This window comes from Eublepharis macularius, chromosome 5 (genome assembly GCF_028583425.1).
Source record: "Eublepharis macularius isolate TG4126 chromosome 5, MPM_Emac_v1.0, whole genome shotgun sequence".
NCBI classification, from domain to species: Eukaryota; Metazoa; Chordata; class Lepidosauria; order Squamata; family Eublepharidae; genus Eublepharis; species Eublepharis macularius.
Genome location: NC_072794.1, coordinates 123,200,123 through 123,272,211, shown reverse-complemented (window position 1 = coordinate 123,272,211; position 72,089 = coordinate 123,200,123). Strand labels below are relative to the sequence as shown.

The 72,089-nt window shown below is 42.6% G+C and overlaps 1 protein-coding gene across 2 annotated transcripts; it reads left to right on the top strand.

Moving 5' to 3' along the window:
* The first annotated feature begins 34,452 nt into the window (after nt 1-34,452).
* PPM1J (protein phosphatase, Mg2+/Mn2+ dependent 1J) lies at nt 34,453-69,642 on the top strand. Of its 2 annotated transcripts, none has more exons than XM_054981804.1 (10): nt 34,453-34,766; nt 42,147-42,270; nt 43,452-43,775; nt 48,516-48,628; nt 57,718-57,802; nt 62,112-62,230; nt 62,697-62,760; nt 64,274-64,381; nt 65,899-66,050; nt 66,911-69,642. In XM_054981804.1, the coding sequence occupies exons 1-10, from the start codon at nt 34,453-34,455 to the stop codon at nt 67,056-67,058; spliced, it is 1,551 nt and encodes a 516-aa protein (XP_054837779.1). In that variant the 3' UTR covers nt 67,059-69,642. The 2 variants fall into 2 exon arrangements, with proteins under 2 accessions (XP_054837779.1, XP_054837778.1); XM_054981803.1 differs by having other exon boundaries at nt 43,449-43,775.
* The last annotated feature ends 2,447 nt before the right edge of the window (nt 69,643-72,089 follow it).

The following is a 72,089-nucleotide window of genomic DNA, read 5'->3' as shown; positions in this document are numbered from 1 at the left end:
GTGGGTCCACGTAAATTGGAAGGCATCCCCAATAGAGAGGGGGTCGCTTCCTGCCCTTGAACAAAATATCTGGGCCTTGGTGTTTGCTGACGTTGCAAACACATCTATGCTCGGTTGGCCCCACATTTGGAAGACCGGCCCAATGTACTTTGCATTTAGTTCCCACTAGTGGTCCAACACGTGCACTCTGCTCAGGGCATCTGCCCGAGCATTGTCTGATCCCGCTACGTGTATTGCCCGAAGCATCACACCATTCTGGATCGCCCATTGCCAAACGAGCGTGGCCTCCCTGCAGAGAATCATAGATGCTGTGCCCCCTTGCTGGTTTAGGTAATACATGGCAGTCGTGTTGTCCGTCTGCACCAACACCTGACGGTTTTGTAGAAGTGCTGCAAGGGACACAAGTGCAAAACGAATAGCTCTTAGTTCAAGAACGTTAATATGCAGGTTTCTTTCCCTTTCTGACCATACATCCTGCACGCACACAGCACCACAATAGGCACCCCATCCCTGCAGGGACGCATCAGTGGTCACTGTAACCTCAGGATGCAGATAGCCAAACAGGGTCCCTTTAAACAAGTTGTCATCTGACAGCCACCAGTCAAGGGAGGACAGAATGACCCTAGGTATGGACAACTTGAGAGACGGAGGGTGGCGTATAGCATCGTACCTCCGCACAAACCAATTTTGGAGCGGACGCATACGCAGTCTCGCAAAGGGTACTACTGAGGTAGCAGCTGCCATGTGACCCAGTAAGCATTGTATCATGCGCACAGATTGGAAAGAGATTTCTCTTGAACATGGAAACCAATCCCTTAAGAGACTTAGCTCTTTCCTTCGGAAGCAGTGCTTTACCCTCAATGGAGTCTAATACTGCACCAATGTAAGAGACCTTACAGCTAGGTACCAGCTTTGACTTATCCAAATTTACCAGCAGACGATTGCATGTGCTCAGCACTAACTCTACAGCGTGCACAAGCCCAGCCTCAGAGTCTGCCATGATGAGCCAATCATCGAGGTAAGGAAAGATGGTACAGCCTTTCTCTCGAAGGAAAGACACCACAGGAGCCAGACACTTGGTAAATACCCGTGGCGCCGTGGATAGGCCGAAGGGAAGCACCCTATAACGGAACACCCTTCGTTTGTAAACGAAGCCCAGAAATTTTCTGTGCTCTTCTAGTATTCCAACATGGAAATAGGCGTCCTTCAAATCAAGGACAGCAAACCAATTCCCTTTCTTTAGCAAGGAAATTACAGCAGACAGTGTGACCATCTTAAACTTCGTCACTTTCAGAAAGGCATTAAGTCCCCTTAAATCTAGAATGGGACGTAAACCCCCATCCTTTTTGGGGACTAGAAAGAAACGAGAAAAGAAGCCTTTCTCAGACTCCTCGTATGCCACCTCCTCCACAGCACCCTTGGCCAAGAGAGATATGATCTCATCCTCTAGCTCAGCCATGGTATTATTCACAGCCTTTAACGGTGAGATACACCTAGGCAATTCAGTGAATTCCAGCCCGTATCCATTGTTCACAATTGTTAAGACCCATGAGTCAGATGTTATTGACTCCCATTCAAATAGGAAAGGCTTCAGCCTGTCCAAAAAAGTCAGGGCTGTGACTGGTTCATCCCGTCAGAATTGCCTCCCTGCTCCTTGCGGATCTTTTTGCTGAGCAGGAGGCTGAGATGGACGGGGCTTGAAAGGCCTACGCCTCCTGGGTTGCTGCACGGGAGTGTAATGGCGCTGAGAAGCAGGGTACTGCTGGAAGTAGGGACGCTGTTGATATCTCCCATGGTACTGGTACAGGTTGTATCTCGTGGGGTACCATGGCTTGAAGGCAGACCTGTCTGCCGAGGTCACCCCCAACGACCGAGCCGTCTGCCTATCCTCTTTCTTCTTTTTCAGCGCCTCATCAGTGGTGCTGGAAAACAGAGAATCCCCTTCAAATGGCAGATTCTCAATTTTGGTCTTCACCTCTTGTGAGAGAGCTGTTGACCGGAGCCAAGAGTGCCGTTTCAGGATCACCGCCGATGACATACCACGGGCAGCAGTATCAGCTGCATGGCTCCCCGCATTCATCTGCTGCTTTGAAAGGCGAATGGCTTCGTTCTGCAGCAGGGACACCACCACCTTCTTATCTGCAGGCAAGTCAGCAACATAAGGCGTCAGCTTCTCCCACAGATAGAGCTGACAGCCAGCCATGATGGTTTGGTAGTTGGCTATACGGAGGGCCAGGGCCGAGATGGAGTATTGGCGTCTGCCCAGGGCGTCCATCTTCTTCCCCTCCTTGTCTGGCGGGACGGAAGAGGAACCTGACCGACGGTGCTGGATCTCCTCAGCGATCAGCGATGAAGGTGGAGGATGCTTGACAAGCGATTGCCATGTGCCTTGCTTGATTTTGTACATCTGCTCAATCCGCTTCGATGTAGCTGGCAGATCTGAAGGCACCTTCCACAACTTCTCCACTATTTCCTCTACGCCCTCCAACATGGGGAAACCCACCGTACCTGGGTTGTCACCATAGATGTGGCACAGGAGCTTGTCCTTTGTCTTAGGCGTGGCTGAAGAAATACCGATCTCCAACGCCTTTGCCATACGGGCCATCTGGTCTGTGTAGATACGGAGGTCCTCATAAGGGGAACTCGTACTGGGAGCCACATTGTCATCTGGAGACGGTTCCGACAAGGACTCAGAGCCACACTCGTAGCCAACAGCAGCCTCCTCCTCATCAGAAGCAGGAACCGACACCTCATCAGCTGGAAACGGTGGAGGTAGCCACTCACTCTGCCTGGATGTTGATGGCCTCGGATCCGAGGAGTCATGCCCCACAGGAGCACCACTCCATTGACAGTGGTAAGGAGGTGGAATATAGGAGGCCTGCCGGTGCCGCTTGTGAACCCGCTTTTGGTGCTGCTATACTCGCCGGTCGAGATGTCGACACCGACTTAGCAGAAGCCACAGAGCCCGCTCGTGAATGCCGTTCGGCCGAGGAGCTAAGGGCAGCCTTTGGGGAGGACAACGGAGTTTTGCTCGCCACCGAAGGGGGCCTGGAAGTCTCCTCTCCATCCAACACCTTCTGCCACAGGGATGCCTTCAAGCGCGCAGACCTCTCCTGTCTGGCCTTATGGGTGAACTTCTGACAGATCTTACACGTTGGGACAATATGACCCTCCCCAAGGCAAAAAAGGCACAGATCACGCCCATCTGTTTGGGCCATCTTTGTCTGGCACTGAGCACAGTGTTTGAATAAGGCCTTAGAGGCCATTTTAACGGGTTCAGCAATACGCGTCGTTGAATAACAGTCCGAGTCAATACACACCGAGTCCAAAGTCCGTCCAAATCAGCAAGAAGAGTAAGCCAAGTCCGAAATCCAAGTATCAAAAACGAAATATCTTTAAAAAAAAAAATTATTGGTGAGTTTAAATTTTTAAATTTAATACATACATTCCCTTCATATCTAATTAATTCTGTTCCCCACCCTTTTCCTCCCCCCTCCCTATTGACTTCCAACAGCTTTCCAACCCTTACCCCCCTTTTATTGCTTAATACTATTTCACTTATACTTTTCTTCAACACATAGATCATAATATCTCTTACTCTAAGCATATTCTAATTCTTTTATAGAAATACTCTGTCAACTATACTATCAATATAGTATTTGCTGTATACTATACCATACAACATAGCATAGCATGCATTGAAATATAACATGACATGTATTTATCTATAACACATACATTATAATATCTCTTACTCTAAGCATGTTCTAATTCTTTTATGCGTGTTCTCTATCCAATATACTATCAATATAGTATTTGTTATATACTATTCCATGCAATATAACCTAGCATGCATTGTAATATAGCATCCCAATATAGTATACAGTGCAATATACTAACACCATACATCATAATATATGTAATATATGATATAAATTTTCTAATGTATCCATTTTACTTCAAATTTTCTTAATCATAATATTAGCTTAGATTGTCATAGTTAAATTTCCCCCTTAATGGTAAAGTCACTTCTCTCCTCCATTTACACCACCACCCTTTAGAAATTCTCAAACTGCCACAATTCGGGATTCTTGTTTATTTGGATTTGTAAAATCTCATTAATTACTTCAATTATATCTCCCCAATATTGCTTAGCTACTTCACAGGTCCACCACATATGATACAGTGATCCTTCATGCTTTTTACATTTCCAGCATTTGTCTGACATGTTTGTATTCCCTAGCGCAATTTTCTTTGGCGTTAAATACCATCTGTAGATCATTTTATATACATTCTCTTTAATATTCGTACAAGTTGAAATCTTCAATGTATTTTTCCACAGGTGTTCCCACGCCTCCATTGTTATTTCTTTATGAAAATTTATTGCCCACTTCACCATCTGGGTTTTAACTATTTCATCCTCTGTATACCATTTCAGAAGTAATTTATAAATTTTAGATATTTCTTTCTTGCCTTCCTGTAACATCACTTCTTCTAGTTCAGAGTTTTCCATTCTTATACCTCCTTTTAAGCAGTCCAAGTTGTAAAGATCTCTGATCTGTCTATATTGGAACCATCCATAACAAGGAGACAACTTTTCTTCTGTTTTTATTCTTGGCATTGAATGTTGTACTTGTGTTATCTCCTTGTATGTTAGGCACTGCTTCTCGTTGTCGACAGTTCTTGGATCTATTACTTCATACGGAACCACCCATGAAGGAATTCCATCTTCCATGTAAACCTTATATTTTTTCCAGACTGTGAAGAGGCTTCTCCGAATGTAATGGTGCAAAAACATCGAGTCTGCTTTTACTTTATCATACCACATGTATGCATGCCATCCAAATAATTTTTTATGTCCCTCCAAGGCCAGCAATTTACGATTTTTTAACATTATCCAATCTTTTAACCATACAAGACATATTGCTTCATAATATAGTCTTATATTGGGCAGTTGGAAGCCACCTCTTTCTTTCACATCCTGTAGTACTTTCATTTTCACGCGTGGTTTCTTGCCTGCCCATACAAAGTCTGAAATTTTCCTTTGCCATGTATCAAACTGTTTTGAGTCTCTAATAATTGGGATTGTCTGCAACAAGAACATCACTCGTGGTAAGACATTCATCTTTACTGCTGCTATTCTTCCCAACCATGATAGATTCAATTTATTCCATTTTATCAAGTCTCTTTCTATTTGTATCCACAATTTCTCATAGTTGTTTTTAAATAAGTCTATATTTTTCGCAGTCAGTTCGATACCCAAATACTTTACTTTATTAGTTACTTCACAGTCCGTTATCACCATTAGTTCTTGTTGCTTCTGTTTGGTCATATTCTTGCATAATATTTTGGACTTCTTTTTGTTCACATAAAATCCAGCTAGATCTCCAAATTGCTTTATTTTCTCTATTACCTTTGGCATGTTTTCGATTGGATCTTCTACTATTAACATTATGTCACCCGCAAATGCTCTGACCTTGTAGGAAAATTCTTTTATTTTTATACCTCGGATTGTATCATCCTCTCGTATTTGAACCATCAATATTTCCAAAACCAGAATAAACAACAATGGAGACAAAGGGCAACCCTGTCTTGTTCCTTTACTTATTTTCAATTTTTTAGTTAAGTCCTCATTCACTACAATCGCTGCACTTTGGTCTCTGTAAATTTCTCTAACCGCTTGTATGAACCTTTCTCCCATTTGCAGCTTTTCCATAGTGGCAAACAAAGTCCCAGTTCAAGTTGTCAAAAGCTTTTTCTGCGTCCACGAAAAAGAAACCAACTTCCCTATCACAATGCTTATCATAGTATTCAATAGCATTTATTACTGTCCTTAAATTGTCTTTAATTTGTCTATCAGGTAAAAATCCTGCCTGTTCCTCTGCAATAAATTCCACCAGCCATCCTTTTATTCTTTCTGCCAAAACTTTTGCAAATATTTTATAGTCATTGTTCAATAACGAAATTGGCCTATAATTTTTAACATTGGTCAAGTCCAGTCCATCTTTCGGAATCAATGATATGTTAGCTTCGTTCCATGAATCAGGAATTTTTTGGCCTTGCATAGTTTCATTCATTACCTCTTTCAAAAAAGGTGCCAGTTCGTTAGCCATCACTTTATAGAACTTTGCTGTTAATCTGTCTGGTCCCGGTGCTTTCCCCAATTTCGTTGATTGGATGGCCTCTTTTATTTCTTCCTCTGTTACTTCTCTATTTAATTTTTCTTTCCATTCCTCCGACATCTTTGGTAGTTTCATTTTCTCCAAGTACTCCTCTATTGAACCCCTGTTCACGTCCCTTTTCTAGTACAGTTTTGCATAAAATTTATAGAAGGCTTTACTGATGGCTGTTTGGTCCAATAATGTTCTATCTTCCTCTCGGATTTTAATTATAGTTTTCTTCTCTTTTTTCTTTTTCAATTGCCAAGCTAGGTATTTGCCAGGTTTTTTGGCCCCTTCAAATGTCTTTTGGTTCATTTTTTTCAAATTCCACTCCGATTCTTTGTTGCCCATTGCCGTCAATTGCTCCTGCAAGATTTTTATATCCTGATATATCCGCTTCTTCCCTGGCCTTTTCTTAAGTGGCTTTGATTTTTTCCATTATTTCTTTTCTTTTTTCCTCTTTTCTCCTTCTATCCCATTTAAGTCCATCAGTATTCCTCTAATTACTGCTTTATAAGTGTCCCATATCTTATAAGTTGACACATCCTTGTTTATGTTCTATTGTATAAAGAATTTGGTCTCCTTTCGCAGCAGCGTCATGTTGTCTTCTATCTGCAGCAAGTCTTCATTTATCCTCCATCCTCTTTTTTTAGTATTTTTTCCGAATCTCCACATAATTGGGTTATGATCTGAGCTTACCTTAGGCATAATTTCCACATCTCTAGTCCACAACATCAATTCTTTGGAAGCCCAGATCATATAAATTCTTGATAATGTAAAATGTCTTGCAGAGTAAAAGGTGAATTGTCTATTTTTAGGATTTTGTCTCCTCCATACATCCTCCAGACTTTCTTGCTCTTTATTCGCAAAAAATGACTTTGGCAAAAGTCCTCTTTTTTTCTGTGCAATTTTAGATTTCTTGTCTTCTTCCAAGTTTGTAACTCCGTTAAAGTCACCCGCCATAATTATTTGATCATAGGTCAACTCTTCTAGTTGTACTTGCAAGTCCTTAAAAAAGTTTTCTTTTGCGCTGTTCGGTGCATATATTCCAATCACCAAAACCTTTTTTGAGTTCCAAATTATTTCCACCGCTAGATATCTGGCTTCTACATCGCTTAAAACTAGTTTTGACTGCAGCTCCTCCTTTATATACAGTGCAACTCCTCTCTTCTTCTTTTTGGAGGCAGCTGCAAATTCATTTCCCAGTTTTGCCAATTTTTAATACTTTAAGTCCTGTTTTCTAATATGTGTCTCTTGCAAGCATACTGTATTACATTTTTGTTTTAGAAGCCAATGGAAAATAGCCTTAAGTTTACAAGGTGAATTTAGTCCATTTACATTCCAAGATATAATTTTACACTCCATGATTACATTCTTGTACTTTTTGGTAAGTCCTTTTCATTGTCCCTAATAAAAACTTCCATCTCATGGCCAGATCTAATGTTCTTCCTTGTTCCACCAAATTCAAATGCCAGTCCTTCCGGTATTTCCCATCTATATCTAATTTTCAAGTCCTTTAACATTTGGACCAGCTCTCTGTATTTTTTCCGCTCCACCAACACCGATCTGGGCAATTCTTTCATGATTCTCACCACCTGCCCATCAACTTCTAACGGTTCTTGGAATTGTTTGCTTACAATTGTCTCTCTTATACTTCTGGTCGTAAATTGCACAATCATATCTCTTGGTAACTTCCTCTGTGCTGCAAATTTTGAATTAATTCTGTATGCTACGTCCAAGAGAGCTGCAATCTCCTCTTCCTCTCTTCCCAGGTAGCCTGCCAAAATTTCTGAAATCTATTCTTGGGCTGATTTTTCTGTAATCTCCGGAATTCCGCGCATTCTAAGTTGTTTTTCCATTTGTTTACATTCAGCTACGGCCATTCTTCCCTTCATTCCTCTCATCTCTGTTCTCTGCACATCAGCTAGAGTGTCAACTGTGTTCTCTACTACATTTACTCTCTGCTGTGTAGCTTGCAGTTCGTTCTGTACTTGATCAATTTTCTTTGTGAGTTCTGCCATCTCCGATTTGAGTGCCTCTTTAAAGTCTTTAAAGTTCTCTTGCATCATTTCTTTTAACTCTTTATTTCCTTCTGAAACTTTTTTGTCCAAGTTTTCCAGCGCAGTTTGCCACTCCTTCTTTGACATCGTGGGGCTAGATCTACATCGCTCCCACGAGTCCGCCCTTTTCCTCAACTCTGTGGCGCTAATTTACTCTTTTCTGTTATTTTTAAATGTCCCAGTTCAGCTTATTTTTAAAAAATTTATACTTGCGCGGTCCAAAATGTCGGGCGTCTTTTCTCTATGGTTTTATATTGAGGTAATCGCCCTTACCCTCATCCAAGATGGCCTACTTCCGTTTTCTTTGAAGCCACAGCTTTGCCCTTCTTCAAGATGGCGGCTCCCTACTTCTGCTTTTGGCAAACCGCTTCTCACCGGTCTCTCTATGATTTTGACGCACTTCCTGTTCCTCCTTCCTTCCCGGCAGTTCTCGTGATATTAAAACTTTCTCACAGTTCATTATCTCCTCTTGGCTGCAGGTATGTAAACAATAATCAGTTTTCCGCGTTTATTTCTCTTTATAATGTCACTTTTTTAAGATTTAACTTGCCGGAGTTCTCTCTTATATATAACAAGTTCCTTACAGTTTTTAAATCGTCTTAGTCTCTTTACTCCATTTTATAATCTGTCCCGTACTGAGAGATAGCAATCTTTACCTTCTTAGACGTTTCTCTTGGGTTGTAATCGCTGCTTCAATTATCCGATCAATTCCAATTTCAAAACCAAAATATCAATCACAAAGTAAGCAATCACTATGAAGCGCGGAGCTGCGAAGCAAACGTTCCCTTCTAGCGGCGGCAAGAAGAGAACTGAGGGAAGGGGCCATTGGTCGCCGTTGGACATGTGACCATTTGGGCGGGAAACGGTCGCTGAGGCGCGTGCCCAATGGCCCCTTCGGAGCTGAGGAAAGCGATAAAAAATCTTCCGGCGGCTGGCCTGCGCAGTCCCCATGTGTGGAGGCACAGAAGAATGAAGATGAATATCATTTATTTCTTCCCTATATATTGATGGCACGAAGCATGCCTGGGTGTCAAACAGAAAACAGCAGAACAATATAAAGGAGGCAACTTAGGAAGGCAGGAAGTAATGGAGTGGGGACAAAGAGGAAAGAACAATGTACGGCTGTGACGAAATACAGTGGGTCAGCCAATAGGGTTCTGTCAGAGATGATAGTCTGTTGGTGAGTTTGCTCTTTCTGATGATACTGCAAAATCACAAATTTGTGACACTGAACATCTCAAGGAGAAACACTTCCCAATACGCAGCACATTCCACCTTTCCCGTTCAGCCAGAAATGGGTGGAGACAGTCGGAGCTTGTCTTTTTACAGTGGGTCCACATTGACATAGGGAGGTCATTTTTTCCTCTTCACAATGTGCAGTGGATCATCTGGCTAGCTAAAGATCACTTTTCTCCCTGAGCCATTGGCAACCTGGTGACAGGAGACTTTCTAAAGCAACCATTCATTGCAACTCATACATCAGATAGGAAGCCAATGGCATGTTTGCCAAAGGAGAGCATCAAGAGGGCAGAGGAACTAGAATTTTGAGGCCTTTCCCTCTGGTTTTGACAGACTGAAAGCATAAAGAACTTCAGATGAGATCTGTGGGAAGAGAGGAAGAAATAAGTGTGCTATTTCAAGACTGGGAGGTACCATGACTGGTAAACTAGTGACAGATGCTTCTGTCTCGCAGTGCATGGGTCACAGATTGTTTCTACATACATACGACTCAACATGTGTTGAGTGGAGGTGTAAAGAAACCTACATTTTCTTGCGGTGTATAGGCCAGGTTTGCTGTCAGCAGTTAGGAGCCAACTGAGACACAAGTTAAAAAAATGAAGCCAAGACAAGCAGGTGGGTTGAACACACAGGTTTTTTTATTACCATCTTGGAAAACCAAAATAACACACTGATTTTTCTGACACCAAGTGCTTTGGTGCATTCTAGTGTTTCCTTTCCTTTGGGATTATTGTTCATTATCAGGTGAATTTCCACCAAAATGAATGGGGAAAGGAGGTCAAATGAACAACTACATATGCAGAATCTGCCACACAGATTCATTGGAAAAGTGGTTACTTTTCCAGAGAAATTTCTACAGACCTCCCCCATACCATGTGCACAAAAGATTTGTCTTTTGTAATTCCCCATTGATATTATTGTCATTGTTTCTTTTTCGTTTCTTTCACTCAAATTCAATGTTCTATTTACTGCACAGCTGACAAAAAACTGAGAGTTTCTCTGGAAGCATGGTGAGGGAAGGACTCATATGCAACACACAGAAGACAGCTGCATGAACAATACAGAAACTAGAAAGTAAGGGTCAGGGTACCACTAAGGCCTGAACTTACCTGTGGAATGCAACAAGAACTTAACTTGTGCAAAGCTCCATGCACCCAGCGCCTTGATTAAGCTGAGCCACTATGCATGTAATGCCACTTATTTAACATGTAAAGTTAGCAAAGCAGTGTATCACTGGACCAGGCCATGGGTCCTCAGCATGTTAACACTATGCATATAGCACCTGAAGTCTAGGAGTGTGCAAAGACACACTGTTTCAGGATTCTCATTTCGGGTATACCCGAAATGAGAATCTGTTTGGGCAACAGCTAAAGGTTCGGGTATCGTTTCAGGTTGTTTCGGGTTTCTTTTGGATGGGAAAATGCCTCCGTCTTCCCGGATGCCTGGGGGAGGCATTTTTCCACCGAATCAAGCCAAAATTGGTGGGGGCCTTCCGCTAACTCCTCTCTAATAACCCCCCAAGTTTCAGACCGATTGGACTTTGGGAGGCCATGTTATGGCCCCCCAAACCAGGTCACCCTATCCTCACCTAAAAAAGGGAAACGTGAATGTATTTTTAGCTTGCTGCTGCTAATCTTTCCTATGGGGAAAAAATGAAGAGGCAGGCTTGTCTTGCCAGGGGTGGCATTTTGCATGCAAAATGCCCCCCAACCTTCAAGTGCCCTTCTCCCACCTTTCCTCCCACCCACCCCCAAGGCTCAGCCTGCTCCCACTTGGGGGGGGCATTTCATGGCCTCCCCAAGTAGGTGCTCTTTTCTCCACCAATTCCACCTGGGGGAGGCTTGTCTTGCCAGGGGTGGCATTTTGCATACAAAATGCCCCCCAACCCTCAGGGGCCCTCCTCCCACCTTTCCTCCCACACCCCACCAAGGCTCAGCCTGCTCCCACTTGGGGGGGGGGCATTTCATGGCCTCCCCAAGTAGGTGCTCTTTTCTCCACCAATTCCACCTGGGGGAGGCTTGTCTTGCCAGGGGTGGCATTTTGCATACAAAATGCCCCCCAACCCTCAGGGGCCCTTCTCCCACCTTTCCTCCCACACCCCACCAAGGCTCAGCCTGCTCCCACTTGGGGGGGGGGGGCATTTCATGGCCTCCCCAAGTAGGTGCTCTTTTCTCCACCAATTCCACCTGGGGGAGGCTTGTCTTGCCAGGGGTGGCATTTTGCATGCAAAATGCCCCCCAACCCTCGGGGGCCCTTCTCCCACCTCTACTCCCACTCCCCACCATGGCTCAGCCTGCTGCCACTTGGGGGGGGCATTTCATGGCCTCCCCAAGTAGGTGCTCTCAGCCCCCAAAGTCCACCCCCCACACCCCCACACAAACCCAATTCCCCCCAGCAGCCACACACAGACTCAAATCCTGATTCCCCACATTAGCCCCTCACAGACCCAAATCCACCCCCAGCAGCCCCACACCCATAACCCCAGGAACAGGCTGGCAAAGGCCATCCCTCCCCCTTTGTTCCCTATGCTGGGAACTTCAAAACTATCTTTCCCAGGGCAATTCTGCACAGCCCAGGGGTGCCACGATGGTGGGCAAACTTCTGAGTGCCAACTTGTCCCTGGGAAACAGCTCCTGACCTGACACACAGACAACCACCCCCTGACACCCCCAACACCTACAGAGAAGCCTGGCCAGCCTGCCGTACTGTTTCCTATGATGGGAACCAACTGCACAACAAAGAATAAAACACGAACAACACAAAATAAATTTTAAAAAAATTATTTTCTCACTTTCAAAGTACAAGTAGGCAAAGCATTATGACACATTACACCAGCAGTCCCCCACACAGAAAAATTAACACAACTCACTTAACATCAGAGAATCACAAAAACACAATTCCTGTCAAAAACACTTTATTTCCTGAACAGCTTTAGGTTACACCACAGGGGGGCACACCAAAGGGTATGCCAGAAGTATCTTACACAAAAATAACACAACTCACTTCACATTAAAGAATCACCCGAAAACACAATTCCTGTCAAAAACACTTTATTTCTTTAACTGTTTTAGGTTACACAGTAGGAGAGCACAACAGGGCATGAAAGCAGCATACTACACAAAATAATACAGCCCACTTCAACTTTTTTGACAGCAATTGTGTTTGAGTGATTCTCTGATGTGAAGTGAGTTGTGTTATTTTTGTGTAGTAGACTGCTTTTACGCACTGTTGTGCCTTCCTACTGTGTAACCTAAAACAGTTAAAGAAATAAAGTGCTTTTGACAGCAATTTTTGAGGTGATTCTTTAATGTGAAGTGAGTTGTATTATTTTTGTGTAAGATACTGCTGCCATGCCCTTTGGTGTGCCCCCCTGCTGTGTAACCTAAAGCTGTTCAAGAAATAAAGTGTTTTTGACAGGAATTGTGTTTTTGTGATTCTCTGATGTTAAGTGAGTTGTGTTATTTTTGTGAGCTGGAATGCTGGAATGCCCTTTGGCGTGCCCCCCTGCTGTGTAACGTAAAGCTGTTCAAGAAATAAAGTGTTTTTGACAGGAATTGTGTTTTTGTGATTCTCTGATGTTAAGTGAGTTGTGTTAATTTTTCTGTGTGGGGGACTGCTGGTGTAATGTGTCATAATGCTTTGCCTACTTGTACTTTGAAAGGGAGAAATGTTTTTTTAAAAACTTTGTGTTGTTCATGTTTTATTCTTTGTTGTGCAGTTGGTTCCCATCATAGAGAACAATGGGGCTGGCTGGCCAGCCATCTCTGTAGGTGGTGGGGGAATTTGAGGGAGGGTGTCTGTGGTTCAAGTGCTCTTTCACAGGGACCAGCTGGCACTCAGAAGTGTGCCCACTATTGTGGCACCCCTGGGCTGTGCAGAATTGCCCAGGGAAAGAGAGTTTAGAAGTTCCCAGCATAGGGAACAAAGGGAGAGGGCTGGCCAGCCTGTTCCTGGGATTGTGTGGGGCTGCTGGGGCTGGATTTGGGCCTGTGAGGAGCTACCGTGGGGATTTGGATATGTGTGTGGCAGCAGGGGGAGAATTGGGTATGTGTGGGGCTGTAGGGGGTGGACTTTGGGGGCTGAGAGCACCTACTTTGGGAGGCCATGAAATGCCCCTCCCCCAAGTGGGAGCAGGCTGAGCCTTGGGGCTGAGCCTTGGTGGGGGGTGGGAGGAAAGATAGGAGAAGGGCCCCTGAGGGTTGCCACCCCTGGCAAGACAAGCCTCTGTTATTTCCCAGCTGGAAATAGTGGAGGAAGGGGAGGAAGAGCACCTACTTTGGGAGGCCCCCCAAGTGGGAGCAGGCTGAGCCTTGGTGAGGGGTGGGAGGAAAGGTAGGAGAAGGGCCCCTGACGATTGGGGGCATTTTGCATGCAAAATGCCACCCCTAGCAAGACAAGCCTCTGTTATTTCCTAGCTGGAAATAGTGCAGAAAGGGGGGGGGAAGAGCACCTACTTTGGGAGGTCATGAAATGCCCCCCTCCCAAGTGGGAGCAGGCTGAGCTTTGGTGAGGGGTGGGAGGAAAGGTAGGAGAAGGGCCCCTGAGGGTTGGGGGCATTTTGCATGCAAAATGCCCCCCCTAGAAAGACAAGCCTGCCTCTTCATTTTCCCCCCATAGGAAACATGGAGATCAGCAGCAGCATCCACAACGTAAGAGATCAGTAGCAGCAAGCAAAAACCTTTCTCTTTTAGGCGAGGATAGGGGGACCTGTTTGGGGGGGGACATAACTTGCCCCCCCAAAGTCCAATCTTTCTGAAACTTGGGGGGTTGTTAGAGGGGAGTTAGAGGAAGGTACCCACCAAGTTTGGCTTGATTTGGTGGGAAAATGCCTCCCCCAGGCTTCCGGGAAGCCTGGGGGAGGCTTTTTCCCATTGAAATGCATTACTAAAACAAGCTGAAATATCGAAACGTTTCAGAAATTGCTGTTTCGGATTACCCGAAACGTTTAGGGTTTTCTGAAACGTTTCGGGAAAACTCGAAACAACCCAAAACAGGTTGTTTCGGGGTTTTTCGGGTATCACATACCCTAGTCTCAATTTAAATCGGCATATACAACATCACACATTTAAATTAAGTTTTACAGTGCAATCCTAAGCAGAGTTACTCCAGTCTAAGCCCGTTTACTTCAATGGGCTTAGACTGGAGTAACTCTGCTTAGGACTGCACTGTTAGTGAGGTCATTCGAGAACCCAGATCTTATTTTTCAGAGAATATTCTTTATATTCAGTTTAGATGTGCTAGGAGACAACAAAATATAGTGACATTCACCTGTCTGGACACTAGATGGCAGCATCCTGCAAGACTGGAGGCAAAGTTCCATAAACTCATTTGATAGGCTTCAACAGCCTCTCTAAGTTATTTGATGCCAAGTTTCAGACGAACAGGAGTGGAAAAATGAGACCAACATCACTGTATGGCTCTGAGAAGTCTCTACCACCAATTTACAAGGCAACAGGAGAGCTGGCATTTGGGATCTATTGATTCCAACACTGTAACAATGGCCAAGAGGGACAATCGTTAACAGGACCCTAAAACTTCATTTCCAGTTAGGTTTGAGTCCCTTCCTTGTCCAAATAAAGTACTGGAGAGTCCTTCTTTACAAATATCAGGCATCAATTTCAGATTTCTTAAAAACAAGGTGGATGAATACCAGGGATAGTGCTTATACTAAGGCTTTTGAATTCCTGTCCCGTAGCTCTCTGCTTAACATTGAACCTATTTGCCTTTTAGGCATCAGGCAAAGGCACAGCCATTCTCTCAAGCCTTTCACCAAGTGGTTCGCTATTTTATTTCTGCTGGTAGTCTAGCTATTTTTACTGCTGGTTTTAAACTGTAGCGCTGCCCCGTTTTCTCACTGTTCATTTTTCTGTTGCTGATTGCTGGTTAAAAACTAGTATTGCCACTTTATGACTTTTATCCAATTCATTTATTTTTTCAAATTGCTGTATTTTAAAATCGATTTTACTGTGTTTTTACTAACTTACCTTGCTGGTCTATTGTTCTGAATAGATGTTGTAACCCACTATGTATTTAAACAAAATCAGGAGTACCAGTATCATATTTTAAATAATAAATACATAAATAAGCAGCCATTCCTACTACAATTTTCCTTCTCTAGTCTCTCTTCCTCCTCTTGAAGCGTGGACACAACTCATCACTAACAATTAGAACCTGTTTTTCCTAAAGTGTCTGGCAGTAAAGTGACTGCAAGTATGTGAAGAAATCATTCTTATCTCAGTGCCTTCTCAAAAAGGTTTCTCAAGTTTAGTAGTATAGTATAGGGGTGTGCAAAGGCACACCGTTTCGTGTTTCTTGTTTCGGGTTTACCCGAAATCTGTTTCGGAAACAGCAAAACCGGAAATGGCTAGCCGTTTCGGGTTTAGCGTTTCGGGTTTCTTTCGGGTTTTTTCAATGGGAAAATGCCTCCGTCTTCCCGGACGCCTGGGGGAGGCATTTTCCAACCGAATCAAGCCAAAATTGGTGGGGACCTTCCTCTAACTCCTCTCTAACAACCCCCCAAGTTTCAGACCGATTGGACTTTGGGGGGCCATGTTATGGCCCCCCAAACCAGGTCCCCCTACCCTCGCATAAGAAAGGGAAGGGTGAGCATATTGTTAGCTTGCTGCTGCTCATCTTCTTCTTCATTATTTCCTATGGGGAAAAAATGAAGAGGCAGGCTTGTCTTGCCAGGGGTGGCATTTTGCATGCAAAATGCCCCCCAACCCTCTGGGGCCCTTCTCCCACCCTTCCTCCCACCCCCCACCAAGGCTCAGCCTGCTCCCACTTGGGGGGGCCATTTCATGGCCTCCCCAAGTAGGTGCTCTTTTCTCTACTACTTACAGCTGGGGGAGGCTTGTCTTGCCAGGGGTGGCGTTTTGCATGTAAAATGCCCCCCAGCCCTCAGGGGCCCTTCTCCCACCTCTACTCCCACCCCCCACCAAGGCTCAGCCAGCTCCCACTTGGTGGGGGCATTTCATGGCCTCCCCAAGTAGGTGCTCTCAGCCCCCAAAGTCCACCCCTACAGCCCCACACAAACCCAATTCCCCACAGCTGCCACACACAGACCCAAATCCCCACATTAGTCCCTCACAGACCCAAATCCACCCCCAGCAGCCCCACACCCATAACCCCAGGAACAGGCTGGCAAAGGCCAGCCCTCTCCCTTTGTTCCCTAAGCTGGGAACTTCTAAACTCTCTTTCCCTGGGCAATTCTGCACAGCCCAGGGGTGCCACAATGGTGGGCACACTTCTGAGTGCCAGCTGGTCCCTGTGAAAGAGCACTTGAACCACAGACACCCTCCCTCAAATTCCCCCACCACCTACAGAGATGGCTGGCCAGCCAGCCCCATTGTTCCCTATGATGGGAACCAACTGCACAACAAAGAATAAAACACGAACAACACAAAATAAAGTTTTTAAAAAATTATTTTCTCCCTTTCAAAGTACAAGTAGGCAAAGCATTATGACACATTACACCAGCAGTCCCCCACACAGAAAAATTAACACAACTCACTTATCATCAGAGAATCACAAAAACACAATTCCTGTCAAAAACACTTTATTTCTTGAACAGCTTTAGGTTACACAGCAGCGGGGGCACACCAAAGGGCATTCCAGCATTCCAGCTCACAAAAATAACACAACTCACTTAACATCAGAGAATCACAAAAACACAATTCCTGTCAAAAACACTTTATTTCTTGAACAGCTTTAGGTTACACAGCAGGGGGGCACACCAAAGGGCATGGCAGCAGTATCTTACACAAAAATAACACAACTCACTTCACATTAAAGAATCACCCCAAAAAAGCCAAATAGAAAAATCTAAGATAACCTAAGGACAGTTATAAACGCTATTGAATACTATGACAAGCGTTGTGATAGAGAAGTTGGTTTCTTCTTCGTGGACGCTGAAAAAGCATTTGACAATTTGAACTGGGACTTTATGTTTGCCACTATGGAAAAGCTGCAAATGGGAGAAAAGTTCATACGAGCAGTGAAAGAAATTTATAGGGACCAGAGTGCAGCAATTGTGGTGAATGACGATGTGACTAAAAAATTAACAATAGGTAAAGGTACAAGACAGGGTTGCCCTTTGTCACCATTGTTGTTCATTTTGGTTTTGGAAATACTGATGATTCAAATACAGGAAGACGATGCAATCCGAGGAATAGAAATAAAATAGTTTTCCTACAAGGTCAGAGCGTTTGCAGATGATATAATGTTAATTGTGGATGATCCAATTGAGAATATGCCGAAGGTAATGGAGAAAATAAAGGAATTTGGAGACTTGGCTGGATTTTTTGTAAATAAGAGGAAGTCAAAGATACTATGTAAGAATATGTCCAAACAGAAACAACAAGAACTAATGGAAATAACGGACTGCGAAGTAACAAATAAGGAAAAATATTTGGGTATTGAACTGACTGTGAAAAATATAGATCTATTCAAGAATAATTATGAGAAATTGTGGATACAAACAGAGCGAGACTTGATAAAATGGAATAGGTTAAATTTGTCATGGCTGGGAAGAATTGCAGCAATAAAGATGAATGTATTGCCAAGAGTGATGTTCTTGTTACAAACAATTCCAATTATCCGAGACTCCAAACAATTTGAAAAATGGCAAAGGAAAATATCGGATTTTCTGTGGGCAGGCAAGAAACCCCGTGTGAAAATGAAAATATTACAGGACGCCAAAGAGAGAGGTGGAATGCAGCTGCCCAATTTAAGACTATATCATGAAGCAATATGTTTGGTATGGATAAAAGAATGGATGACGCTGAAGAATCGCAAATTACTGGCTTTGGAGGGATATAAAAAATATTTGGATGGCATGCATATTTGTGGTATGATAAAGTAAAAGCAGACTCTATGTTTTTACACCACTATATTCGGAGAAGCCTCTTCACAATTTGGAAGAAGTATAAAAATTACCTACAAGACGGAATTCCTTCCTGGGTGGTTCCGTATGAAGTAATAGATCCAAGAACTGTCGATAACGAGCAGCAGTGTTTAACTTACAAGGAGATAACACAAGTAGAATTTTCAAAATTGAGAATAAAAACAGAGGAGGAGTTGTCTCCATGCTATGGATGGTTTCAATATAGACAGATCAGAGATCTTTACAATTCGGATTGTTTGAAAGGAGGAATAAGAATGGAGAACTCAGAATTAGAAGATGTAATTTTTCAAGAAGGTAAAAAGGAAATCTCAAGGATTTATAAAGTACTCTTAAAATGGTTTACAGAGGATGAGACAGTAAAAGTCCAGATGGTGAAGTGGGCAATAAATTTTCATAAAGAAATAACAATGGAGGTGTGGGAATACCTGTGGAAAACGACTTTGAAGATCACGACATGTACAAGTATTAAAGAGAATGTCTATAAAATGATTTATTGTTGGTACCTGACACCAAAGAAAATTGCACTAGGAAATATTAATATGGCGAATAAATGCTGGAAATGTAAAAAACATGAAGGATCATTATACCACATGTGGTGGACTTGTGAGGTAGCGAAGCAATACTGGGGAGATATAATTGAAGTAATTAATGAGGTTTTGCAAACCTAAATAAATAAGAACCCAGAATTGCTGCTACTGAACTTGGGAATGGAAGATGTTCCAATGCAGTATGGAACATTGTTATTTTACATGATTACAGCAGCAAGACTTTTATATGCGCAGAAATGGAAAGTACAAGAAATACCAACTACAGAAGATTGGATTTACAAATTGCTGTACATGGCTGAGATGGACAAAATGACAAGAAAACTTAAAGATCTTGATCCAGGACAATTTAATGCAGATTGGGAGAAATTGAAACAATATCTAGAAAAAAAATGGGACGTGAAAGGGGAACTGTGGCAGTTCGAGAATTACTGAAATGTAATAGAAGACGAGAGAAGTGACTTTACCGGGAAAGGGGGAATTTAATTATAAAAATCTAAGCTACCATTGGGGCTATGATAAAATTAAAAATTGACTTCCTGTTTGGGATCCATGGAGGTCTAACGCAGCTCCACTCGCGGAGCTGACCGGACTGCCGTTTTAACCGGCCGGCGGGGTGAAAATAGCCCGCGGCCGACTGCTCTCAGGCGGGGAGCAGGCAAAGAACGCTCAAGACCCTAGGGTGAGCTAGATCTCGGATGAGGGGGGGCTCTACACAACGAATCTCCCCCCGATCCTTGAGGTCCCACCTTGCGACGGGTCGGCTATAATCTCTGCGGCAGTTTTGGGGCCAATTCGGCTGGCATAAGACCTACATACCCAAGCATCGATTGGGGGAAGAAGCTGAGAGGAGAACTTAAAATCGAAACAGCGATTACAACCCGAGAAAAGTGAAGAGAAGGTAAAGATCATTATCTTCTGAGACGGGACAGATTGATAAAAACAGAGAGGAAAAAAAGTAGATTTTTAAACTGCAACAGACTAGTGAAAAGGAGGGGAAGACTCGGCAGGAATTGAATTTAAAAAGAGACTAAGTTTAAAGAAGTTATTAAAGAAATGGGACTATTGTTTTGAATACCTGTGGCTTTGGAGCTGTGAGAAAAAGACACCATCGCGAGATCTGCTGTGGGAAGACGGGAGACAGGAAGTGCGTAATAACAATAGAGTGGCTGGAGAGAAGCAGCCCTTGCTGGAGGGCAGGAAGTAGGGAATCGCCATTTTTGAAAGGGGAAGGGTCGCGGCTTCAGCGGAAGAGGAAGTAGGCCATCTTGGATTACAAAATCATAGAGAAACCATAGAGAAAAGACGCCCGACATTTTGGACTCTTTAAAATTTAATTTTTACAAGAAGACCGGGACATTTAAAATAGAAAAACGTTAAATTTTACGCCACGGAGTTAAGGAAGAGAGCGGATTCGTGGGAGCGAGCTAAAGCAAGCCCCACGATGTCAAAAAAAGAGTGGCAATCGGCAATAGAAAACCTGGATAAAAACCTGGACAAAAAACTTTTAGATATGATTAAAGAACTTAAGGACACGAAATTGGAGCTGATAAAAGAGGTTAAAGAGGTTACACAGACAGTAAAATCGGAGCTGTCAGAAGTGAAAAAAGGTATGGAAACAATACGAAGTGAATTACAAGGAACGCAGCAGAGAGTTAAAACAGTAGAAGACGCGATGGAGAATTTAGCAGACACGCAACAAACAGAGATGAGATTGGTGAAGGGGAGAATGTCAGTTGCAGAAACTAAACATATGGAGAAGCAGCTACGTTTTCGTGGCTTGCCAGAAGTGGAAGGAAAGTCAGCGCAAGAACAGATGACTGAGGTGTTGGCTGAGTACCTGGGGAAGGAGGAGGAGGAAGTTGTGGCTATCCTAGATGTGGCATACCGTGTGAATTCGAGAATAGCAACCCAGAGGAAACTACCAAGAGATGTGATTGTGCAGTTTACAACACGAAATATGAAAGAGAGGATTGTGACAAAACAGTTTCAAGATCCATTGGAGATTGATGGCAAGACGATTATTATAATGAAGGAACTGCCCAGATCAGTGTTACTGGACCGGAAAAAATATAAAGTGCTAATTCAGATTTTGAAGGACATGAAAATCAGGTACAGATGGGAGTTACCGGAAGGAGTGTCCTTTGAGTTTGGAGGGGCCAAAAAACGCATCAGATCTGAGCGAGAGATGGAGCGATTTATTAAGGACAATGAAAAAGACTTACCAACAAGATCATGAGTATGGAGTGTAAAGTATTATCTTGGAATGTAAATGGACTAAACTCACCGAATAAGAGGAAAAATACTTTTCACTGGCTACTAAAACAAAAATGTGACATTGTTTGTTTGCAAGAGACCCATATCAGAAAGCAGGATGTAAAATATTTAAAATCTGGAAAATTGGGCAAAGAATATGTAGCGGCCTCCAACAAGAAAAAAAGAGGAGTGGTGTTGTACATAAAAGAGGAGCTACAGCCAAAATTTGTTATGAGAGATGTGGAAGCTAGATTTGTAGCAGTGGAATGTATTTGGAATTTAAAGAGAGTGTTGGTAGTCGGACTTTATGCACCTAACGGTGCAAAAGAAAGCTTCTTTGAGGATTTAAGGAAGCATTTAGACGATCTTGCATACGACCAGATAATTCTTGCTGGAGACTTCAATGGAGTGACAGACTTGGAACTAGACAAAAAGACTACAACGGCACAAAAGAAAAGAGGATTATTACCAAAGCTTTTTTTTGAGTTGATTCAACAAGAGACTCTTGAAGATGTATGGAGGAGAGAATATCCTAAAAGCAGACAGTTTACTTTTTATTCTGCAAGGCATTCTACATTATCAAGAATTGATATGATCTGGGCCTCAAAAGACTTAGCATTATGGACTAAGGAGGTAGAAATAATGCCTATGGTAGGCTCAGATCACAACCCAATTATGTGGAAATTTGGAAAAAAGAGAAAAAGGAAAGCATGGAGAATAAATGAGGACTTGTTACAGGAAAGAGAGAATATGGAAATACTGAGAAGAGAGACAAAGTTTTTTATACAATACAACGTGAATAAAGAAGTACCAACCAATAAAGTTTGGGATGCTTACAAGGCGGTTGTAAGGGGCATACTAATGGACTTAAATGGTAGAGCAAGAAAGAAGAAAGAGGAGAAAAGACAAGAGATTGAGGAGAAAATAAAAGCCAAAGAAATACAGCTAAAAAAGAGACCAGGGGAAAAGAAGGTATACCAGGAAATTAAAATACTTCAAGAACAGCTAACAGCAATGAGCAATAAAGAATTGGAGTGGAATCTCAAAAGACTGAACCAAAAAGCGTTTGAGGGTGCTAATAAACCTGGGAAGTACCTGGCATGGCAATTGAAGAAGAAAAGGGAAAAGAAGATAATAAATAAAATTTGCGAAGATAACAAAACGTATTTGGAGCAGGCTACCATTAGTAGAGCCTTTTATAAATTTTACGCTAAGCTGTATAATAAAAAAGAAGTAAACAAAGAATCAATAGCGTCATATTTGGAGAAAACCAAACTTCCAGAAATCTCGGAAGCTTGGAGAAATAAGTTGAATAGTGAAGTAACTGACGAGGAAATAAGTAAGGCAATACAATCTGCAAATCTAGGAAAGGCGCCAGGGCCAGATGGACTTACGGCTAAATTCTATAAGACAATGGCTAATGAACTGGCACCATTCCTAAAAGAGGTGATGAATGGGGTTTTAAGGGATCAAAGGATTCCAGAAACTTGGAGTGAAGCGAATATATCATTGATCCCAAAAGAGGGCCAAGACCTGACTAATGTGAAAAATTATAGACCTATATCGCTACTCAACAATGACTATAAAATTTTTGCGAAGATATTGGCGGAGAGATTGAAGGGGTGGCTCTCGGAAGTCATAGAGGAGGAACAAGCAGGCTTTTTACCAGACAGACAAATAAGAGACAACTTAAGGACAGTGATCAATGCTATTGAATATTATGACAAGCGTTGTGACAAAGAGGTTGGTTTCTTCTTTGTAGACGCTGAAAAAGCGTTTGACAATTTAAACTGGGACTTTATGTTTGCCACTATGGAAAAGCTACAATTGGGAGAAAGATTCATCAGAGCAATTAAGGAAATTTATAGAGACCAGACTGCAGCAATTGTGGTGAATGATGAATTGACCAAGAAATTGACGATAAGTAAAGGAACAAGACAAGGTTGCCCGTTATCTCCATTGTTGTTCATTTTAGTATTGGAGATTCTGATGATACAAATACGTCAAGATGATGAAATTCGTGGAATAAAAATAAAGGACTATTCATATAAGGTCAGAGCATTTGCGGATGACATAATGTTAATTGTAGAGGACCCATTGGAGAACATGCCAAGAGTGATAGATAAGATCAAGGAGTTTGGAGACTTGGCAGGTTTCTTCATTAACAAAAAGAAGTCAAAGATATTATGCAAAAATATGACTAAGCAGAAACAACAATTGTTAATGGAAACAACGGATTGTGAAGTAACAAGTAAAGTGAAATATTTGGGAGTCGAATTAACTGCAAAGAACATAGATCTATTCAAAAACAATTATGGAAAACTATGGACTCAGATAGAGAGAGACTTGATTAAATGGAATAGATTGAATTTGTCATGGTTGGGCAGGATTGCAGCAGTTAAGATGAATGTGTTACCAAGAGTAATGTTTTTGCTACAGACAATACCAATCATCAGAGACTCCAAACAATTTGAAAAATGGCAGAGGAAAATATCAGATTTTGTTTGGGCAGGCAAGAAGCCTCGAGTGAAAGTGAAAGTTTTACAAGATGCAAAGGAAAGAGGCGGAATGCAACTGCCCAATCTGAGACTCTATCATGATGCAATCTGCCTAGTTTGGTTGAAAGAATGGATGACATTAAAGAACAAGAAATTACTAGCCCTAGAGGGATATAAAATATCCCTCTATGCCATCCAAATATAAAATATTTGGATGGCATGCATATTTATGGCATGACAAAGTAAAGGTCAACTCGATGTTCCTGCATCACTTTGTTCGGAGAAGTCTATACATAATCTGGAAGAAGTACAGAATTTATCTACAAGAAGGAACCCCTTTGTGGGTGGTTCCATATGAGGTGATAGACCCGAGAGCTGTTGATAATGAACAACAATGTTTAACGTATAAAGAAATAACTAAAACTGAAGCATCCAAACTTAGAATAAAGACACAAGAGGAACTATCACCTAACTACGATTGGTTCCAGTATAGACAGATCAGAGACTTATATAATTCGGACTCTGTAAAGGGAGGTATACGAATAGAGAATTCGGAACTAGAGCAGACCCTTCTTAAAGAAGATAAGAAAAGAATATCCAAGGTATACCAAGTACTGATGAAGTGGTATACCGAGGATGAGATAGTTAAAACACAAATGGTGAAATGGGCTATAAACTTTAATAAAGAAATAACAATGGAGGCATGGGAATACTTGTGGAAAACTACAATGAAGACAACGACATGTATTAATATCAAAGAGAACATTTATAAAATGATCTATCGTTGGTACATGACACCAAAGAAGATTGCGCTAGGGAATTTGAATACTTCTAATAAATGCTGGAAATGTAAGAAGCATGAGGGCTCCCTCTATCATATGTGGTGGTCGTGTGAGGTAGCCAGGCAGTACTGGGGGGAAATAATAAGAGAAATGAGTGAAATTTTACAATTTCAAATTAATAAGAACCCAGAACTCCTGCTACTGAACTTGGGAATGGAGGGAATTCCAGCCCAACACAGGACGTTGATATTTTATATGACAGCAGCAGCTAGACTTTTGTATGCGCAAAAATGGAAAGTACAAGAAGTGCCAACTATTGAAGATTGGACTTACAAATTGCTGTATATGGCTGAAATGGACAAGATGACAAGAAAATTGAGAGATCTGGACTCAGGGCAGTTCAACACAGACTGGGAGAAGCTGAAACAATACCTGGAGAAGAAATGGGAGGTGGGAGGAAAACTGTGGCAGTTTGAGAACTACTGAAGTATTGAAGTAGAGGGGGGAGACTTTACCGGGGGGAGAAGAGATAAATGTGAATTAATAAGCAGTCAGATTAATAGATTGACATATATATAGATATATATAGGTTAACAAACAGAACATAGAGAAAATAATTAATTATAAGGACTAAATATAAGGAGCGATTAACTAACAATATTTTCTTTTTTTTTCTGACAAGTTTTGTACCAAACTGAATGTCTGAAGATATAGATGGGTCAAATTGATTGACTACGTGAGGAGAGATATATAGAACTATTATAAAAAGATAGAATGAGTAATATATAGAGAGAATAAGTCAAATTGTTTGATATAAACGAATGTATGATCTATATGGTTTATGATATATAGAAATACCTGAAATTGAAAAATTGGGATAAATTGTTTATCTAAGATGGAAACAAAGGCTTACAGTTTGGGCATATAATGTTAAAAATAGTTAAGGATGTACTGCTTAGAATAATGGAGAATATATATTTGTTTTAGATAGAGGAAGCTAATAAAAGTAAGGGAAAGGGGACAAAGGGTTGGAAAACTGTTGGAAGTCAACAAAAAGGGGGGGGAAGGGAGGGGGTTAGAGATGAAAAAATTGGGGAAAATTGAATGTAAATGTGGAAATAATGGATTCTAACCCAATAAAAATTTTTCAAAAAAAAAAAAAAGATAAAATTAAAAATTATAGAGTATTAAATAATAGATGTTTTACTATGGATATATAAGATTAAGCTAGTTAGATATTATTTACAATATATAGCTTAAGTAAAGTGTATATAATGGATATTTGAGTATAACAGTTACCTTATAGACTTAAAATAAGCTTAGAATAAGAAACAGTAAAAGATGGGTGTGTAATAGAATATTAGAGTCTAAGCTAATATTAGAATCAGGATGATTGTGGAAAGTAAAGAATTTAAGTAAATGGAAAGTAAAATGGATATGTTATATTTTTAATATCTTGATTGCTAATATATATTATTATGCTAGCATTATCTTATATAGAATATATGGTTTAACTGAGGTATTTAAAGGGAAACTTGTATTACAGAGATATTCTTAGTAGAGATTTAACAAGCTTAGAGAAAAGAGTATTAAGTGTGTGTTTAATAGAATATATGAGATATTAAGTAATTAAGTAATAAGATAGACTAAGGGTTGGAAAACTGTTGGAAGTCAATTAAAAAGGGGGGAGGAAAGGGAGGGGGTTAGAAATAGACTTATTTGGGGGTAATGTATGTGTTGAATGATATTATAATCTAATCCAATAAATAATTTTTATTAAAAAAAAAGAATCACCCCAAAAAAATTGCTGTCAAAAGCACTTTATTTCTTTAACTGCTTTAGGTTACACAGTAGGAAGGCACAACAGGGCATGAAAGCAGTGTACTACACAAAATAATACAACCCACTTCACCGTTTTTGACAGCAATTGTGTTTTTGTGATTCTCTGATGTGAAGTGAGTTGTGTTATTTTTGTGTAGTACACTGCTTTCATGCCCTGTTGTGCCTTCCTACCGTGTAACCTAAAGCAGTTAAAGAAATAAAGTGCTTTTGACAGCAATTTTTTGGGGTGATTCTTTAATGTGAAGTGAGTTGTGTTATTTTTGTGTAAGTTACTGCTGCCATGCCTTTTGGTGTGCCCCTGCTGCTGTGTAACCTAAAGCTGTTCAAGAAATAAAATGTTTTTGACAGGAATTGTGTTTTTGTGATTCTCTGATGATAAGTGAGTTGTGTTAATTTTTCTGTGTGGGGGACTGCTGGTGTAATGTGTCATAATGCTTTGCCTACTTGTACTTTGAAAGGGAGAAAATAATTTTTTAAAAACTTTATTTTGTGTTGTTCGTGTTTTATTCTTTGTTGTGCAGTTGGTTAGCCAGCCATCTCTGTAGGTGGTGGGGGAATTTGAGGGAGGGTGTCTGTGGTTCGGGTGCTCTTTCACAGGGACCAACTGGCACTCAGAAGTGTGCCCACCATTGTGGCACCCCTGGGCTGTGCAGAATTGCCCAGGGAAAGAGAGTTTAGAAGTTCCCAGCATAGGGAACAAAGGGAGAGGGCTGGCCTTTGCCAGCCTGTTCCTGGGGTTATGGGTGTGGGGCTGCTGGGGGTGGATTTGGGTCTGTGAGGGGCTAATGTGGGGATTTGGGTCTGTGTGTGGCAGCTGGGGGGAATTGGGTTTGTGTGGGGCTGTAGGGGGTGGACTTTGGGGGCTGAGAGCACCTACTTGGGGAGGCCATGAAATGCCCCCCCAAGTGGGAGCTGGCTGAGCCTTGGTGGGGGGGTGGGAGGTGGGAGAAGGGCCCCTGAGGGCTGGGGGGCATTTTGTATGCAAAATGCCACCCCTGGCAAGACAAGCTTCCCCCAGCTGTAAGTAGTAGAGAAAAGAGCACCTACTTGGGGAGGCCATGAAATGGTCCCCCCAAGTGGGAGCAGGCTGAGCCTTGGTGGGGGGTGGGAGGAAAGGTGGGAGAAGGGCCCCTGAGGGTTGGGGGGGCATTTTGCATGCAAAATGCCACCCCTGACAAGACAAGCTTGCCTCTTCATTTTTTCCCCATAGGAAATAATGAAGATGAGCAGCAGCAAGCTAACAATATGCTCACTCTTCCCTTTCTTATGCGAGGATAGGGTGACCTGGTTTGGGGGGCCATAACATGGTCCCCCAAAGTCCAATCGGTCTGAAACTTGGGGGGTTGTTAGAGAGGAGTTAGAGAAAGGTCCCCACCAATTTTGGCTTGATTCGGTTGGAAAATGCCTCCCCCAGGCGTCCGGGAAGACGGAGGCATTTTCCCATTGAAAAACCCGAAACAACCTGAAACAACCCAAAACGTTTCGGAAATCACTGTTTCGGATTACCCGAAACGTTTTGGATTTTCTGAAACGTTTCGGGAAAACCCGAAACAACCCGAAACAGGTTGTTTCAGGTTTTTTTCGGGTATCATATACCCAAATTGCACACCCCTAGAAAAGAAAATGAGCTACCAAGGTGGCCTAGGACAGCTGCACAGAGAAGTGCTCATTCACATTCTCACGTGCAGTCTATGTCTTAATACTACAAAATATTTCAAACGCAAAGTTCTGTATTTTAATGTACATATTTGTCATGGAGCTAAAGCACCGATTATTGCTTGTCACCCTGGTTTTTCACCACAGGCTGCACTATCAAAACTGACAGGCGAATGCAGCAGACATTTCAGCAATGCTGAGTTGTTATGGAAACCCAAGCTGGATACTGCAATGTTAAAGCATCTTTAGGGCGGAACAATATGGGTGGAAACTCTAAATCACTAGGAATCTAGTTCCTACAGATGCTTTAAAAGCCTGAAGAGAATTACTTCTCCATCTAAAACAAAAAAGCCTTTGTACTCACCCTGAGGCTAAAACTGAAAGAAAACCTATGTCAGCCTAGGCTTCCTTGGTCCTTTTCATGCATGTGATAAGGTAGGCTGTTGCCTGGACTACAATAAAACAGTTCGCATTGAGCTGTCATTGTACTTCTCTTGCTGCTGGTTTTGAGTTGACTCTTTCTAACAGGACACTGCTAAGAGCGCATTAACTAAAATGGGGGCAGAACGGAACATCCGTTTTCTGTTACGCTTAACCCAAGAGTTTGCACCACAGCAACTGTCTTTCACAATCTGAGGGCTTTCTATGTGATCAGGGTTCCGGTGCAATAAATGCAGTTATTCCAAAGCCAGAATGTACACTCTGTACATCTTCTGTCAAGGTTGTGATACTTCTGCAAGAGAAGCACATTTTCCAAATACCGGAACTGCAGTATTTTGGGCCTGAAAAAAATGGGATACTTGCCCTTCCTCCACTGCCCAAGAGAGTATCCTCTGTTACTGTGATTGCACTATAAACTCTGGTTGTGATTCACGGGCAGCTGATGACACAGAGCCCAATACCTCTCCTGTACTTGCCAAGCTGGGAATGCCTGCTTTGGCTTTTCAGCTCTTCCGAGGCTTTCCCTCTTGTACTTCCAGACATCAGTGCAACCATTATTTTTAACATGTCAACAAGAGCAAGACTAATCTATCACCCACCATTTTGCTATGGGAGTCTATTTCTTTTAATCCTTTGGAATTGTGATCATTGTCCTTATGCAGAGAGTGACTTGCAGTTAATATGCTGCAGTGGGGTTGGACGAGCATCTAAAAAGAAGCCAATATTCTTCAAGAGTAAATTAAAAAAATGAACTTGGATCCTAATTCTTATCCCCATTTATGGAGTGACCATTCCATCACAGAGGTGGTCCTCCACTGCAGAACCTGTTCCTCCAATGCTTCTGCTCACACAAGATCAATGTCTTTCAGCAAAGTGAATGGTACCTGGCACCTGAGAAAAGCACCCTGTAGAACAGGACTGCCCTGGCAATGGCCAAGGAAGGGTGCAAGAGGAACACAGTACCAGAGAAGGTAGTCCTTGAAGTACCCCAACCCCAAGCCATGAAAAGCCTTAAATATCTATGGAATCCTAGAAGAGGTTCACAGCTGAATTGCTTGCTAGTATGTTAAATGCAGATGAGCGATCTGAACTTACATACCTCCTATGTGACCAAGAGAAATGTTATGGATAAAGATTGCTAAATTTGTGATTGTTGCACAGGAGCTGAGGAGGAAATATGTTGAAAGGGCAGTAAATTGACAGCACATTCATTGTTTTAGATCCCTTCCATTTGTATTGTATTACAATGTTTTAATAGCATGTTCTATGATATAGTAATGATTTACTATGTTAAATCATAATTCGCTGCCATGGCATCTCTTCAAGAAGATATAAACACACACAAAATATTGAAATGCTGAATAAACATCAAGGAGGATTAATTACATCCGCAAAATGGATCTTTCTCCTTGTTTTCCACATTGGACACATGCCAACCTAAGGTGGGTCACACTAACATCATTTTCTCATTTGTTGTTTTTGGTTTTTAAAGAAGATAGTCGAGGAGAGGGAGAATGAGGAATTAAGATAAGTGATAGATATGGGTCAAGTGGAGGCATTCATGGGCTATGCTCCCATAGAAACAGGAAATACATCACAATTCTCGCAAGCTAGTCAATAATCAGCAATCATTTGTAATTTCTCTACAGCCATCAATACAAAGACAGGGTAGTGAAATAACAGCCCACAGGTTGAATCCAAGCATTGAAATAACATAATTAGACCACTATACCAAATTTTAATTCAGGTACAGTGAAATGTTTGGCCATGTGTAAGGAAAATAGTGTCAAGTTGTAAGAAAGGGAGACAACCATACTTTGGCATTTTGCTTGTAATGCCCTAATTAGCCCAACAGTCAAGTCCATACTTCATATGGAGCCTGATTAGTCAAAAAATATCCATTTATATTGGGCGATGCACTTTTGACCCATAATTCATTGCTTTGAGACCTCAGTGACTTAAGTTCAGGGGCAACAGCAAACCATAATTTACCAAACCATAAACAAGCATGAGAGAGATCCTTGGGAGTTGTGCACTTTCTTCTTCCCCCGCCACCCCTTTTTTCTTCTGATCAGAGATTTTATCAGCAAAACCAGTTTGCCATTAGAGCCATAGGCAGTATGTGGCTTGCCTCTACAGCTTGCTACTATACCCAACCAGCAGCTCCTGGGAATCCACAAGTTGGCCATCTCTAACCCTTTTAAGAAATGGCACTGAGCCTGGACTTGCGGCAATGAACAGAATCATTCATCATTTTCCATGCTGAACATCAGAATACATAATTGACAGTCCCCAAATGATTATTCTCATGGTCATCCTAGATCTAAGTAAATTGATATCAGAGGATGTCGAGCAATTAGGATCAGAATTGCTGCTCTTATAAATCAAAACTGGAAATAAGTTGAGCTGTCTCCAGGAATAATACAGTCACATAACAAGAATTGGACCTCAGGGCATGGGAGCCTTTATCACTTCAAGTGTTAGTCAGCAATGTTTGGTCACACTTCCTGCCTGTCAGGAAGGATCACCAGCAAAGATAACTTTGATTAACATCCTTTCTTGCCCTGTATAGCTCCCCCCTGCAAAAAGCTTACTACGCATGAGCAGAATCCAGTATGTGGCACATTCTAAAATTATTATTTATTTCTAAAATCTATATACCACCTCACCAGAGACCTGTCTGAGGCAGCTTACAGCAAAGATGAGAATGTAAAACCATTGAAATACTCAAATTAAATAACAAAACCATCTAAATGCAATTGTAAAAAATCCAGGCCAATGCTATTTAAACAAGCCAGGGCATAACACATAACTCAGTCTTCTAAGAATCTCAGCTTTCCAGGGAGGTGGTTGTTTATTTTGATACAAGTTTCTGGTCCTAATGAATGCAGAAGAAAGCATGGGAAAGTGTAAGCTGTGTAAAATGTGACTCATTCAAAGGAAGGCAGGGGTCTTTGGTTTCCTGACTACTTGGATGCTTTCAATTTAGTGCTTCTACTGGCTGCCAAATCCCACTGGGTGCTGGTCTCTCCATTCAGGCACTGTTGACCCATAGATCAACCACTCCTCCGTGGGCCACCAGCTATTGGATTGTAAGGTGTATTATGAGATATTTTAAATATTATGTGTTTTCATTTCTATGGAAATGTATGAAAATGTCTTGATGGGATCATTGTGTTGTTATAGCTTATTCACTGATGTAATAAAGACTGTTTTTTTCTGTCCCATCATTTAAAAAAAATTATTTCAAATTCATTGTTTAACTGGATTGGCACAATCTGATTGCACCAACAGACCAGAGTATCCCCAAGTGCTATTTCTTCATAAATACACAGTTTGCTTATGAGAATGCAATCACTTCCATTTTACAGTAATTCAGACATTAATGTCAGGAGGAGGATATGACACTTCCAGGCTGAGACTTCCACATCCAGGCTGACTCTTCAACTCGCATTTTCAGTTGGTGGCAGAAACCACTCAAAACCCCTTTGTTGACGCTCACTGCTCTCTTTTGTCTTTGTCTCCTTGCCAAGGAACACTGACAGACAAAGCCTCTAATTAGAACATCCTACCTATCTCTTTGATCAAGTATGCATTTTCTATTGGAGGTTTCAACTCATCACAAAACAAGCCAGCAGCCTTCTCCCATTACCCTGACCTAGCCATCACTGCTTTGACTTTTTGCAGGATTTTTGTGCCAAGAAAGGTGCTGCATTGGCAAATCTATCCCTGAGCAGGTAGAGCAAGGGCACAAGCAACGCAAAATGCTGAATGATCCAAACTATACTTTGTGAGAGGCAAAGAGGTCATTTCATTTTCCTGTACTGCCAAGAAGGGGACTCATGTGGATGATAAACCTGCTGCATCCTACCTTGAACGCCCTTTCATGTAGGATTGTACACCTAAATATTACTACCAACTAACTGAAAACTGGAGCAGCATTTGTTTGAAAGTGCAGCTGATGGTCTTCTAGCCATGAGCAATTCCCTCACAATGCCTTGTTTGGAAATTAACAACACTCTTTACAGCAGCATTAATGGTGCCTGCCCAGTCAAGACCACTACAAGGACTGGTGGATCCTCTGAGCTGCAGTCCCAGGTCTTCTGTGATATCAGAAAGGCATATTTTGACATCTCCTACCATAGCATTTCTGCTCAACTACAAGCAAGGGTGGTGCAATTATGTGTGTGTGCCACACTCCCCGTTTAGAGCTAGGTGCAAAGCATACTCATTGCTGACACCAACACAAGCAAGACACACACAACATAGGAACTCTAGTTGTAGCAGCTGAAAGCAGGCTTGTTTGGGGTGTTCAGGGGCTTATTTCTTCTCAGACTCACCAGCAGGCTCCCCTGATCCTTCTGAATCATTATAACACCTCATAGTGCTTTCACAGTGCTCGCTAGAAATGGGACTTTCATCTTCTCCTCTCCTCTTATCATTTTTACTTCAATCATCCTCCAAAGAGCTCATGGCTCTATTCACTGATCCTCACAACCAGATTGCAAGAAATACATTAGGCTAAATATTGCTGACTGGCCCAAGATCGCCCAATGAGCTTCAGGGCTAAGTGTCCTGCTTTGCCCCTGTTCCTCTTCAGATGATGAAGGGTCCCTCTCGGGCCCTGAGATCTCTGAGCTGAAGGCCCCTCTAAGCGCTCCACAGGCAGACTCCATGACCCAGCTCAAGTGAGCCAACTATGAACCAAGAACCACCTGGAAAGCCCTGCGCCCCAACAGCACCTTCTGATAGTCTAGAGCCACTGCAGAAACCCTGTCAAGTTCCTATCCAGAGGTCTCCCCAGAATCTCAGGATCAGAGATGGTGAAGGACCAGAGCAGAGACAAAGGCTGATGAAGGAACACAGGATGCGCAGCCCATGGTCTGCCTCTCTCCAATCTCTCCCAAGGATAAGGTGTAGTCTCTCTTGACAGGAGCTGGGAATGTAATCAGGTTATCACAAAGGGAGGGGATCTCAACTTCTTCTAAAAGCCTACAGAAGCTTGGCAGCTTTGCTAGTTCAAGAGCTCCCTAAGGCTTGATGTTGTTGGCTTCTGTCTACTTGCCTCCAATTCTCTGCCTCATGCCAGCCCAGACTCTGGGCTACCTGCTGGCTTTAGGTAAACTGCTGCCTGTTGGCTACAAAATAGGACCCTAAGTGGGAATTGGAATCCACCTTCTGCCTTGTCCAAGTTCGGTATCCTACCTACTCCATCCCAGCTCTTGGAGCAAGAAGAGGTCAGGCCAAGAGTATGCACACTTCATTAAAAACAGACCCCTTGAGAAAGAGCAGACAGACCTTCTTCCCCCAGTTCCTAGGTTTGGGGGCTTTGCATGCAAGAGGCTGTTGCTTTAATTCCAAGCATCACTGGCAGCAGCTGAACCACTACTAGAAACAACAATTTTTAAGCTAGATGGATCAATGGACAACTGGGGTAGCTTTTTTTATCTTCTTCAGCTTCACAATTCACCTCGGTCCTTGCTCAACACCTTACAGGTCTGTGAAGTACAAGTTGTACACTTGCAGATGAGTAAGCCCAACTGATCACAGTGGGACTTATTTCTGAGTGAGCAGGCAGAGGCTTGTGCTGCTAATCCAGCAAGCAAAACCTCCTTGCAGTTCTCTCCGTTCCCTGCCTGGCAACCCTATGGGGAAAGTGGCCCTTGAAAATTACCTATTCGAGCAAAACCGGAGGGTGTGCAGGAGGGCTCAGAACGAAGGACGCTTTCGGAACAGGAGGAGGAGGGGGGCTGAGGGTCGGCCAGGGCTTGCTAAGGCTGGCAATCGCTAGGGGCACCTGGTGCTTCGGGCGTCCCAGGGCGGGGGCCAGGTAGGCCCCGGGCCAGCAGCCCATCCAGGGCGCCTGAAAGGCCGCGGCCAGCAGGGCGGCTCTCTGGGGCTGGGGGAGCGCCGGCAGGGATGCTGGGGGGCGGGAGGGGGAGGGCGCCTGCCTGGAGATTCCCTGACGCGGCAGAGCTGCAGCCCGAGCCCAGGAGGCGGGGAGCGGAGCCAGCCTACGCGCCTCCCTCTCCGGCCGCCCGAGCCCGCGGCGCCCGGCGGCTGCAGCATGCTAGGCAGGGTGCGCTCGGCCATGGCGCAACTGGTGGGGGGGCTGGGGGGAGGCGGCGGGCCCGGCAGCCCCCCGAGCGCGCAGCCCGCCCTGGCCTCTTCGCCGCCTCCACTGCCAGCGGCGCCGCCTGCTCCCGCCGGGCCCAGCGCCACCAGCTCCTGCCGGGAGCCGCCCCCAAGCAGCTTCTCCAGACCGGCTTTCCTGCAGCTCACCGCGGAGGAACTCCAGCTAGCGGACGATCACACCGGCAGAGCCGTCCAGAGCCCCCGCGAGAACCGCCGCCGCCTGCCCTGGAGCACCGGCTACGCCGAGTAGGCGAAAAGTTGCGCCGGTGACGGGAAGAGGGGGAGGGCGCGAGGGTCGGGCGGGAGCGGGGCGAGACCTGGGCAGCGACCCCCACCCCGTTTGCGGCCTGCAGTAGGCGAGACCCTGAAGAGCGCTTCTGAGCATGTGCAGAGTACCTTTCCGCGTGACACAAGCTGCCCGCGGGTAGATTGCACGGGGTTCAGACCTGAGGGACCGGGACCGCTGAGACCGACACCGGCCTCTTCGAGTTCTTCTAAAACGAACCAGCCCACTCATTTCCTTTTAAGCCGAGGGGGAAGATACGATGCCCACGAAGGCGGGGGCGGGCGACTTGCGTGCGCGGGGGCTCTACCGGCTCGCCCACGCGCGCCCTGACGATCGCTGCCTGGTTTCCTGACCCGTTCGCACGCGCGTCCTCACAGGTAGCTGGGCCCCGTGGAGCTGCGTTGCGCCTACGCTCGGCCACAAATTGCCATGCTTGTCTGTGGATCGGAGTGGAGTCCTTCGCTCTGTTTGCTTGAAGATGGGGGGCGGGGGGCGCGGAGCGTGGCTAATGCTAGCTAACAGGGAGGGGAAGAGAAAAAACACTACCCGTAATCTCCATGCCCCCCCCCAGCGCAAAACTCGCGCAAGAAAACGCGATCTTTCGCCTTTTTGCCGGCATGTTCCGCAACGTTTCAGGTAAGCCGTGCGGAATCGGCCCTTATCTGCATACATTCACCTTGATCCTATTTTTACCTTACCTTGGAATTGGTGGCTAGTATCCTCAAGTTATAGCTGACTTATAGCGACCCAGGGGTTTATGGGAAGAAACTAACAGAGGTGGTTTGCCGTTGCCTGGCTCTGCAGCCTGGTCTTCGTTGGAGGTCTCCCATCCAATTATTAACCAAGGCCGACCCTGCTTAGCTTCTGAGATATGACAAGATCAGGTTTGCCTGGGCTAATTGGATACGCGCGTTGTAGAAGTAAGCACCGGTATATTACTAAGGTTTAGTCTTTAGGAAGCTCGCATTGGGTTGCAGCCTTTAGGCGCTGATCTTGCCACTTGTCAAAATGTTAGAAAACAAAATCTCAGAGATGGTTTTAGTTTCTCATCAGTTTCTATACAGCTCATGACAGATAAGAGCCAAGAACTGGAATGCTGGATTGGTGCAACCACTGATGCCCAGAATTGCTTACAGATCTGAAGAAAAATTATCCTGCCTCTTTAATAGAGGCTTAATGGAACATTATTTGCCTGGTGTCCATTTCCACACTTTAACTGGCTATTAAAGAGGTAGAGTATTTTTTTTCCTGGCTTGGTTGCGACTCTAGTGATTCCATCACAACTGAGCTAACAATGTTTTAGAATCTTTGTGAAATGCCCTTGAAGAAGAGTATTAACTCTCAGCACTGTGTAGATTTGCAATGAAGCCCTCTCCCTTTCTTTCCTCTGTCAAAAGGAGTGGGCAGCTTTTGGGGTTTCTCTCAGTTTTGTTTCTGGATGTAGTTTGATCCCTACCCTCTTTTTAAAAACAGAACCATACCCAAGTATGTTGTGGGCCTGGCTCCTTGTTTCCCCTTGCTCCTTAAGCCATGGTGAGCTTTATAATCCCGCTTCTTTCTTCTCTAACATGGCAGAGTTTGTTTGCGCTTCTTCCTGTAACCCTACAAACATTTAATTCTGATGCTCATCAAGCTAATTCAGAGAGTTCCTTTGTAACAGGCACTAGTGAGAAATAAAGAATTAGCCTGGCTCCAGGATCCTTTTTCATATATGGAAACAATGGCGGAATGGCACTAGATGTGTTTCAGCCCAGAAATGGGCACACTTTGTCTCTCCAAGATGAGTGGGTAGCAAAAATCCTGTGTGTGTGTGTGTACCTATACAATTAAATAGGAAGTTTACAATCACCATGGACATTGCAGGCAGAGCTTACTTGCTATGTTTTAGTTGGTTCAAGTAAAAAGCATCCCACTACTGTTGTGTTATGATAATTATAGCATTCCCGTAATGATATTTCTGTTGCCCACATCATGTTTCATTGATACTCGTGGCAGCGCTCTGGCGTTCTTGAGACAACTGACATTCATCTTGAACTTGCTTTATTTATATGAATATTCTACCTTTCTTTCATGGAACTCAAGGATGCATACACAGACTTCTCAGAGAGCCTCCCCCAGCTGGGCACAGATTAGACCTAGATGTGTTTTGCTTCAGCAGAGTTGCTGCTTTGTGTACTTTCAGCCCATTTTTTGAGACCTGGAGGCACGTCTTAAAAGGGGGACAAACAGAGGAGATTAGCATTATCCTTGCACACAGGTGAACATTTTAAAAAATGGTGGTGGTTATGGGAGAGGTGTAGCTCTCACCTGAGCAATAAGTACTTTGTCCCCCTTCTCCATGCTTTTAACTCCCTGCAAAAGTAGCTTTCTAGCTATTGTAGTTGGGAGAAAAGCTTGAAAATGTGACCCAGATGTGCTTTTTGGGTAGAATCCAGAAAGTACAAAAATAGCCAACTACTTATAAAACCTACCCAATCCTGATATTTAAGGCAATGTCGTGTCCTATGTGGGAGAATGGTTGTTTTGCCTCTTATTGTCATTCTCGCTGGAGCTGCTGAGCTTTGTTCTAGCAGGGGTTCTTCAGTAGGGGAACTGGCTTGCAGTGACCAGGGAAGCTGTCACGTAACTGTTAACAAATCTTGTTAGAGAAAACAGTGTGTGTGTGTCTGATTTACTCTCTAGTTATCCAGTTCCATGCTGCAAAATACTGAATTGAAGTCAGACAAAGCACATACTCTGCCACTTATGATCTCCATTTTCCATATCAATATGGAACTTGAGTTTCTAGATCATGGCACAATTTCATATTTTAAAGGTGTTGTTATGACTCCTTGCTCCTGTAACCTGGCCTTTGCTTGCCTTTTTTGTGGCAGGAAGTCCCTCTGGGCTATAAGGAGGTTACTAAAGTTCAGTCCTGGGATATTTTATGTAGAACCAATATCTGGACAGGGGAGGAATCATCTTTTCTTTTAGAAACTTCATTGGGGCAGAAAATGCCTTATCCTTGGCTCTTAACTGAGCTCTCAAGCTCCAATACACAGTCCATTTCCTCTAAAAATGTCCCACATCAGGTCAATCTGCTTAATTACTGCTACAGTAAAGGGGCCACTTTAGTGACCTTTGCCATAGAATAATCTGTCTTCAAAGAGTGTGCAGTAGGCTCTGTGGTGACTTGCTTTTCTAGACTGCAAAACATTTCTAAATCTGGTGTGTACGTACAGATGGATACAGACACAACCTATTTGGAAAGTGGAGCTGCTCCGGATCAAACTGTTTCCCACTCTAGGGTCACGGCTGAGAAAAGCCAGTTCTAGTAGTTTGCATCAGAAGCCACCTGTGCACCAGAGATGGCTCAAACACATCCATCATAGAGGAGTTTTGCAACTCTTTTTTAATATTAATTGTGCTTTTTATAAAATAAAAAACAGCTCAATTACCATTTGAATAATGAAACATCTATCTGGCATTAGAAACAAGTCAGAAGGGCCAATAGACTAACTAAAACATTAGAGGGTAGGCAAGGACGGCAAGTGAACCAGAGTTTGCTTTGCCACTATGTAAACCTACAATTTTACAATGCAAATATGAGTGGTAGAAAAAAATTCTACTGTGGTTTCTGTTTTAGTGATAGGGCTCTCTGCATTCTAATGATGATTTCAATGATGAAAACATAAAGGCGCTTATTATCCAACATCCTTATCTTTCTTAAGGCCAATACTGTCATTTTTTTAACTATAAAGGGAAATTTCAGTTTCAAAATACATAATTTATGCCATGATTATATATCAAAGTATATGGAAAAGAACCACCCACCCCTGCCAAAAAAGGAGGACAGATTAGACATACTAGGGGAGAAATCAGAATTAAAAGAATCAAAAATTCCTAAAAGCTGTAATTTTCATGTGAATGATTGTATTCCATCTCTCTAGTGACTTTTGGCAGGCTGCACTGAATGTGATGCTGCTGAAAACATTTCCACCAGCCCAAATGCAGATTTGGGCTGCAATCCTACAGACCCTTAAATATGAATAAGTCCTGTTGAACACATTGGCAGTTACTTTTAAGTCAATGTGCATCAGATTGCACAACTTTTAATGGCCATAAGAAGAGCCTTCATCCTGTCTCCCACAGTAGCCAGCCACTTACACAACCAGTGGCCAACATAATGTTAAAACACACCCCTGAGCTTGTCTTACGCTATTTATGATCTTTACAAATGTTGTTAATGTGGAATATAAAGCACAAGACAGTCATTCTTAAATCAAATGTACACTCCTGCCTGTGGGGCCTCTCATTCCCATTACAGACCAAGCTAAACAAAACCAGGTTTTCACTTCATGAGTGAAAACGTGCTTAGTATTCCGCTGTCTAGAAAGCATGTGTGTGCTTGCCAGCTGACTCAGATTATGCTGAAGCAATAAGATGAGCAATTTTACCACCGCATTTTGTCTGAGCAGACAGTGAGAAAGTTGCCATATTGAAAACCAACGTCAGAAGCAGTAGTGACAATCAGTCCTTACGTTGTGTGTGTTCTGTGGTGTGTTGATGCTAAACTGATGTCAGAAATCTAGATGTAGCTCACAGTGCAGGATCAGGGCCATGAAACAGGGTGGAGCCCAGAAGTCCAAGTGAGCAGTTCTAAGGATATGGGGGGGATAGGGGTAATAAGCAATTTTGTGTTCAGGTGTAAAGTCTAAAGTACAAATAAGCAATTTGAACTGAAAGCGTCAGAAGCAAGAAGTATTATCCAGGGTAGGCAGGGTCAAGGTCCAGGAATTCAGGCTGGGTTGGGACTGGGCAGTTTCAGGTTTGGGGGGGGGCCTTGGCAAAGAGTATCAAGCCCCCCCATGCTCACTCCCCTTCTTGCCCTGCCACCCACATACCTGTGCATTTGTCCTTTGCCCACCTGCAAGCTCTCCCACCAAATGCAGCCACAGCTGCTCACACTGCCTGCCTGCTCTTTCCCCAATGGGGCTGGGTGGTGGATGCAGCTAGGAGTGCCACAGCCAGCAGGAATGCTGATACTCTGTCCACCACCCACACACCCTTCTCCAGCAGCTTTAGGCAGCATATTGGGACCAGGGTGACAACGCATTCACAAGCAGGCTGTGAAAGGGGGTCAGTGCAGGCATCAGAGGAGATGTGTGAGTCAGTAGCGCTGGGCCTCATCCATCTTACCATGTGCTGATGCCAGGCTTGGCCAGGGAATGGAAGCATTAAGCTTAGTCTGGAACAGACATTCAAGAGGACTGAACTGCAGAGGAATCAGCTTGCAAACCCAGGCTTTACGGGTCTGAAGCTGTGTGATTGGCTCCTTTCGGCTAGGTGATCCCAGGTGGGGAGATAAACTGCAGCAGAGCATGCACTCTTATGCAAACTGCAGCAGCTGACTCTGTGGTACAGGTTGTAAGGCCCTGGATCTGGACTGGGGAAAGTCCTAGTCTGGATCACATCCTGGATCCTCGAAATCGGTATCTCACCAGCAGGCCAATTTTTCAATTGTCTTCAGCATTTTTGGTTTAGCAGCAGCTTTATATGCAGAATTTGCAGGTGAAACATTTTACAGTAGAGGGAAAATAAATGTTACCTTATATTTCTCACTGCATATTCAGCTGCTGTCAAAAACACACATCTGGCAGTCAATTGTTAAGTACGCAACCCTAAGGCTTAGTTTTATGTTATGTACAAGCTCATCCCCAGTGGCTGGATTATCTGACCAAGAGCCACTATAACCATCATTATCATTTTATTGCACATAGCAGTACTGCCTCACAGTATAAAAATAAAATAGTTCTATAAAAAGTGGATTGTTCAGGCCAACTCTGCATCTCATGGAGACAATGGGCCCAAAGTAAACCATGTATTGCACAATTTTATATGTTACAAATTTGTCTGTATCTAATAACAGATAAATATGTTTGAACTGCAAAGGCTCACCAAATAAGCAGAAACAAGGAAGCCATTTAAACTGAAATGCCTCCCTAAGAAGTCTATACATGGGAGAGAAAGGCATATAATGCCAAAAATCTTCCATGTTTCTAGACTCATGAAGGCCAAATCTTTCTTCATATGGAGAAATTGGCCAAATTTTACCAGGGGAGAGGTTATGGCTCAGTGGTAGAGTATCCGCTTTGCAGGTTCAATCTCCAGTTAAAATGATCAGATGGTAGGCGATGTGAAAGACCTTGAAGAGCTGCTGAGACCTTGAAGAGCTGCTGAGACCTTGAAGAGCTGAGACCTGAGACCTTGAAGAGCTGCTGTCAGAGTGGGCAACACTGACCTTGAGAGACCAGAGGTCTGACTCAAGTAATTCTTATGTTATATTCAACACAGGTACAGCTGAATGTGTGATTGAAACCACACATTTATCCCTGGTTTCATTTGTAATGTGAATGCAGCTTGGCTCTTCTTACAAGCAAAAGCATGTGCGTGCTTGCAGGGTATACGTGCATTAAGTGAAGTATGTGAATAGGGCTAATATCAGGCAGCTTCCTGTGTTCATCCGTTAAACCAAAGTGTACTAAAGAGTTCATGTTGGTCAAGGGGCACATGGAAGCTTTTTCTAGCCTCTCAGCATAGATAGATGACACAGTTTTAAAACTTCTTTGAGTTCCGTACCAGTCACCCTTCCTCAATGTCAAATCATTTTTGCTCTGCAGACATTTGTCTGCAATTTAGTGTACTTGTCCACAGAACACTTCCTGTTTTGCATCTCTACAACTTCCTCCCACAAACCCGGGTTTTGTAACTGATAGGACTGAAAAAAAATTTTCTGGTAGCCAGATGAACAAGTAACTGCGTAACAAGCATTACTAAGAACCTCTGTTGCCTTTTGCTTGCTTATTTCTGTATTATGAGATGTATTCGTTGCCATTTATTATAAACAATGTTTCTGCAGAATGTGATAAAGACGGCCTGAAGGGTAAAACCAGCTTATGAAACAATTTTTCTATATGGGACACAAAGAAGGCAACATGATACCACTTGGGCTGGTAGTTCAAAGTGGCTTCAGAGAGTGCTTCCCATGTTGTAAACACAACTTCATTTTGTTGTTTGTAGTCAAATGTGCAATATATAAATAGCAGGGGAAAGTAGGCAAAAATGAGATGAGTATACACACCATGACAGGGCTGGCTTTTCAGCAGGGTAAAGCAGTCTGTCTAAGACAACTGATCTTGACATGCACAAATGTGTCAGGTTGCCTCTGAACCACGGTGTATCCAGCCTTAGGTGTTCTTTGTATGAGAGATGAAGAGCAGGAAGGCAAAATAAAACCCACTGATCAAATCAGACATTTGTCCTGACTAAATTCTGTGCTTCTCTGAATTCTTCCTTCCCAGGGTCATAAATGCTGGCAAGAGCCAGCACAATGAAGATCAAGCCTGCTGTGAGGCAGTATTTGTGGGGAAACATGCTCAGAGGAATAACCCAGCCCCCAAGGAAACATCTGGAGTCCCAGGCGGGGTGAGCACCATAATCATTAGAACTTAGCCTCTTCCCCATGTTAAATCCCTGTGCTACGTCTGTGTCTCATTTCTACCCTGTTTTGGGAACAAAGTAGCTCCAGTCCTCAGCTACTAACTGTTAAGGGTCAGCTCAGTCACAACACTAGCTTCTTCACATGTTTAGTCTGGACCCTTCTTTGGCATTTGTGGGGCCTGGGTAAACCAGACCACCCATGAATGCAACTGCCTGTGGGTTTCACAAACCTTTACTTCGGCCATCCACACAGGAATCACCACAGCTGTATTTTAAGGAAGGTTTTTTGAGCCTTTATGATGTCAAGAAAGATTTTAGGCATGGAGGATTTGTGGGCAGAAGCCAGGGAGATTGCTGAGTAGTTTCTGTTAGTCAGGGCCAGAGCATTACTACTTGCCTTCTGCATGACTCAGAGAAGCAGATTAAATTCAGCACAGCACACAAATTTACAGAAATGTTCTATTTTCTATGCCGCCTCAGCAGAGTTGTTCTCAAGGTGACTCACAAAAATCATCTTCCTTCCTTCCTTCCTTCCCCATTAATACAAAATAAAAATAATACAACAATAAAATTATAAGGACCATTTTTACAGGAATGAGCGCCTATGTTGGACGGTGTTTAGTGTATTAGGCTTTGGGGAGTCCCTGATGCAAATCCTCACTTAGGTTATTGGGTGGGAATGGGCCAGATTCTCTCAGTCTCTCAGGGTTATTTTGAGGATAAAATTGGGAGCAGGAATTATGTCCGATGGCCTGGACTCCTTAGAAGGGCAGGACAGTAAAATAGATGTAAGTCAGCTGGTTTTGATACAGAAATTGGGATACTTTGGCACTGTATTTTTTTTCTTTAGGGGGACAGAATATACCATGGAATGGCTCAGTGGTAGAGCATATGCTTTGAATGTAGAAGTCCCAGGTTCGATTCTCAGCATTTCTAGTTAAAAGGATCAGGTAGAAGATAATGTGAAAGCATCTTATTTGAGACTCTAGAGAGCAACTGCCAGTCACCGTAGACAATACTGAACTTAGTAGACCACTGGTCTAACTTAACTGTAGAAACCACACCGCAGAATTTCACATCACATTAGCCTCCCTTCCCCCCTTTTTTGCTTTTGACACTTTTGACATCTCTTCAGACAACTTCTTCAATTCTTTTCCTCCCAGCAGGGCAACAAAGGCCTGCACTTTTATTACTGGGGCTTGTTCGATGGACATGCTGGAAGCGGGGCCGCGGTCATGGCATCCAAGCTGCTACACTTCCACGTCCGTGATCATCTTCGGGAATTAGTAGACATCCTCCAAGACCCCTCACCTCCTCCAATCTGCCTGCAGGATGCTTCCAGGACAGTTCTGGGAGAACCAAACAGGGCTCCCTTGGCAGAGGAAGATGCTGCGGGCCGCAACAACGCCTTGCCACGTTTCCATATAGAGAAGGCAGTTTCTCATGAGAGCTTGGTAGTGGGAGCCATTGAGAACGCGTTCAAAGAGATGGTGAGTGAGCTGTCAAAGAATGGGAAGTGCTGAGGAAAGAGAGGATCATCCAAGGCTGTAGGAATGCAACAGTCACTTTCCTGATCTGCCACAGACTCTGGGCTAGTTGATTATAGATCAGTTTAAGCTGCGCCCCCGCCCCCCAGGAGTCCAAACTGTACCTAATTTGCATAGTTTCAAGAAATCTGTATCTTTTGTGCAACAGTGAGAGCCAGTGTGGTGTAGTGTTGAATCAAAACTGGGAAGTTCCAGCTACAAATCCCACCTGCCCATAATACCTAATGGGTAGCTTTGGGTAAGTTATTCTCTATCGGCTTAACTTATTTTACAAGGTTGAAATGTAGTGAGGGTAGATTTGTAACCAGTCCAGAACCATTTTTACATTTTGCACAAGGGGTGAAAGAAGTCTAAAGAAATAACAAAACCGTCTCATATTGGCTCACACATTCCTCTCAGTGACTTGAAGATGCATATGACGGGAGAGAATCCTGGGATCAGGGATGTGCTCTGATCCTGCCTGGCTGTCCTCCGCCTGGAATATGCATTCACTTCCTTTTGCAGCCAAATGCTGACATAGCAACCCATGACTATTTTGGTCTGACTGGGTATTTGCTTACCTAGCTGCAGATTAGAAGTCCGCTCTGGTTGACTTTTCCTCTGCAGCTCAGCCCTGTACAGTCTAAGGCCCCTATCTGTGCTCTAGCATAAGGAATCAATTACACCAAAGGCCTATTCACTACAAGCCTATACCAGTTCTATAACAGTTTGTCTATTACAGTTTCCCCAAAAACATCATAGCAAGTGTAGCTTCCTGGAAGTAATTCACCTGCCCCGTTTCATAGGGCAGCAGGGGAGAGGGAATAATTATCACATCCATTTATGGTGTAAGTATGTCCAGATCACAATTTATATTTTGTCTAGACATTTGCACTGTGCTCACTAGCCAGGGTTCACTCTGACTTGTCAGAAGGTTCAAGCCAAGCTTGTTTAGCTAAAAGTTAGAACAGAAGCTAATAGGGAGAGGCCACTGCTCAGTGGTAGAGCATCTGCTTGACATGCAGACGGTCCCAGGTTCAATCCCTGGCATCTCCGGGTAAATAGGTCAAAGTAACAGGTGATGTGAGAGACCTATGCCAGAGACCCTGGAGAGCTGCTGCCAGTCTGCAAAGACAATACTGATTTTGACGGACCAATGACCAGATTCAGTATAAGGCAGCTTCATATGTGCAACCTTCAGGGAAGGAGAAACGGTGCTTTCAGGTCATGGAAAGGGATTTGTCAACCTTTTGTTGTTGGTTATTTCATGAAAATGGTCTTTTCATTAATTGTGTAGAGATACGGCTTCACAGATGCAAGTGAGTGAAGTCACATAAAGGAGTAAATATAATCCATCAATTTGAAGCTTTCTGTATAGTTGCTCTTTCCTATGGGACAATTCTCATGGATCCACCAGCTGTTTTCAGGCATTGCATTTGACCACGCATATGGGGAGAATGCACCAGACACAATCCTCCTGGTTTATGTGTTTGCCATTTTGTCTGAAAGGGGAAACATGAATATTTTCAGCCCTGGTACATGTGCTCTAAAGTTGGAATATACGCACATTTCCCCTTTGAGACAAAATGGTAATTGTGCATATCAGACGGATCACATGTAGTGCATTTTGTATATTTAAATGTAACACCTGAAAAGGGCTACTGTCACATTTTATTAGTTTTCTCATGTGAATCTTGGGGTATGGGAAGAACTTTCCATAATAGGAGATCTGTATAGTTTCAAATAGGTAATTGTGGAACAGTACAGTGTGCCTCGTAGAAAATGATCCCACACATTATCTGACTCTGTGAACCCACAGTAGTGTTGCTTCTTCTGTTGTGTCACCACAATGAAAACATTTTAGCCTGTTTGAATATCCATATGACTCTACCATAATCTTTTCCATCTTGCTGTTACTGTTCCTTTCATGTATATCTGTGCAGATACTGTCTGTATCATGCTTTCTTTTTTCAGCCCTTTGGTGGGGAAGCAATAAGTGTGTTGAACACTACTTGTTTCCTTCTGGTCATTTGCCTCCTCTCAGAAGCAAGTCTGGTGCATTCTGGGATTGATGTGTGGGCAGAAACTTGCTCAGGGCAGCTCAAACACCATATCATCTTATGATTCAAAAGCAATGCAGTTAAACAGATGATCTCCCTGGAACACCACATGTTGCTTTGCAAGATTGCACTGCATATTAAAGCCACACAAACTCCCTCTTCTAGACGAGGAAGCCACTTTTTATAATAGGATGAGTAGCTCTGCAGCTGAAAGACAAGGTGGAGGACAGAGAGAAACCGAAGGCAGGTCTCATCATTTGGAATTATTTGCCTTGTGAAGCAGATGAGTAGAGAGGTGATAAGATCCATTGGTAAAATAAGGAATGGTGAGAAGAGTGGTGGCTGTTCCCCATGTCCCAGAGAGGGCAGGAGCACATGGATGCAAAGTAGAAACTCAGAGGGGCTCCCACTGGGAAAATGTTTTGTTAAAGGCTATGAATGTGGAAATTCATACGCTGACGTCAAAAGTTCAGTAAAATTCAAAGACAAATTTTATAGGCCCATTAGAAGAGCTAATCTGTCTGGTTTGCAAGGGGAAGCAGACCTTTTGCTTTGGAGGCTAAACTGGGTCTCTGATAGGGATTTCCATGAGATGATGGGGGAGGGGGGATAAGTATCAGTCAGCTGCATCCTCTCCCCCCATTTTATTAGGAGCTCATTTGGCTTCCAGATATTGTTATTTGGACTACTTCTTATACAAAGTTTTGTTCAAGAGTATAGAGTTTATATCTATATAAAATAGATGCATGCCATGGTGGCTGTAATAATTGTGTTGTGTGCACCATTTCCCCCTTTAAAATTCATATGCATAGAAACTGGGAAATTCTTAGCTATCTTTATTGGAGTCTCCAAACTACTTGTTACATGAAAATGTGTGTCATAATTGGCCAATAGCATGTCTTAGGGCTAAATTAGATGAGACAATGAGTTCCCGTTCAAGAGCATCTTTAAACTGTACTGCCGCCATTTTGGGTTAGAAAAATGGTAGAGGGAGAGGCACAATCCCCTCTTCCTCCTGTATTTGATCAGAATCACCCCCAGGGCTCAGTTTAAAAGAGGTCCCAGGTGTGAACTCCTTAAAAAGATAGCATGTGCCCAAGGTGAACTCAGGGATGCCTGTCTCATCTAGTTTGGCCCTCAGGATTGGTCTCTGCATGGAGCAGAATGGGGCAGTATCATCTTGACGTGGTGGAATAGGCTGTAGCACTTCAGATTGTGTGAGGAGAAACATTTTTACACACTCCCCTGTGTAAAAACTCCCTGCAAAATAAAACAAATTAGCACATCAAGAGAAAAAAAGTTGCATCATAGTGTTGTGCTTAATGTGCTAGTTTCCCAAGGAAATTAATGCAGAGTGACTTTGAAATAAAATGTAATTCCATCACTCACCATTTGAAGTGGCACCATTCATTCTGCCATCTCACTGTCACCTCAGTCTGCTTCACATGTAAACCAGGTGTTCCCTGCCCACCTTTTTCCTTGCAGCCTATGCTTAGGCCCGGCGGGGAGGACGGCGCGCAGAAGAACACAGACAGCCAGGGCTGGAGAAAACAAGGCCACAACTTTATTGCGTACAGGAACAAACAAACAAGGAGTGTTGGCAAGCATATGGATCGGATCCCGAACAAAAGGCTGGCCCGCCTGCCAGCCACTGAGCCCTCCCCCTCTTCAGGACCCCCGCTGAAGGAGGGGGCACCAAGGAGTGACATTATGGGGGAATCAGATGGGTGTAAACCCCTGCCTGATTCTCCTGCCACTTGGGAGTGAGCACCTCGCAACCCCCATCCGGGTCTGCCCGTCACCTCACTCCCAAGATTCCGTATGGGAATCCCCTGAACAGGGTACCAGAGCCGTGTCCCCGGTCCACCGGATAGAGATCCAATCCAATGCTACCCGCAAAGTTGTGACAGATAAACGACATCAAACAGGGAGTGGCGGGCGGGGTTCGGGTCCCGGCGCAGACTGCCGGGAGGCGGGGCCGGGTTCCGCTTAAATGCAGAGCCGCCGGACCAGAGGGAAAACCTCGCCCTCCTGGTCCGGCGGTTGGCCCCGCCCCCCGGCAGCCGCTCCCCAGTGGCCCCGATTGGGCAGCCAAGGTTTAAACTGATTGGCCGCCCAGCCCGAGGAGCCTGCCGGGAAGCAGCAGCCGGGACCCGCAGCCGTTCCCCCCCACCGCGCCGCCGGCTGCAGCGCCTCACCCGGTAAGTCGGGCTTCGGTCCTTTCTCCAAATTGCTCCTGAAAACAACCTCACATGCACAATATTTTAAATGTGGAAAATGTGTATTTACAACGTTGGGAAGGGGGAATTTCTTCAGCGGCAATTTTGGAGCAAGGAACTGTGGTTACGCATTCTCCAACATCCTCTCATTGCCCACAACGGAGCATCTTTTCCTCCGTTAAGCAGACAGTTGGGCTGCTACTGTGTACATCTGCTTGCAACATGTACTTTGGACCCAAGTACAAAATATTTTGTGAAGGGTGGCCCTCAAAGGTAGCAAACTGGAAACTGTCTAGGTGTTTTTTGAGGAGCTCCTTATGGTGGTTGCAAAAAGCCTACACTTCCCAGCTTGTTTTATTCAATGGCTTGTTTTGGTGGCTTTGCTGCCATCATCCTCCTGTGAGCTTGTTCTTCTGTCTCCTCAGGACAATCAGATCGAGCAAGAGCGGGTGACCCAGCATATATCTGGAGGCTGCTGTGCTCTGGCTGCCGTTTACCTTCTGGGGAAGTTCTATGTGGCCAACGCAGGTGACAGTAGGTAGGAGAAGAAAAGGAGAGGTTCTTCCAAAATCAGGGCAGCTAAACAATGTTGTCAGTGAAGGGATGAAAGTTACTCTGCTGCTTAGTGGAATTGTACAGAAGCCTTTCCCATTTGTACTTGTCATTTGGTCGGAACAATGCACCCTTTTAAGCAAGTGGCCTCTAATGTAGGATTGCCAACTGCCTGGAGGGGAAAAAAAAGTTCTGTTCCTTTAATAGTTATTTTATGAGTTGTTATTTACCAGGTGATTCTATTTATATCTGTGCCATCAGCTGCCCATTTTGATGCATTAAACCTCTGTTAAAAGGAGTGGACATATAAAAAAGCTGTCCTCAAAGGCCATATAGATGTGCTACAAGGAAAGAAAGCTGATCTCAGAAGTTTCAGACAATTCTAAATCAATATTTACGTGTTCCAAACCAAACGCAAATGGGTTAGGAAGCATCCATGCGGGGATTGTTTAGGGTCAGTGCCCCTCGTGCCTTGTGCTTATCCCACCCTTTCTGCGTAGAAGATGGAATCAAGCGGGTGGTAACACACAAAAAAAGAAATGATGCTGGTGCTCTACTGGATTTCCTTTTCTCTGGTTTAGGGTTAGGGTTGCCAGAAGGCCTGAAGAAAAATGCCATGTCCCTTTAATAAAGGGCTAATGTGTGGGAATGGGCAGCTGAAGGTTTTCATGGCATGGAGGTGTAACGAGCTTTTTCCCGTGTCTGAAACTAAGCTTCTACTAGCCAAGAGAAAGATGTATCTCTCTCCTGGAAAGCTTACAGCATTTACTTCTCAGACCTGTCAAACAGATAAGGTCTTTGAACCAGCTGTTTATCAGTACATTTATTTATATAGGGTTCAATATTGCTTTGCAACTCTTTATCAAACACACAGACACCTGTCTAGAGTTTATTTCACTTTATTGAAAATACACCCTAGTTTTTAATGAAGCAAGTAATCAAAATATAAATGGTTATTAATATAAATCCTATAAAAACAGAACACAGAAAGGCAATAAGAAATAAGTTTGCTAACATTTCTCAATAAATTCCAAGTTTAACATAATCAAAGTTTCTATGAAATGCATAGGTAAAAATAAGTTCTCACCTAAATTCTCTCAAGAGATTTCTTCCATCAGAGCTCTACCATTCTATCTGTGTATGCAATTTTATACCTCATCATATGCAAATATTTAAGGTCTATTCACATGATAGCACAAACAAATGATGATTGGTTTGACGCTTCACTGAATATTCATAATTTCTATAGTACAACCTTCCAATTAGTAAAAAATTATGCCATACTCAGATCTGCAAAACAAAACTACAAATCTCAGAAGTGTCAGGAAAAGTTAAGTTGAGCAATCACCATTGGTTGAATCTCTGATAGAGGAACATTAATCTGGATAGAGTCCACTGTTTTAATTAACTGTCAAAGGATGGAAGCACACCTGTTAGAATTACCTAACACCTAGAAAAAACACACAGACAGTTCATGCAAAGTTTAAAAGTTCATCTAGAGAATACAAGAGCTTGGCCTGGTATTACTCAGTATTGATTATTGTCATGTGCTTTTATCTATATTGGTATAACAGAGGTAAATTACTTAACTGATAAATAGCTTCTCTGTAAATGATAAATGTCTCTGTAGAAGACATTTTTTCTGCAGGCAATTGGTAACCATATTCAGGTTCTGATCACTCTACTCTTTCACTTCTTCTTTTGTGCCAAACAGGATGTATGAGGAGAAATTCGTCAGTGTGCATGCCCTCTCTTCCCCATTTGATGACACAGGGTGGAAGAGCAGTGTTTTCTCAGCTTGCTGTTCCAGGAAAATACCCTGTAGATTACTTTCCCCCCTCCTTAGAACGTTAAGGGGATTTAACTCAATGACCCTGTTTGAAGAAACCATAACTGTTAAGTATTAGGTTATTTTCTGACTCAGAGAAGCAAGAAACCATGAAGCTAGTAAAAAAAACCTTTCCAGTCCCAGGAAGAAAGATGCTAAGGGCTTGTTTAGGTTTGTGGTTTTAACAGTGGATGGATCTTGATCTTAGCAGAACACAGTTCCTTGGGACCGGCCGACAACCCATGGCTGCTTGATTACGAACATTCTTGTTGTAGTCCATGCTCAGGAGGGCAGTCAGGCAGCCTGCTCAAACTAAGCTAACATGAGCAAATGGATTGCCTTCAAACAGCAGGTCAAGATAGTAGGGACAAGACTGTGACTCAGTGGGAGGGTTCATGCCTTAGTTCACGTCCAAGATTAATTCCCTGCCATTTTAAGTTAAAGGATCTCAGGCTGCAAGGGTTGAAAAATGGGAGATCACACTGTGTAAATCATAGTGGACTATGCAGTGCAGTGGCCTACCAGTGCAGATTAGGCAGCTTTATGTTTATATTTTAAGCCTTTATCAGTGGAATCTGAGACCAAAGGTAAAAGAGGTAAACTTGCCCAAGTTAGCACACTTCTATATTACAAGGGTGGGAGCAGGAAATTGGTGGTAAATGTGGTTTTAGGGAGGAGGCTGCTTATTTTCTCTGTGGCTAAGTGTGTTTAGGCTTCACTTTTGTAATATAATTGATAGATTTTAACCTGTACTTAGGGTTTTTGGTTGCGACACATAGCATAAATAAAATAAAGTCTCTCCTGTAAAATGGCATAAGAGAGAATCATATAATCATGGTTAGTCTAAGACCGAAGACCTAGATGTAAATCCCCAGTTAGCGATGAAGATCCCTCAGTGACTTTGGCCCAGTTGCTCCCAGTCCACTCTCCTTCACAAGTTTTCTGTGAAGATGAAGTAGAGAAGGAAAACCACAGACACTAGCTGAGCTCTTGGCAGAATGATGGGGTGTGAATATGCTAGATAGGCAGACTCCTCCCATCCCTCCATCAGTGTCCAAAGGCATCAGAAGAGTACCATGGCTTAGAATCATAGGGTCATAGAGTTGGAAGGGGCCTTACAGACCATCTAGTTCAACCCCCTTTCCAATGCAGGAACAGCCTAAAGTCTTCCAGCTTACCACTGCTTTCAGTGACTCTCCTCTCAGAAACAGGGAGAAGGGAAATCACAAAGTTCCAGACCACACGGTCAACTTAGAGCATAACTACACGATACTACACAATACGCCCAACACATGCCAGGTTATGGGTGACTGAACTCACAGTCAGATGTATATTGGGCGAACTCACATTTAAAAGTGCTTGTTCACTCAGCACTGCAAGCAAGGCCTGATGGGGGGAGAAGGAACTTACAGTTCCCCTACCACCCTGCTTTTGCCAGTGGAAGGGGCAGTGCGGGGAGGGGGGCTTTCCCCCCTGTTTTGGCTCCATGATTCCTTCCTAGGGCACGTGACCTGTACATCTGACTGTGAGCCCAGTCTCGCAACTGTGACCCAGCACGTGTTCGGTTGTATTGTGTAGCTTGTCCCTTAGACAGTGTAAAAGGGAGACTTTGCTTGTGGTTTTCAGAGAAGCATTTCTGCTGCGTGCCCGCTGTACTAGACCACACAGTAACTTTTAGATGAATTCTTGATGGTGAGAGCATTCAGCTGCTCTGGTACAAATGTGATGTCTGAAGACAGCAAGAGTTTTTAGATAACCAACATTTTTTGTCATCCAAACTCTTAGTAAAATTTTTAAAAAGTGAACCTATTTTGAGAGTAAACTGATTTATGGAATTTAAAAGTATTTAATTGGAATGTGACATTTTCGGCAAACCTTTAATACAAATTGTACTCTGGATGCATTCCTCTCCACTTAACTTTTGCTTGTGATACCCTGAAAGGTTAAGAGGTACATTGACTTTCATCAGGTTAAGAGAGGAGAGGGCGTTTGTGTGTTTCCTGAGTCCTTTGCTGTCTCCTTCCAAGCCTGAGATCCATTTTGCTGAGTAGCAAGCTTTGTTGCAGCACCCTATCATCTACCATGCAAATCCCATCCTGGTGCATATGTATATTTCTGGAAATTGTTGTTGTCAAGTTACGAATGCTATTCTCAGGAGAGACTGTAGGAAATCTGATTACTGAGCAAGTCCAAGGAACGTCCTTGATAGCACCTTTGTTCTGAAAAGGGACTTCTGAATGTCTCAACAAAGGTCAGGAGATGACTTTGTAGTTAAAGTGTGAAATTTCTGAAAATAGCCATATTATACATTCTTCCCAGTTTTATACCAGCTTAATTGTTGTAGTTTCCCTAAGGAACAGGGAAAAAATCCCACCAGGATTGGTATATAACTCACAATACTACAAATCCTTTTAAAGTGACATTATTAAGGTGCAAAATGCTATTTCAATAAATACAATAATGCTGTACATATAATACAATGAACATGTTGTCCACCCCCTCTTTCTTGAGGGAAGAAGTAGTACCGGGAAAAGAGTCCAACAGGTAAGTCCTAAAAGGTAATCGTTTCTCTCTGAGTCTGTATTCTCTTATTCTTTAGCGAATGCTTTGGTGGAGGATGACTCAACTGTTCCAAGCTTGAGTCCAACACTTACCTGTTGGACTCTTTTCCCGGTACTTCTTCTTCCCCCAAGAAGGAGGGGGTGGACAACATTTTCATTGTATTATTGTATTATAAGTACAGCATTATTGTATTTATTGTAGTAGCATTTTGCACCTTAATAATGCCACTTTAAAAGGATTTGTAGTATTGTGAGTTATATGCCAATCCTGGTGGGATTTTTTCCCCTGTTCGTTGTTGTAATACTGTATACCAGGAGTGCCTTTGTGGTTGTGTAGTTTCCCTAAGAGCATCCAGGGGAAATATAATTTGTTGAGGATTTTCTGTTAGAGAGCTTCACATATTTCCCAGGATTCTTTAGAGAGAAAGTTGTTGCTTGAGGAGAAAGCAAATTTTAGTCTATATTTATGGAAACATAAAACTAAAGTCCAGTGGTAAATTAAAAATCAACATTTATTTCAATAGGAGATTTCATCCGTGACAGTCCATGTTCCAGCTATCTGAGGCAGTAAACTGCAACTCATGAAAGCTCCTATTGAAATAAAAGTTAATCTTCAAGGTGTCACTGGACTTTTGTTTCATTTAGTTACAACTAACATGGCAAAATAAAACAAAGTCCAATGGCAACCTTAAGATTAATAACATTTATTTCTGTATGAGCTTTTGTGAGTCACAGCTACTCCTTTGGATCCATAGTTAATATTAAGTCCATTTGTACATTTGCAGTTGGTAGTCCAGTTCTAAACATGAAATGTTACTACTTTCTGGGCAATTCGACTTTGCTCTGTTCTCTTTTAGTCTCTTTTGATGACACTTATACAGTTTTTCAGCCCATGGTTTATTTAGAGTTCCTGAATAAATAAAAATAAAATTTAAAAATGGCTGTCAGCCAATGGAATGATGTCACTTCTGGGAAACCCCCAGAAATGACATCATGCCTCCCTAGGTATTGGCCAAAACTCTATGTAAAAACCATAGTTTTTGGCAATTCCTGGAGACGAATGACATAACTTCTGGGTTTTCCTAGAAGTGACATCCCACTGTTGGCCAATCGCCACCTCCTATCCCGCCCCCACCCCAGGGCTTCCACTATAGTTTTTAAATGCAACAACTATTGGTTTGTTTTCCCAAGGAGACTTCAGTTTTTCATGCAAACCTTTCTGCCAGTCACTGCCTCCTTCCTAGCACTGCATGAGACTCTCTTCTCTAAATAATAATACTACCACTTAGCATTTATATAATGCATTTAGTGTTCAGAGCACTTTGTGGACATTATCTGGTACTTATTGCAGCCTTGTAAGAAAGCCCAGCATGTTTAACCCCATGCTGCAGCTTGGGGGCTCGGATAGAGTAATGTGCCTATTGTCACCTAACGAGTTTGTGGCCAAAGTGAAATCTGAATGGAGGATCATAGATTATGCTCTTTGCTGCTGTGCTGTGCCAGCTACTATTCTGGACTCCTGTATTCAGGCCAATGTGTGAATGAAAAATCTTTATTAAGGCAATCAATAGTTTCCCCCTAGAAATACTCAATTCTGTACCCTGTATGCATTATGCCTGTTGAGCAAATGTGCAGTTTCTCTTATTTTACATAATTTATTATTCTGCAGTGTTTCATATTGAATAATTTATGCTGTAATCCTTATTAAACTACCTCTGGCTTGTTAGACTTCAGCCAGCATTGACCTGGCACTTTCAAGCATATCTTTTGCCATCCGTAAGTCTTGGAAATGTGCGTTTTAAAGAAGTGAAAGCTGTGAGTCAAGGGAAGCTGCACCCACTATTCCATTCTGTGATTTTATCTCTGCACTCCCACAGAATAATGGCATTCATATAGTCTTACCTATATTCCACTTTGTGGTATACTGGCTACTTATGATGAGAGTATCTCTCCTCACTTTGCCCTATAGCTACTAGTACCACAGAATCTATTTTGTATTCTTCAACCAAGGGACTTTGAAATAAAGGCTGGAGGCTTCTTGTTTGACAGTGTGGGCCACATTAAAAAATTAATCTTCAGAGAAAACTGCTGCTACAAAGGGATACTTCAAGCCTCAGTGGGCGGGAGAAGGTAAGAAAGTTGTGTTCCATAAATGGAATCTCTTCCATCTGCAAAAGCATTCCACTGGAATGTTTCTAGGTGGACGTAACAAAAAGATGGGAGAATGCATTATTGAGAGCTTCTCAAGTCTGATCGGTGTAATGAGCAGAACTTGTAGCAATGGATGGCTCTAAGCATAAGTGTGTAGCAGGTCATCTCTTTTGTTCCCACAATACCGGACAGATGCAACAGTAGCATTATATTTGTAACACATTTTAAAGCCATTGTAGCCCATTTTCTGGGGCACGCCATCAGGATCCAAATGATAGGCCTGCCCAGTTGGGTCAAAGGCATCTGCCAGTTTCAAGAGCGAAGTAGCATAGGAGCTCAGCTGAACACTGTGTGGTCTGGTGATACTATGAACCTTATTTGACGTTTCAGAGCAACAACCTCTCTCTCTATGAGTCAGCAATGAACAGGGGCCATTGACTGGAGTATAGACAGCACATATGCCCACTCTGTGCATTGACAACAACCCTTGTGCACTCTTCTTGTTGATGGCAACTTATAATACCAACCATGCTTCTCTTTTCATGGGCCCATGTCATACTTTCTGCTCTGTTCTGTAATCAGTTTTTCCTCCTCCTCTTCTGCGCTGCTTTTGTGTACCATTTATCTGAAACAGGATGTGTTCCTTGATCTCCCACCTTTTATCTGAAATGATTGATAGGGAGATGAACATAAGACTCATGGAGGGTTAGCTCAGCCGCTACAGTAGAACATCAAAGCTACTAATAGCTTGTTAATCTAAATTATTATTCTTCATAAAATGTTCACAAGTTTGACTGATATTTCTCCTCCTGAATTTCTCCACCTATATTCTGTCATATTTTATTCAGGCATGGCACTAATCCTGACAGGAACATGGATGAATGAAATAGGCTGACAAGAGTTTGCTTGCTTTTGTGATAAAGCCAGTGTGGTGTTGTGTTGCACTGGGATCTGAGAGGCCCGAGTTCAAATTTCTGTTCTTCCATGTACGCTTTCTAGGAGACCTTGGGGCCATGACACACACCCAGCCTTTCCTACCTCACAAGGTTGTTGTGAGGATTAAAAAATCAGTGGGAATTGTGCAAAGTGCAGAAAGTATCCTTGGCTCCAGACCTTGGCAGCACCTTCCCTCACATGCCTTCGCAAACACTGTCCCTGCTGTTTTGTTGCTGTTCTTAACATTATTTATAGACTGCCTTTCTCACTGAGACTGAAGGTGGATTACAGTGTATGTCAATATGATCAATAGCTGGGGCATTCAGTAAACAATACAATAGGATATAGACTGCAGAAATTAGAAAACAAGCAGAAATCCAATGCAGAGCTGATACAATGCTGAAACAAAGCATAAGCAATTTTACATATTAAACAATGCGAAAACTACTTACAACATGAAAACTTACAGCAACAGAGAGTACATAGTAGTATAGTCTACAGTCCCTATGCCTTTATCAAAACATCTCTAACCATTTCCTTACAACACAGCCTGATTACCTGGTTTGTGGAAAGCCAGGAGAATGAGAGACTTCATCAGGCAGGTATGCCATATGGTGAGGGCCACCATAGAGAATGTGTGTGTACAGGCAGCTGTTGATTTTGCCCATTTGTAGGGTGGCATCTGCAGAAGGTCCTGTTCCGATTAGTGAAGCTGTGTGGCAAAGCATAGGGAGAGAGGCAGATATCTGGGACCAAGGCCATGAAGGGCTTTGTATGTGATAGCCAAAACCTTGAACTGAGCTCCCTAACTGATGAGGAACCAGTGTGGAGTCACTGCAGAATGGAGGTAAAATGCATGCTATGCCTATCTCATGATAATCGAGCTGTGGCATTCTGCACCAACTAGCATCTGACTGGAGTATTGGACTGAGATGTGACAAATTTGTGTTCACATCTTGGCTCATTCATAAGCTTCTTTGAATGGCCCTGTACAAGCTCTTGCCTTCTTCCTGGCTTGACATGCCTTTCAGGATAGCTTTAAGCCAAAATAAGGGTTTAGCATAATCTGTGAGAGAGTGCAGACAGAAATTCTAAATAAATGAAATAAATAGGGCACAAGTGGCTAAAGGATTTTCCCAAGGAAAGTTTTTCCAGGAAAAGAGGCTTGAAAGGAAGAATTTGCTGGACAAATCAGTTGGTACCTATGAGCTTAGGAGTGCAAAATACTACCTACCTTTCCCCCTGCTATTATCCTCTTCTGTAAATGGTAAATGATTGTCGTATTGGGAAGAGGCTCAATAGGGGAAGGAGCCTTGGGGGCTACTTCATATGTAGCATTGCACTGTGTGCATTGGCTGACCATCCCATGTACTTGTGCCATATTATGTACATGAGAGTGTGTGCGCTTTTTTCCTACACAAAATTTACCTTTCTGCAGAGCCAGTCACATGCCAGGTGATCTTTAGCTAGCACCACTTTCCTTTACCTTATGACTTATCTGCTGCTTACCCTTCCTATTCTCTCTCGGTCTCTCTCGCTGTCTCTCTCACTCTCTCTTTCTCCCTCCCTCTAATGTCATCATTCCATGTTTCATTGCAGGGCCATTGTCATCCGTAATGGGGAAATCATTCCAATGTCCAGGGAGTTTACTCCAGAGACAGAGAGGCAAAGGCTGCAGTTTTTAGTAAGAAAGAACTTTATTCCTATCTGATTTATTAACCCACCACTCCTACTTAACACTGTCAACTTGACCTCAAATATACTTTAGATGCTGATTGTGTATGAACTGTGACTTGTGAGTTCTCCTGAGAGCTGATTGAAAAAGACAACTGCCAGTGAGGAGTTGCTTGCTAAAATACAACTACTAGGGCAAACGTAGGCTTGCAAAACGTAGGCTTGCAAAACGTAGGGTTGCAAAGCCTCACAAGGAGCTTTTGAAACTGAGTAGATATTCAAAAGTAGGTTTTGGTACAGCATAAGGAAATTGGGGCTTAGAATGTTACTCTGCAGAGGCTTTTTCCATCAACCGGCATTTTTACAGCCATTTTTATTATCTGGCCTATCCAAGCTATTGTTTTGTGATCATTTATTATAAACAGGAAATCAGTTTTTAAAATATAGTTATAAAAAGTTTTCAGAGTACTTTCAGAACCAGTTTAGATCATGTAAGATATTTTGCCATTATGGGAATGGAACGTTGGTTAGATTTTGGGATCCCACTCTCTGCTGAAGACTCATGTTGAGTTACAGTACCAGAAGATCAAATACATAAAATATATAATATAGTCCCAACTAAACAGGCCAGGGCAACCAGTGTGAATAGCATTCCACCCCTAGATTTTTAAATATGAAATCTGAAAATATCAATTACCTGGCGCCTATAAGCTACAATAAAGGCAGAAGATGTACGTTTTCTTTTTAACCCAATGAAATCTAAGGGGTGACCCAAATACTGGTGAAACCGTGGCTATTTACTGTTTCCCCTTGGACCATTTTCCTGCCAAAAATTGGCTGCCAGAAACTTCCTACGAAAACGCTTACATTTGTGGATATGCATATCCTCCCCCATGGGTAAAAGTAGTGTTGTGCTGGTGATGTTTGGCAGATAAATCTGCAAGGGGAAAGAATTAGCCTCCCTTAAACTGCTCCTGTCTCATCTTTTAAATTGCACTCCCCCCTGCCAATGTATAATATTATTTTTAAAAAGAAGTTAGGAAAAATAGTTACAGAAAACACATAATATCCAATTCCTACTCTAAAGTTCATCTTTAGGTTCTCTTGCTGAACATACACTACCAAGAGAGTCTGTACACATCATGCATAAACCCCCTGACAGACATGGGGAAAGAAAGTTTGAGATGGGGTGATTTGGAGCAAGGATGTAGTAGGAAAGAGGGGCGCTTAAATCATTTCTGTTCCTGCCAGTTTTCTCCTGCATCTCTGCACTACAGCAAAGCGGGGGGGGGGGGGAGAAAAAGCCTTAGGGGAGGGGGGAAAGGCTTGTGGGTTTCTACACAGTGTGCAGGGAGGAAGGAGGTGGGTGATGGTGGCAGAGGAACAGCGTGGGAACAGGGCATGCAGACATTGTTCCTGCTTATTCCTGGTCTTTCTGCTGCTGTGGCGGGGGCACCACTGCCCTCCATCTGGAAGTAGCCTAAGCCAGGGACAGGGGGAAAAATCCAGTGAAGCTTAGAGGGAGAATCCTGAGTGTGAGCCAGTGGAGGCACTGCTGGCTGTGTTTCTTGGCTCAGAGCATATGTTCTTGGCAAAACACCAGATGGAATCTTATCTGCTGCTCTATATCCAAACAGTCTCTGTGCCTTGGAAAGGAGGAAATTTCATTGAGTAACAGATCCTCTTCAGCTGGCTGCAATAAGGAAACTGACACTCAGAAAACCAATCCAGCACTTCCCCCATGGGTCTGAGCACTTTGGCTTGCTTTGAGCCAAAGCCCTTTTATGGCTCCAGCTCTTTGCTGTAAGAAGCGCTGGAGTAACAGTCTTTTCACTGTGCCAGCACAGTCTGTGATGTTGCTGTTAACCATCATCTTGATGACATGTCATTTTCCATAGCTGTGTTTCTGTACCATAAAATTAAGAGCACAGGACACGTTCAATCTCTGTCCCTTTGCCTAATGTTTATCCTTCTTCCCTATGCCCCAGTGTTTGATTTCTGCTGTTACTGGCATGAATATTCAGGATTACTGAATGTCGATTTGTTACCTGATTTGCACTTAGTAAACATTGTCAGATCCACAATCTGTGTGGTTAAGGAGAGTCAGAATGCAGAGTTTGCATCCCTTTCAGGGCATGCCTTGAGTAAGACGTCCTCTGTCTTTCGTGTTCCTTTTTGTGAGTTGGCCCTGGGCCCTTCTTGGGAGGCTTCTGTGTAGACTGACTATACGTGCTTCCTTCTGGGCTTGCGTTGCTGGCTTCTTAGCTGAGGGTTTGCTTGGTGAGTAATTGCCTCTTTTTTGGCTATTGACAGTGTTGTAGGAATCAGAGAGCTAACTCTGTCAAGCATTGATAAGGGTGGCAAATCCAAGAGGACAGGGGCAGAAACAGATGTAAGACAGAGAAGAAAAATAGATGGCTGGAAGAAAGCTCTTGTCTCATTGTGTATGCATAGTTAGGTCAGGCTATGTGTGGGCTGAATCCCAACATGCATCTTAAGGTGCGCTTCTTACTTTACTTGTAAAAGTAATGTGAGAAACTGTGGTGAGTGAATAGTTTGCTTCCACAAAACTGTCTCTTCATAGTACTAATCCAGGATTAATTCCCTATTATACTCACCACTAGTCTGTGGGAGGAAAGCTGCCACCTATCCTTTTATATCATGTGTGTCTAAGTATCATCATCGCCACCATATGAACTAGTATCAGATCAAAGAGCCAGTTTGATGTAGTGGTTAAGAGTGCGGGACTGTAATCTGGAGAGCCGGGTTTGATTCCCCACTCCTCCATTTGAAGCCAACAGGGTGACCTTGGGCTAGTCACAGCTCTCTGGAGCTCTCTCAGCCCCACCCACCTCACAGGGTGTTTTGTTGTGGGGACAATAATAACCTACTTTGTAAACTGCTCTGAGTGGGCATTAAGTTGTCCTGAATGGCAGTATATAAATCAAATGATGTTATTATTATTATTATTAATATCAAAGACTGCTAGAGTACATGATCCAGGTTATAACACTGGACTCTTTTTCTCTGCTCTGCAAACTGTAGTGTATCTGTGTGCTTACGCATGCACACCACATGTAGACTGCTGTAGCACCTTCCCTAGTTTCAGCTTGTTTTCACTCTAATATGTTTTGAATCTGGATCCCCACCCCCACCCCCAAAATATCCACTTTTGTGTGAGACTCTGGCATGTTTGTGTATGCTTCAGCTTGAATTTGGATGACTGCCTGATGCATATGTGTAATATGTCCTCTTCAGTCATGTTGCAAAGACTTCTATCTACTATAATCATACATGATTTTACCAAATGGATCCCCCAAATAGTACCACAGACACAATTCATAACCCAAATAGAAGCCACAAGGCATATCTGTAAGTACCATAGGGTTGGATCATATTCTTCCATTCCACTGACACAAAAACATCTTGCATCATTAGAACATGCCTTGTGATAGAAGAATGCACTCTTACCAGTGAGGCAAATATATAGGATTCAACCCCTTGTTAATTTTGCCAAGGTAGACTTAACTAGAGGTTGATTCATATACCCTATGGCATTGTTTATGGAAATGTTCCTAATATTGACTGTACTAATCTCACACTGTGTAATCTGCCTTGAGTCTCAATGAGAAAGGCGGGCAATAAATGACATAAATAAATAAATAAAATATATACCACTGGTACTGGTACAATATGTGATCATACCCTTGAGATATATGCCGTAAAGTTATCTGAGCAACCAACCTGGAAAAACATTGTAATGGGCCTTTCCGTTGGAAATTTTTTAAAAAAATACAACTGTTACAATTGCTGTAACTTCTGCAGTGTGTGTACAGAAGGGACCAACTTTACATTTAGGGAGGATCAGAAACCAAAACATTGATTAGGATACTTGTTTAGAAAAATGGAGCATTGTCAGTCCTCTGTTGTTCTATTAAAATGGACAAGCACAAAAATAGTAAAAGGTAGAATGATCCTTTCTTTTAGGACAGAGAAATCAGTTTCTGTTTCTATTTATTATAATCAAAGGTCAGCACAGTTTACACACACAAAATGAGTGAGACATCGCAAGGACTGTGCATTCATACATAACTATTGTTCTGGGAGCTATTGTGTGTGAAGGCAATCTTAAAATCTTAGCATTTGGCCTAAGAGGCAGTTTGACTCATCCTCTTGCCTATAGTGTCTAGGTGGGCCCAGCTGCTTAAGAAACCGTCTCTGCAATGTGAGGATCCTTTGGAGTTTGGGACTTAGTCCTCTGTGTTTTTAGTGGAGATCCACATGACTACTGTAGACAAACCTGTTCTTTTCTCTCACAGGGCTTTTTGAGACCAGAGTTGCTGGCAAATGAGTTTACTCACCTTGAGTTCCCTCGAAGAATCCAGCAAAAGGAACTGGGGAAGAAGATGCTATACAGGGACCAAAACATGAATGGCTGGTAATCCCCTACCCTTTTTCATCTAATCTAAATTTTATTGATTCAAGAGGAACAAATTAAATGTTCCCATGACAACACCATGGTCTACTTGGTGGAGAATCCCTACTTTCTCTCTGCTTTCTTTGTGTCATATAACTAAAACTGGAGAGAAATTATAGTTATTGTGTTTTGGGGAAGTTGAATGTGGTATTTTATTGTGTATTCATCCAGCTATTTCCCTGTAAAAACCAGCTTGTATACTGCCTCAAGAATCTGATAAAAATGACAGTGGAACCAGAGATGAATTTGTACACAAAAGGCAACAATGAAATGTTGCTAACAAGAGTTTGGTGTGGCTTGCTGTTTGGTAAAACAAAATGCAGTTCTGCTTTTCCCATACCATTCTGTAAGTCTCTGTTTCTGAGATGATGGTAACTAGTGTCTGAATTGCAACATATAGTGCCTGTGTGTTTCATTTTTTAACTAGGGCATATAAAAGAATAGAAGAAGATGACCTGAAGTTTCCACTTGTATACGGAGAGGGTAAAAAGGTATGTTGAGGACATGAAGAAGTGTTTGAGAAAGAAAGATGACCTACTATGAACAACTTGAAGAGATGCAGGAGATCAGTGTTCAAGTCCCCTAGCATGTTAAATTTTATGTAAAGGAATCCTCCTCCTGTGTCATTTCCTGGAAAGAAATCTCCACTGGGGAAAAATTGTATGCATTGAATAATATAAAAACAACATAGAGAGCTTGTGGAATTTTAAAACCATGCTGTGAGAAAAAACAGAATACATTGTGAAGTATGTAGTTATTATCATAGAAACATAGAAAATGCCTCTGAAGCCTTGAAGCCCTCTCCTGCCCCCAAACTGTTTTAGCAGTGAGTAAAAGTCCCCTATTCCACTTGCATAGATTCCAGTATTTGTCATTATGTTGCTTCTACCATAGAGTGGAAGGGGTCGTGGCGCAGTGGTGATGCATTCACTTTGCATGCAGAAAGCCCCGAGTTCAAGACCTGGCATCTTTTTGTTAAAAGAATCTCAGGCATCAGATGGTGGGAAAAACCTTTCTCAGCCTGAGATCCTGGAGAACTGCTGCCAGTAGACCATCCTGAGCTAGAAGGACCACCCATCTGACTTGATCATTGCAGCTCCGTGTAGTCATAACTTTTTAAAATTTTTAATTTTTTATTAGTGCAAAATGGGAAAAATAAAAAAGCAAAGAATGAAAAGGGGAAAAAAGAAAACAATGCTGGTTATAAAACACTATTGGCAATTCTATACATAGGTATCTACAAAAGATTTCCAAATATCTAAAGATAAGTTCATACGCAATTACCTTCTGTATGTGATATGTTTATAAGATCTTCAATCCAGTGATTTACAGGAAGTGGGCTTTTGTTTTTCCAGTGTTGAAGTGTAAGTCTTTTAGCAATTGCAAGGGTACGGAGTCCATTTCTATTGTCCATCAGTTAGATTCCAAGAGACAGACAAGTAGTTTAACAGTACATTAACAACCTCAAAAATAAGTGAGCTTCTTAACACAAAATTAATATAACTAATAACTTCCTCCCAAAAGGGCTGAATGACTAAACATGTCCAGAGCATCTGCTGAAGTGATGCATTTTGTGAATTACACCACCAATAGTTATGCTTAAACCTTTAGTAAAAGATGCTGTGGTGTCCAATATACCCTAAACATAATTTTTTTGCTGAATAAGTTGCAACTTAAGATCTAGGTACAGGACTTAAAGCCATATCCCATTGCTTTAGCAAAACTGGACGCTCCAGGTTCTTTGTTCCATTCACCTCTAAAGTTCTGCAGAGCATATTTATTAACAAACCTCAAATATTTATATACAAATATTGTAGATTTCATTTTCTGTATTGATTCAATAAAGATCTCCAAAAGTGAGGAAGTTTCTGAAGCACTCAAAGCTTCTGGACCATATTTGGACACCAACAAATGTTGCAACTGTAAATATTACCATTCAGCAGAAGTTGGCAAGTCATATTTAGATCTCAGTTGACAAGAATTTGTGGCATTTACCCCTCCTAGGCACGAATGATGGCAACCATTGGGGTGACTCGAGGCCTGGGAGATCATGATCTCAAAGTGTACAGCTCCAATATCTACATCAAACCTTTCTTATCCTGCATTCCAGAGGTGAGCACATCAGAGCCAAGATTCTGGTCCTGGGGAACATAGTATGTCCCTGTATTAAAAAAGAGGCATAGTTAACAAGCTGAGGGACTCTGGATTCTGCTACTTCTTTTCCCTACACTGAGAGCCAGTGTCTTGTGTACTGGCTGGAGCAGTGAGGTTAGACTAGGAAGGCCCAAATTCTCCTTCAGCCATAAAAGACACTCCGTCTAAGCCAGCTCTCACAGAGTTCTTGTGAAGATTAAGGGTGAGGCCTGTAGCATTCCTCAGCTCCTTGGAGGAAAGGATAAAAGGAATAATATACTGGTGCCATCTCTGTCATGGGCTTATAAGCCCCAAATTCCAACATTTGAACTGGAATACTCCCCTCAAAAAGGATTGAGTGTTTTTTTAAAAAAGAAAATAGTTAATAGTTAAAGAAAATAGAAAATGTTTTTCGTTCTAACCATCGGGCTCTGGGATGTCTTGGCAACTGCAGTGCCCAAACTGAAAATGTTGGCGTTTAACAATTTAAATTGACCCGAATTTGGGGGAAAATTGAGTTCAAACTAAGGTTTAGAAATACTACTTTAAGACTTGATTTAATTACATAAGCATTCACTTTTGTTTTTCCTCTTCATATTCTTCTGTGGTGTAAGCTTTCACTGAGGCAAGGATATCCTGAATGACATACTTCATGTCTGTCTCATGCTCAGTCCAATTAGATGACCCTGTTGATTTCCAGAAGATTCAGCCCCCCCACCCCCTTTCTTGGTAGTTCATCATTTGGTCCTACTGTGTAAGGCAAATTTGGATCTGCAAATTCAGTGCTCTGAACTGGATGGCGCAGGCTAGCTTGATCTTGTCAGATCTTGGAAGCTAAGCATCGTTGGCCCTGGGTATTACTTAGATGGGAGACCATCAAGGAAGTTCAAGGCTGCTATGCAGATGCAGGCAATGGCAAGCCACTTCTGCTCATCTTTTGCCTTGAAAACCCTACAGGGTTGATGTAAGACAGCTGCGACTTGATGGCACTTCCCACCACCAATCAGTGCAAGGATACTGCACCAATGCAATATTGTGCTTTGTCATATTGCACCAGTGCAGCAACTGAAGACTGTGGAACTGGATTGGAGAAATAGCCTCATGGCACCCTGCACCCTGCACCCTGCAAGATGAGGGCAAATAGTGAATATAGCAGGGGAAGATAGAGGAATGGGAGTACAAAGGACAGCCCTGCCCATGTCAGTGGGATGACAGACCGTTTTCAACCAGTTGTAACTCTGCACCCACAAAACTTAAGTATGGCCTCACTGAGCATCAAGTGTCTGGACCCAGACAGTGCAGACGATGTGTGATAATTTTCTCCAGGAAAAGCGCTGTGGCATCAGCAATCCTTTGCACCCATAACATCATGCTGGAAGTGATGGAGAGTGCAGCAGTGTGCAAGGCAGAAGATGCGTGGGATATTCCATTTCCCTCTGGGTGAAGAATTCCTTTGCTACTGTTTGCAGTAAGGCTGCATTTTTGGATTTTCACAGGTCCGCATCTATGACCTCACTCAGTATGAGCACTGCCCTGATGATGTGCTTGTGCTGGGCACTGATGGCCTGTGGGATGTCACCAGTAATCAGGAGGTGGCCAAAGTGGTGGTTGATGTACTCATGCGCTATGAGCCCAATGACCCTTGCAGGTGAGTAGGGCAACATTTCTGTGGACAGATGTGGAGAGAGGCTGAGAGTCAAATTACCTGTTATGGGAATTATGTATAATCAGGTCCTGACATTTTCTATAAATATTAAAAAGCAGCTGTAAGGAATCCTTAATTGTGCTGGGAAAGAATGGTTCTGGGCTGGGGAGTGAAGGCCTTTCTTCCCATGTTATTTCACAAATAGAAACTCCACCACACTGCATTGTCCCACTAGGAAAATAGTCATCCATATTGTAGTGGGTAGACTTGGACTAGGTTCAATTCATTGAACTACCGCGACAGATGGAGGAAGGTAGATGGAGAGAGATTTTTCCCTACCTGGATTAAAACCAGTTTAGGAAGGTCCGTTTCTATCAGGTAGAGAGTGCAAAGGAAAATGATTGTTCTGGTACTGTGCCCCAGTTTAGACTGCATTCTCCTACCACCCACCTGTAGCTACTTTTTAAATGTTTAAAGAAAACATCTGGGGACTTGATCAAAGCCTGACTTTGAGACAGTGCCTAAAGTCATCCAGTAAGCGTCAATGGGATTTTAATCCAGGTCTTCCTGGCCCAACTCTATCCACCACACTGCATTTGTTGATCTTCCAATGATAAGTTTTTCCAGTCTGGCTGCATTCTTCTACTTCTAAATGCTAGCCTACTATACCAAAACTTTAAATCCTACCTCTTTCCTTCTCACTGTTTGCCATGCCTCCCAGTATATGATGAAGTGAATGAGATAATTACTTTAATCCCTCTGCATACTTAAAAAGGGCACATTGAAATAATAGGGTACACTACTATACCTGTTATGTTCCAGGAATGAAGGTTGATGCTGACTTAGTGACTCTTGTTTTGCAGATATACTATGGTAGCCCAGGAGTTAGTGATGAGGTCCAGAGGGGTTCTGAAGGACCGTGGCTGGAGGCTGGCCAATGACAAATTAGGCTCTGGTGACGATATCTCGGTCTTCGTTGTTCCCCTTGGTGGCCCAGGAAATTATACCTGAGGAAGTCCTAGGTGTATCTGATCCATGTTGCTAGACTGTAAAAGACCATTTGCTACAAACTGGAGGTTGCAGATCCCCTGCAATGGAAACATTCATGCTTCCAGAGACTTCTGAAGAGAATTAAAACCATGGGACTGCAACTTGAGCCCTCCTCCTACTCCATCCCAGTGTGCTGCTCCCTGCTGGGGACACAAGACAGAGGCTTGGGCTGCACAGCTGTTCACATCAAGGAAGTCAAGGCACAGCTGTTCCTCTCAGGAATATCCATATTGGCCCTTGAGACCCATAGGAAGTCCCGTCTTCCAAGGGCTGTATTCATTAAGGGCCTTTTGCCAGTATCATTCTAGGGAAAGGAAGGGGGATGTGGAAGGGCTGTCATTTTTTCTTAGAATAGCATGGAAATGTTCTCCAAATTGAGTAGTAGTACCAGAGTCTCCCTGATTTGCTGCAGTATTTAATCTTGTTATTATCAAGGGCCAGTTCAAACTCTCATTGCCGAGTACCAAGGACACATTATCTTGACTTGCAGTGACAACTGTTCCCAAGTTTCCTGCCTTGTCACTGCTGCTAATTGTTGAAGTAGAATGACGTAAATGCTACTTTTTGGTTGGTTCCCATTCCTCAAGCTTGCTGCAAGAAGGTTCTGCACAGCTTAGTCCAAAGTAGTCACTGCTTAACTGGGTGAGTTTTATGCATTCATTTTGTACAGGGATTTTTCAGCGTAATAACAAAATGGTTGTACTGTAACCACATTTGCTATTCTGACAAATGAGCCCTCAAGGGGCAAAAGAATGGTACAACAGAGTCCTGCTATAGAAAATTGCATTGGAGAATGTCTTCTCTTTTGCTAATTAAGGGTAGACTTATGAGAACAAGCACACATTGTTATAGATTTGTTACCCTATAATGACAGTACTTAATGGATTTATTTAAAAGCAGGCTCTTGATAGCAAATATAGACATGTACAAGGCACATATAAACATGGTAGGCAGCTATGCATAGTACTGGCAGATATTCTGCATTTCAAGTTTGTTCATCTGTTTCCTTCTTGGAAAAATCACATGTGCTAAGGCTACAGTTGGCCAACTGCAGCTGGTAACCTGCCAGGATATATGGGGGGGGGGCAGGAACAAGCTTGTTAGCATTGTGTCAATGTGTGATGTCACAAACCTAGAATCAATGTTATTGTATTGGGGCAATACTCTAGGATTAGTCCAAAATTCTGTGATTAAACCATAGAATTTTGAGTGAATCCTAGAGCATCGCCCAGATGTGATGATGTCACTTCCAGTTTTGCACCTGAAGTGATAGTGAAAGCCCACCCCCATTTCCCCCTTGCTGGGGCTTTGAAGCAGCAGTGGGGAATGGGAGGGGGCAATGCTGAAAGATTTCCTGCTGTAGCTGGACAGCCAGACCCCTGGCCAGGACTGATCCCAGAGTGTTTGGCACTTGGCCTAATGAATAGGGGGTGCTAAGTTTTTAAAAATATTTTTGATTATAATCCTTAATGTATTCTCAGCTAGCTACACTGTACAAAAGGGAGTTCGTTCTTGTCTAGAGGTTCTGCAGCTTAAATTTGGCCTGTGCATATCTATTTAGCTCTGAGCAATAGATAAAGTAAGGTTTAAGAGGAAACGAATAGCAAGCTTAAAGGAAAATTCTGGCCACTATATAGAAACTTTGAGCATTAACAGCAGCCAGGTTGACAGTTCTGTGTTGTGGAACACTTTATTTAGACAAGAATTCTGCATTACCTAAAGCCACCCCTTCTTTGAAGTTTGGATTTACCTGTCTCTTCACAAAGTGTGCTATAAACACCTGAGAAAGTTTAAAGGAAGCACCAAATGCAGGGTTGGGGCAATCAGCTACCATCCCAAATCAACAATTGGTCAAGACGCTCTCTTTCTGGAAAATGCTTTGATATTGATTCTGTGTCTTGCTGTCACTTCCGAGTGGTTGTCATGTGTGCCTCATCACCAATGAGATATGAATAAAAGTAAGATTCTCGGGAATCACAAAATCAAGTGAGCTTTTAACTCAGTAAAATGCATGTGAGAAAAAAGAGGGCAATAATGCAATTTGATAGCACAGGGCCCTTGTTTGTCCCCATTAAAGATTCTCTGCTTTAGAGGACACATTCAACCACTTTGGCAGTGTAGACAATTTTTAAAATCAGTTTAGTAAGCTGGGGCTATGAAGAACTGTGGGGGGTGGTCTGGAAATCACCTCTCACCCTCTTATCTTGAGGGAGGGGGCTTGAGCAGGCTGATTTCTCTTCCCCCCTTTTTTTTACCTTCTAAAGTTTTCTCACTGTTCTCAACATCCAGCATTTCCTGAATTATGTATATTCTTCATCAAGCCCACTTTCTTTTTCTTTATTTTTAGAGTCATATTTTTTCTGCACACCTGGAGAGACCCCTTGCCTTGTCTGTGTTTTGCTGGTTTTGTGACAGGCGGGGAAGCCATCCACTTTACTGTTAGATATAATGATTGGGTAATTTCTGCAAAAATGTGCATTGAACTACTGACTCAATGGTTTGTACCTTTTCACACAATATCGTGTACACCAGAGAAAATATAAAATGTGAGCATGACAGACTCGTGTTGTGAATACATGTACATTACCTAGATATTAATTAGGTCAAGGACTGGCTGTAAGGTCCTTATTGAATGTGGAAGATCAGGCTTTGTTCACTTGACAGTGAATAACAGTACCCTTACTCCTGACCCTCCACACCTTCTACAAAGTGTAACTTTGTAACTGGGTCTTGGACTTATCGTAATTTACAAGGCTGTATGTGCCCTTTGATTCACCACTCACTAAATGCCAAGTCACTTATTACTTGTGTTCTGCTTGGAAATAGCAGGAAAATAGTTGAAATGATGAAACTGTGAGAAGTTCTTTCTCATCTTGCCAGCCCAAACAGTATGTTCACATGAAATTCTGGATGTGGCTATCCTATTACAATTGCATTAATCTCACATAAATACATAGGTTATTGATGTGGCACTGTGGTTACATTAACTCTCCTATTATCAGGACTCAGGGCTAGCTCAAATGGTCTTCTCAATAACAACACTGAATGCAGAACTAGCAGTTTTTTAAAACCTGCTTACTGTTTGTCCACACTCAAATGTACAATGTACTAAGCTACTGATAATATACTTCGGGCCTGCTTATAATAAGAGTTTATATTATATCATGTCTACATCAAACAAGGCCACAGGAAAGAACTTTTCAGTGATATTCACATTCAAACTGACCTATGAAAAACACATACTGCATTTGGGATATATTTCTACACCTAGCCAAATTCCACTTATTTGAAACAACAAATGCTAAAGTACTAGAAAATGAACATGAACTCTCATGAATTTTAAGGAAAAACATCTAAAATTAGTAACTTCTAACTTTTGGAGTATTTTTTTAACTCCAAGAACATATTTGCCTGTGGAAGACAAGATCATCATGTTGTCATAGTAGGCTATATCTCTTCAGAGCAGCTAAAAAGGCTTTCTTGGAGCATTGTTTTATGGAAAATCTCATGGGGTATTTTCCTACATCAATATGTTACATGGGCAGGTTTTAAAAACTATTCCAATGGCAAAATGCATTGATTTCTGGGGGTAGTTTTTCTACCCAGATGGGTTTTTTTTTGTTTACATAAAGAAATCTGTAAGTGGTAAGCAGCTGTACTTCGAGGACACTATTTACCACTGTACAAGTGACAATGTCTTAGGTGGAAAAGGTTATAGAGCCACTTTTCTCTGCATTCTGCCAAAAAAAATACAGCCAGAGCAAGAAAGACACATTTAGGGTTGTTTCAGGGCTCATCCTGAGACTAGCAATATTTGAACCAGTTTGAGACTTCAGCATGAACCATGTGTCTTCCAAGTCTGTGATATCCTGAGCAAATACTACCCCCAGTTGGCCAGAAGTATGATTGTTTGAACGTTTTAGCTCTCTTCAAGATCAGTTTCATCCCTATAAACAGAGCCTGGATCTAAGCTTATGGATTTAGAAATCTCGTGTGTTCATCCTGGCCTGAATTCTGATTTTTCTTCTCCCTGTCTTGGTTTCTCCTTTATATTCTTTATAACAATAAGAACAATTTCATTTTCTGGTAGTCTTAGTTCAGTTGTATCTGGTAATGGCCAACAGAGGGCAGTAATGTTATTTTTCTCTTGGTCTGCCTTTTTGTAGCTATAGGCTAGGATTTCTCAAGACAGTTATTTCAGCACATCTTTCTGTCACGTTCTATACTTTGTGCAACAGTCTTACAAAGTCCTTATTAAAAGGAATAATGGGATGGTCTACACTTAAAATTCATTTAAAGTGGGACTTTTTGCCATGATGAAAGAAAGGAGCCATCTTAGTTAATTTATCCAAGACGAATGTGTCAAGTGGAAGCAAACAGAACTAGCAAGAGACTGTGCATATGCAAATTTACCTACAACATGAGGTAAAAGTACCCATTTTGGCTCTGATTGACTACACTTTGTGTATCTCTTTACATTTATCTCCAGAATTGTTAAAACAAGGACTACCAAGTAATTCCTTTTATCACAGCCTACAAGAGATCTGTGGATCTCACTTGGCGACTTAGAGATATAAAGATTTTTGATGGATTTTGTAAAGTCAATGGAGAGATACCATTTGTTTTTTCTCACAGAAACCAACCTGACACCAAAAGCGCCACTTTAAATCTACATACCTGCCCAGCATTAAGCCCAACAATGCTGGCAAGAATTAAAATTATGACCTGAAACATCTTCTCCCCCCCATAACATACACATGCCTCTTTTTATTTTGTGTCTATTGAAGAATTCAAAAGCTTGCACACTATTTTGTGTCCTTTTGGTTGGTCCTAATAGAAAACATTGTACAGATTTTGCTTTGGTTTTGCAGAAGGTAATTTTCAGTATGAAAAGGTAAGTACTAACCATAGACAGAGGAGAATCATACCAGAGTTGAACTGTTTTTTCCTCTAGCTCTGTCAGATAAAGACCTGAATTTCTGCACTTCTGTC

Bases quoted from the DNA above. Each gene is read 5' to 3' on its own strand.
- PPM1J (XM_054981803.1), top strand. From the start codon at position 34,453: ATGCTAGGCAGGGTGCGCTCGGCCATGGCGCAACTGGTGGGGGGGCTG. The intron at 48,629-57,717 runs GTAGGAGAAGAA...GTTTCATTGCAG, and splicing joins GCCAACGCAGGTGACAGTAG to GGCCATTGTCATCCGTAATG. The intron at 57,803-62,111 runs GTAAGAAAGAAC...TTTCTCTCACAG, and splicing joins GGCAAAGGCTGCAGTTTTTA to GGCTTTTTGAGACCAGAGTT.